Raw genomic sequence first — 72,089 nt, 5'->3', positions numbered from 1 at the left:
AAATGATAAATTGTATAAATCCATATAATAAAAAACTAATTGTTTTTTTTTTCTTATTGTTAAGAGTATTCAAGAACCCAGTCAACTCTGGAGCGCTGTAAAACGAAGATAAATAATTAATAAAAATAAACAAATTTTTACTGAAAATTATTCAAAATTGGAAAAAAAATCCTTTGTAAAAGGTATAAAATTTTTTATTAAAAATCCCTTTAAAGGGCTACATCACAACAAAACGTTTTCGATTTTTTATAAAATCATCATCAGTGTTAAGATCTAAAAATAAGTATAACCGAATTAATAAATGCAAATTTGGTATTTAAATTTTGACTAGGGTTATAATAGCAAGTTGGTTATACTTACAAACTTGATGCTAGCTGAGCCTCAAAAGAAAAATATTAGGGTATTAGGGTTATTCGTTAAGAAACTCTATACAGAGATGAACGCGCTAATAACCGACAGAATAACGCAAAAGATGAAAAACACATTAAGTTGTGAGATTAAAAGAAATGAAACTAGTGGAGGTGGGAGATATAGCGATAGAAACCTATAAATTTACATTCTACTTATATTTCCCTACCTTTAGACGTGTCGGACGAGTTTGGCAGCTGCCACTGTGACAATGACAGTTTTAGTTCACATACTCCTCTGGTACGTCTAAAGGTGGAAAACAATAAATATAATGTAAGTTTATAGGTTTTTATTGCTAAATATTCCACCTCCATTAGTTCTATTTCTTTTTATCTCACAACTTAACGTTTTCCATCTTTTGCGTTATTTTGCTGCTTATTAACGCGCTCATCACTGTATAAAATTGCCTGTGATGTCATTTTATCTTAAGACCAGAGAAAAAGTTATAAAGCTTAAAAGAAAATACGCTCAAAAATATCCAGTTATTTTTGTTTGTAAATTTTTTAAAATTTTCCATTTTACGATGAAAGGAAATTTTGCTACAAATAATGTATCATGAACTATTCTTTAGTGTTGTTAATTTACAAGATCGTGCGAATACCTATTGCACCCCTTTTTCCAAGATGGCGGCCGGGGGCAAGGGTGGCGACACCTCATACTTTAAATGAAGCTTATACTTACCACTCAACACATAAAAAAATAAAATGGCGTCGTCGGAAAAATGCACAATAAGGCTTAAAAATCTAACATTTCAATGGACTTCCACGAAAATACGGAAAAAAATCCGACAAATCGAAAATGTCAAATTGAAAAAATAATGTTTTTCACCAAAAAAGTTAATAAAAGAGAAGAAAAAAATACGCAAACTTTTCTCCTTAATTTTAAAAATTGGATTATTAGAAAGATATTCATAAAATACTTTAGACCTCGTACACAACAGACCAGACAGAGAGGGCAGACATTTTATTAACCCTATTAAAATACGGTTGCTCCCATGATCCATGCCTGTCGGTAAATTAGATCAACAACTATTAGAAAGTCCATTTAAGGCAATCAGTTAGGGAAGAAGTCTGGAAAGCCCACAAAGGGAGAATATGGGTCCGCGTCCAAACACAGACGCCAGCCAGCCAGTGCTGGCCCTCGCCGCAGACGCTAGTCGTCTATTTGCCGATGCGTCGTTTTGCTTTTTATTGTTTCGTTGAAAAGCTGTTAAAAGGGAGTAAGTGAATTTAGAGAAGTATACCACACAGGCTTTCATGTACTCAGTGAGTTATTTCTTAAATTATTCCCATTGTTCTATTGCCGTTATTTTATAGAGAAACTGACTCGTACGCTGCTCTTAGGGTAGTTGATGCGAAGTTATGCTGATGTTAAAAACTTTAACTTCGAATAAATGTTAAAACGTTTAAAAGAAAAAAAAAAGAAATAATAATGGATTTAAAATAACTGCATAATAGTAATTAATATTCAATACCGTTGGGCGTATTAAAATTGGCAATTACAAAAGAAAGAAAATAAAATAAACAATTTGGCAGTTCGTAATTTATCCTCTGCATAAAGTAAACACTTGCCCAATTTGACAAAATGGGTATACCAGCAGAATGCACTAAGTCAATTTTTTTAGTTATTCAACTATTAATGTAGTCGTATATAAAAAGGTATGCTCTATATACTGCAAAAACACACTAAGTCGTACTTATTAAAATAACAGAAAAAATTTAATACTAAGTCAGTTTGACTCTTTCATTTACTAGCAGAATGCATTAAGTACTCTTAATGCAGTCTGCTTGTACTATTTTTGCGAAAACCGAACACACAACACTGCATTAACGTTGACTTAGAACATTCTGATTGTACAATCTGTATACCTATCGTTAGGTTTAAATCAAAAGGTTAGTGTACGAAAAAGAGAAACCTTTTACCTAATTAAAGGGCCATAAATGTGACAACTCATAAATCATGCCGTGCTAATCAACTATTTTTGAATACTAAAGATTTTCCAAAATTGTACTCTTCGACGATTAAAATTAGTTGTGCCAAAAATAATAAGTTAATGCAGTTATGCGAGCAGAAAGTAATGGCAAAAATAAAAACATAATTGAAGTAAATCACAGGTGGTACGAAGATTTGCCGTTTGATGAAAAAATTATCAATGTTCTGCCGGAACCCGATGTCTATGATTCAGATTCGATAATTTAGCACTAAAATTACCGGAGTAAATAGATTTTAAATACAGCACCCAAAGACTTGCAACTTTTTGCATTGTGTTCAGGATGATGTCGGGAAAAAGTCTACAATAGAAAAATGGGTGGAAATGTATAATTGCATTTGAAACTGCATAAAATGTATCCAAAAGTGCATAGACATGTCAAGATAATTAAGGGCCACATTTTGTCACTCGGGGCCTTTTGGGGTCGCTGAATACGAATTATCCATCAGCACCGACCCTCGGGATACCTATGGCACAGTTTCACTGCTAAGGCACATCTTCTGGAGTTTAGAGGGGTTTCGGCATTAAATTAATGCAAACAGATTACTCAGGGAGTCTTTGGATGTGCTGAAGACGAATACACTTTCAGAACGGACTCCTGGTATCTGGGGTCACGCCATCTTCGAAGTTTCGAGGGATTTTGGCACTTAATGCATGCAAATAGATTACTAGGCGGTTTTTGGGGTCACTTGGTACGAATACGCCACCTAATTCCCAAGGTCACTGCTAAGCTAAGGCATGTTACCTTATACAGTTTGGAGGGTGTTTGTGCATCGGGGGTCGGTTCTGATGTCATTTATTCAGCGGCCCCAAAAACCCTCGAGTAATCTATTCGCATCAATTTGCCGAAAACCCACGAAACTCCAGCAGATCATGTGCCTAAGCAGTGAACTTGAGCACCTGGTGCTTCGGTGGCCGGTTTTGATGGCGTCAGAGACCAAAAAACCATCAAGTGACAAAATCTGGCCCTCAATATACTTATTTGGATATGTTTATGCACCTTTGGATGTATTCTTTGCACTTTTAAAATGCAAGTATGCATTTCCATCCATTTTTCTATTGTAGATTTTTTTTCTGACATCATCTTGAACACAAGTCAGAAAGTTACAAGTTTCTATGTGCAGTATTTAAAAATCCTAAATGCCCTGGTCTAGATAAAGAAGACTAATCATCTATTTGCTTTTTGAATTTTTTGTATCTATTAATTAAATTTCTGAAAATGTCTACTGCCCTTTTTTATTTTTATTTTTTAACAGGATTTTTGTAATGCCGAAATTCTAGTTGTCTAAGATTATAGGATAAAACAATTAATGGTAAAATTGATACAACTAAAATTAACATTAAAATAGGATTAGTTGTGTGTCTACTTGTGTAAAATAGTAACATTATGAACAAGCAGAATGAACTAAGATAGTTCATTATTTATTAAAAAAATAATTACTAATTAAGCAAAAACAATAACTCTTGTTGTAATAAACCACATTCCTTAAAATACCATTACTATTTCTATACAAGTAATAGAATTAAACCAATAGTAATTAATACTTTTTGTGTAATTTTGATTTATATTTAAAAATTTTACTAAAATTTAATTTTCTCAAAACAGTGATTTTTGACTTAGTGCAATCTGCTCGTATACCCTCGAGATATTAATTGGCAGGTAGACATTCTGAATCATTCCGAAGGTCATTGGTATTATGAAAATCGGCGGGACTCGCGTCGATAGATATCACGACGGCTAAGGCACCTATTGCGAATAATTGCATTCGCGTAACAAACTCTTGACTATTTGCGATGCGTCGTTTTGCTTTTTATTGTTTCGTTGAAAAGCTGTTAAAAGGGAGTAAGTGAGTTTAGAGAAGAATACCGCACAGGCTTTCATGTACAGTGACTTATTTCTTAAATTATCCTTATTGTTCTTTTGTCTGTTATTTTATAGAGAAACTGACTCGTACGCTGCTCTTAGGGTAGTTGATGCGAAGTTATGCTGATGTTACAAATTTTAACTTCAAATAAATGTTGAACAGACTTATGGAAAAAATAATACTGGTTTTAAAAGGAAGTACAAACACAGGGTGATTCATTAATCATGTCCAATCTCTCTAATTGCAGTAACTTTTTTGTAGAATTTAGCGCCTAATCAATTTTTTTATTATTTACCCATATTTCAGAAGTATCATTCAGAATCAGACAATATTGTCTGCTTCTGTAATCAATCTAGGTTTTGTTTAAATGGCTCTGATGGGCACAAAAGATTAAGATGTTTTCGAGCTGAGAGACGAAATATAGACTTGTGTGTTGAACGTCATAGAGAAAGACAATCAAGCATTATTTTATGGGGTACCTACTATATATTTGGGAAGCAAATCGCTTCTAGTTCTTATTAACGTCACTTTGACAGCTCGACGAGATATTAGTGAAGTGATGCAACCGGTTTTATATGCCTATATACAAACCATTCCAAATGCTGTCTTTCAACAGGATAACGCAAGACATTATATTGCTTGTGAAACCATTGAGTTCATACAAGAATATCGTATAGAGACTTTGGAGTGGCCATTAAGATCAGCTGATTTATCACCCATCGATCTTGTGTGGGATATGGCGGGTCGAAACCTGAATCGATTGTCACCTCCTCCAGCAAACTTATAAGACCTGTTGCATGCCATAAGAAGAATCTGGATGAGTATCTCTCAATATGATATGGACCACTTGATTCTATCAATACCCCATATAGTAACTGAGTATAAGTATAGGAAATCAAGGAGGATCCACTTATTATTAATTTGACGAAAATGACTTTGTTTATAATGTTATCAAATAATAAGAATATTATAATGTATACGTCCATTAATAAATATTTGCCTTTTTGGGGTTTCCATTTCTTCTTGTCATCAGTATATACAAGGATGAGCGCGCTAATAACCGGCAAAATAACGCAAAAGATGGAAAACATAAGACAATGTGAAATAAAAAGAGATAAAATAAATAGAGGTGGAAATTATCGATAAGAACGTATAAAATTAACATTACATTACATATTTTCCCATCTTTAGACGTCTGTGACAGGAGTATTTTATAAAATTCTGCTGTCACAGTGACAGTTGTCATACTCTTCCCATACGTCTAAATTTGGGGAACTATGTAATGTAATGTTAATTTATACGTTTATATCGATAATTTCCGCCTCTACTAGTTTCATCTCATACTTCAAAATGTATTATGTTGTCCATCTTTTGCGTTAATTGCGTTTGCCGGTTATTAGCGCACTCATCACTGTATAATAATAATACCCCCTCCCCTTCTTTTCTCTTTTTTTAATTTAAACTGAAAAGGTTAACATTTTCGATAACAAAAGCAAAATTGAATAACAAAAAACGTTGAACGATTAAATTTTATATCGGCAGCTCTACAAACTCAGATTATACCTCAAAAGAGACAGAGAAACATTTCAAAAGAAAAACGAAAAATAATTTGTTAGCTCACAAAGTTTCTCGAGTTTTTTCTCATTATGCAAATAAATATTTAAATGACTAAAATCATTGCTAATTTTCATTTGGAACTTGTAACGGAGACATTTTTAGATGCTAATAGCCCAAGGCGTTTTTTAGGGGATGTCGGATTTTACTCAAATTACTTTCTGGCAAAGAAATGTCTCGAAAAGTTTTCATTTGCCAGTTAATTTGCAGTTATAAGTCATTGAGGAAACTTCTGGGATTCTAAGGGTTGAGCAGAGATAATCGTTTTTGAATGTTTAAACATACACCAGAGAATACCGAGTTAGCTTCGCGGTAGACGACGCTACTTGTCTTTTTTGGTTTTGAGTCGCTGCAGAAATTAATTTGTGCACTTTAATAAAGCACTATTTACATTTAATGTACCCTTAAGCAAAACAAAGTGAGCGTGGGGAATTGGAATACATTAAAAATGTACGTACAAAATTTATAAAGAAAATTATGACGGAAACTTTAAACTTCAGATCTGAACTTTCGAAATTTGGAAAAAATAAATATTTGCCATTAAAGGTACCGCAAAATTTTAGGAATTATAATTAATTTCAAAAGTAAATATCAATTTCTGGCAGAATACACTTAACCTCAAAAGTTTTGCAGCACCAAAAATTATACCTACTAATTTTGATAATCGAATAATAAAAGAGAAATAGGACTTGTAGATAATGATGAATGTTTATGTGGAGAGCTAGCTGATCTACAACATATGCTATTAGAATGTCCTTTACATTTTATTGAAATATCAAACTTTTTTGCCAATCTAGTTCAAGTTAATGTACAATTTCCTTTTAATCTTATATACCTTTTACAATTAAACAATCTAGATGTTTATAAAATTTTGTACAACCATGTTAATTGTTTAAAATTAAAGCTCTGAGAAAAAAGAAAAAAAAATAAAAAAAAAAATAATTAAATAAAATAAAAAGTTACTAAGATCTAAACCTCCGCGAGGTTGAATCGGGTTTAGGTCTTAGCGCGATAAAAAAATATACAAAAAAAATATACAAAAAAAAAAAAAAAAAACTAAAAAAAAAATAAAAAAAAAATAAAAAATGTAATAAAAAAAATGTTAAAAAATATAATAAAAAAAATAATAAAAAAAACAGAGTAAAAAAAACAGTAGTACTAATAGTTTTAAATTTAGATACTAAGCATATATTTTGTAAAAGAGAGAATTCAAAACACATTGACTGGCCAGTTGGTTGCTTAAACCAGTGCCAATAAAACATAAACACACACACACATGTGGGGGAACTTTGTCAAAATCGCAATTTTACCCAAAAAATAAAAAAAAAATAAAATGACGTTTTTTGGGTTTACCTCACTACAACACTGTTCCATTTTAATTTTTTTTCTGAAATTTTTACAGTATATACCTCCAACATTTCTGAAGACCACCGTACCTGTTTCAAGTTTTAATTCTTATTCTGATAAAGGTTATGAATTTTTCAAAAGAAAAGGTGCGGATTTATTCATTGCAAAGTTTAATCGCAAAATTTGTGTGACGAAGTTTAAAATTTGGCTTCTTGATCACCTTAATAGGGAGTAGGTACAAAGATGTTTTCTGTTAAGTTTTAGATCAAAATGTTTTATAGAAAAAAAATAGTGCAACTTTAAATGTCGACATTAGAAATTACCAATATAACGCTTATTTCTCGAGATATTGAGTATGGGTGGTGAATGGCTAATTTTGGTCTTAGATTATGTTTTTGACCGTGATGAAAACGAAAATAAAATTTAATTAATTTTAGCTGGGGAAATATTGTCAAAATTGCAATCGCACCCTAAAAATTAAAAAAAATGAAATCACTTTTTTTGCGTTTTTTTGCGTGACTAATAACACGATAACTTTTAAACACAAAGTCCGATTTCAACCAAATTTGGTATATAGGTTCTTTTTTTGATTGATAAGACCGAGCTCTTGAACCGCAAGACTCGGTTTACCAGAAGTTGTGTTTTACTAATTTTTCTGTAAAAATATGTTGTTTATTTTTTCAATTCTTTCACCCTGTATATATTAATTTTTCAAAAATGTAATACCGGCTTTGAAAAGAGCGTAAAAATATTTTTTAGGAAATATTTTGGACTCTTAAGTTGTATTAATTATCATTTAATAAATGCATAACGTATCTTCACATGTAGATAGCTATGTGCGGCAGATTCGTGCAAATAATAATATAAGAATTATTGTGCATTTAATGGTAGAAGCATATAATTTGGACCACCCATACTACACATACAAAGATTCAAATTTAGATATGAGGCCATCTCAGATTTTGTCTTTTACAAAATTGGCGGGCATTTAAAATGAATCTACATAGGTACCTACATATAAACATACGTTATGCATTTATTAAATGGTAAGGGAGCGTTCAAGTATTACGTAACGCAGTTTGGGGAGAGGGGGTCTTGTAAAATGTTACGGCGCGTTACATGGGGGGAGGGGGTTTGAACAGCGCGTTACGTAACATTCTTTTTTAACTTAAATAAAAAACTACATAATTTCTTTTATGTTTTACGTCGACCTCTGAATTGTATTATGTTTCACACTCACCTCACGCTCCGCTCATGTTCCGACAACAGAACAATGGTATTCAAGTGAAAAAATCTTAAAATTTGTGAAGCCCTGTGACATGTGTTTGCAATAATTATCTGGATCTTTCTCCACAACAAAAGATGAAAAGATACATATGGGATTAAGAGGTTGCAGAGGGAACTACATTCTCATAAATCAGGTATGTTTTCTGAAGTCCATAACATGCAGTATCGTTTTCAGCAGTAGGTATTCATTAATGTTTTAAATACGCAAATTTTCAAATTAATTAAAAATTTCTGTAAATAAAAAGCATTAAATACAAAACCCACTATATTGATACTTAGTTTAGAAAATTGATAGATATTTTAAAAAATAATACCCTTATTTAAAGTGTGATTCCTGAATTATTAATTTCAAAGTTTTATGTGATTACCATCTTGACGAAAATTATTCTTCTTCTTCTTCAAGTCCGTCTCCTATCGGAGGTTGGAAATCATCACAGCTATTCTTATTTTACTGGCGGCTGCCCTAAATAGGTCGATGGAACTGCAGCCGAACCATTCCCTCAGATTTCTTAACCAAGATATTCTGCGCCTACCGATACTTCTCTTACCCCTGATTTTACCCTGAATGATCAGTCTCAGCAGCGAGTATTTGTCACCTCTCATAACATGGCCAAAGTATTCAAGCTTTCTTCTTTTAACAGTAAGTACAACTTCACATCCTTTTCCGATCCGACGTAAAATTTCGGCATTCGTCACGTGGTCCACCCAAGATACACGTAGCATTCTACGGTAACACCACATCTCAAAAGCTTCAATGTTTTTAACGCTGCCCATCTTGATGGTCCATGACTCAACTCCGTATAATAAAGTAGAGAAGATATAACACCGCAGCATACGCACTCTCAGATCAAGATTTATGTCACGACTACAGAGAAATATTTTTATTTTGTTAAATGCTGATCTAGCTATTTCTATTCTTGCTCTTATTTTTTTTGTTTGATCGCCTGTATGATCCAGGCAAGCTCCAAGGTATTTATAGGAGGATACCCTTTCTATAACCGTGTTATTGACAACCAAATCATTCCTGGCGTGTGGATCTTTTGTTATTACCATCCATTTAGTTTTTCTGAGGTTTAATGTAAGTCCGTAGCTGTTGCAGTAGTGGTTAGTGCGTTCCATCAGTCGTTGCAGATCTGTAAGATTGTCTGCTAATATCACTGTGTCGTCAGCGTATCTCAAATTATTGATTGTATTTCCGTTGATCACTACACCACAACTAACGTCCGACAGAGCTTCTTTAAATATGACTTCGCTATAAAAATTGAACAAAAGAGGAGACAGAATACACCCCTGTCTTACTCCTCTACATATTTTGATCTCCTCAGTCATTTCATCATCTACCTTGACTCGTGCTGTTTGATTCCAATACAAATTAGTTATTATTCTAATATCTTTTTCATCAATGTTCTTTTCGACTAGAAGTTGTCTCAGTCGGTCGTGTCGGACTCTATCGAAGGCCTTCTCAAAGTCTATAAAGCAGGCGTATACATCCTGATTGATATCCAAACACCGTTGAAATAATACGCCCACACCAAAGAGCGCTTCCCTCGTACCAAGGCCGTTCCTGAAGCCCATTTGTGTTTCACTTATATCTTCTTCAGGTTTGCGGAAAATTCTATTATGAATGATTTTTAGAAAAACTTTAAGCATATGACTCATCAAGGTAATCGTTCTGTAATCCGAGCACTCTTTTACATTTGATTTTTTAGGTATTAAAATGAATGTGGACCTTAACCAGTCTTGTGGTATTATTCCAGTATCATATATGTTGTTAAATAACTCGAGTATCATGTTCATCACTTCTCCATCAATAAGTTTTAATACTTCAACCGGTATTTCATCAGGCCCTGGTGTCTTACCATCCTTGGTGTTTTTTAAAGCATATTCCAGTTCTTGTTTAAGTATCCTTAAACCCTTCATTTCTTCTCGTTTCACTGTTATTAATTCTCTTTCGTCGTCAAAAAGTTCTTTTACGTATTCTTTCCATCTTGTGAGTTTTTGTTTGAAATCTATTATAATCTTGCCTTCTGAATCATTCACCATTCCACTATGAGGCTTCTTCTTTGTACCAGTCATTTCTCTGATCTTCTTATGCATGCCGAAACTATCGTACTTTCTCTCACATTCCTCAATATCCTTGCATTGTTCTGACAGCCACTTTTCTTTTTCCTCTTTGATCATTCTCTTTATGGTTCGATTTATTGCATCATATTGTTGTTTGTTTTTGTTCTTATAGGCACGTCTCTCATCCATTAAATTAAGAATTTCTTCTGTCATCCATGCACGAAAATTATACATAATTTCAAAATTTCACCTTGCATTATTCATAATTCATAATAGACCCTACATATACTCATTTTTGAGATGAGGTTGTTAAGCAGCTTCTAAAAACAAAAATATACAGGGGGTTTAACTAAAATTAAAGATAATGGCCTACGCTAGGCTTGCATGAATCACCCTGTATATTTAAATTTATGTTTAAAAATACACATTTTATATATGAAAATCTACGGGTCTCAGCGTTTTTTAAAATTATTTAAAACAAGAACAGAAATAATTTTATTCCATAAGTGCCTTCTTATATAAATATACAGGTTGTTTCAGAAAAAGGTAACACTTTAACACAAAATACTTTTCGCAACCTCGTTTCCCATTTAGGTTTAAATGGCCACTTGGGTGTTACGTAACGTTTAGGTAGGGGTGGGGGGGTACAGAAAAACATTACGGTGGGGGGGGGGTCAAAAATCTTCAAAAATTGCGTTACGTAATATTTGAACGCTCTCTAATTAATATAACTAAAAAGTTCAAAATATTTCCTAAAAGATATTTTTACACTATTTTAATGGCTGTATTACCTTTTTGAAAAATGTATATGTACAGGGTGAAAGAATTGAAAAAGAAACAACCTATTCTTACATAAAAAAGAGTAAAAGCACAACTTCTGGTAAACCGATTCTGCCGGTTCAAGACCTCGATATTCATCAAAAATAGAACCTATATACCAAATTTAGTTGAAATCTGTCGTCTCGTTCAAAAGTTATCGTGCTATTAGTATATGTGGTCCAAATTATATACTTCTGTCATAAAATTCCCAATTGTTTCACATATCTGCTGCACTATCAGGGCTTTTCCATGTTCCCTTATGGATATCTTTGTGCATAAAGCATGTGCTGGCAACTAATGTACCATTACCAGTATTAGATACAGTGGTGTTAAAGTGCATACGAATCACTAAAAAAACAGAGAGACTAAAAAATAATAGCTACTGTTTTCACTAACAATACTCTACGATCAAAACTAAGTCAGTTTATTACTTAAATACACATAAGTTTCGCCACAATTCTATTTCAAACCGTAAACACCGAATACTGAGTAAAATTTTAAATTTCTTTTATTTATTTAAAGATATTCAATACGCGGAATTGAAAAGAGCTTTGTCTCAAGAGACGTATTTTCCTCTATATATTTTATAAAGAAAGACACACACACGAAACAGGAAGATGCAATACACCTTCGTATATATTAGATCAATATCGTCTTGTGACGTCCTTTTATTTTTTAGCTGGATTGTCTTACATGACCGGACTAGATTTAAATTTTCACATATTTTAGATTCCATGATACAGAATAGTTTTTGAACGGAATTGCTATGGTAGGGGAGCAAAGTATGCTAAATTTGCAGTCACTCGAGCGTTATGGGGACCTATTGGGTTGTGGTTATTAGGTCCTAAAACCAAAAGGAGTTCAGCAAAATTTTCCATTTTAGTGGGGACTTTCCATTTTCTAATTTAATTTTCAATTTCCAACAATCGTTTTTCCGATTATAGCGCCATCTATCCATAAGTCGAAAAAATGGCTCGAATAAAAGTTGCTTATTTTTACGTAAAGAATCCAAATCTGCAATAAAAATTTGGGGGTCCCATTTAAGCTTTTAAAGTAACCTCCCACCCCACCTCCGTGGGGAGTCGTGTTTGGTACCATTCGATAGATTTTTCAAAAACATTTTAAAAATGTATTTTGTAGTTTGTTGATCTGATGTTCATTTTGCGAAATATCGCGGGGTTTGTATTTAAAATTTTAAATTTACCCCCCACCCCTCTTCGTGGGGGGTCATGTTTAGTACCATTCGATAGATTTTTGAAAAATATTGAAGATGTTTTTTTAGTTTTTCGATCTGACGTTCATTTCGCGAAATCATCATCATCATCATCATCATCAATGGTGCTACAGCCCTATGAAAGAGCCTCGACCTTCCCAAGTCGATTACGCCAGTCAGTCCTATCCATTGCCAACCGTTGCCAGTTTGCTGCGCCTATTTTTCTCCCATCCTCATCTACACCATCCTTCCATCTAAGTTTTGGCCTAGCCCTATTTCTACTTCCCACGAGTTCTGATATAAGGATTTTTCTAGGAGGGTTGTTATGCTGTGATCTTGCTAGATGTCCTGCCCATCTTAGTCTTCCTATTCTTATAAGAGATACTACGTCTTTACCACCAAATACATGTTTATATCTGTGGTATACCTCGTAGTTGTACCTCCTCCTCCAAATACCATTTTCACAGATGCCACCGAATATGCCTCTCAGGATCCTTCGTTCAAATATAAGCAGAAGGTTTTCATCTGCCTTGGAGATGGTCCATCTCTCCGATCCATATGTCAACGCTGGTTGTATAAGGGTTTTGTATATGGTTAATTTGGTTTTTTTGGCTTAATTTTCTGCTTCTCATATGTCTACTCAGTCCAAAATAGCATTTGTTCGCTAGGATTATCCTTCGCTTGATTTCTTCCGTCATGACGTTCTCCTTGGTAATCAGGGAGCCTAGATATGTGAATTTGTCCACCACTTCAAATGTAGAGTTATCAACAGAGAATTGGTGACCGATGTTTCTGGCTCTATTGTTGGGTGTTGATGCCATCATCTTAGTTTTCTCCTCGTTTACTTTCAGGCCCATATTTTTTGAGGCATTTGAGAAGGTGGTATACATTTCTTCTAGTTTGCGTGTTGTTCGGGCAACTAGGTCCACGTCATCGACATATGCCAAAATTTGGGATGATTTATTAAAAATATTTCGTCTGTTGTCTGTGATTGTTCGCCTGTTCGCCAATCAAACGCCTGTGATTGTTCGCCCTGTATTTCGACTTTGCAAACGACTTTACGCATTGTAGCCTTAACAAATCTTACCCATTTCCTTACGCCCCGCTCAAATCGCCAGATTTTTTAAATATACACTATTTTGCATGTACTTTACTTACGTTATCTTAATCTGACAATTTCGAGTATTATTAAGGAATTATATTTTTTTTTCGGGCCCCCTTAACGAACTTCCCTGTGTTAAGTGCCAATATATGGTAGAGGTACATCTGCAGGGTACCAGGTTTCTCTCCATATGATAATCTGACCCGCTCGAGTAACTGCAAAAATCCCCGCTTGGACTGCCCTACCACTACACTTAGGACCTTCAGTATTTCAGCCAGAAAAACTTTGTGATATAATAAAACAATATTGTAAATTTCATTAAGGTTGGTTTAATAGTTTTTGCAAACTAAATTGTACAATCCAGCTTTCGTAAAACATGCAATTTTTCAAAATTTTGCAGGACTAAAAATACAGTAGGTGGCAAGTTGACATTTTTTCTACGTATAGAAGAACACTGTACCTTTCATTTGCAATTTGCAAAATTAAAATCGGTTAATTACCACGGCGTCAGGAATTGTTTTAAATAAACATTAATTTTTGCGGATGCTAAGCGCAGGACAGCAGATACGTTTGCTCTGATTTGAATATTGAGGCTGTGGACAAACAAATGTGTTGTTGTTAATAATTGTTAAATTGGTGTTTTACTTTTTATTGTTTTGAGAACAGAGGCAAAATTAAGTTTATACTTGTAGTGACTTTCTAAATAGTTTTTAAAAGCAACAGGTACTTAAGTGTAAATATTTTAGCATTGTATATTTGGAAAATGTAAAATGTTCGATTTAAACAAGTTGATTTAAAACAAAATTTCTACCAATCTTTATCTAGTATATTATTTTCTTACTCTATATTTTGTTGTATTTTAATATTTTAATTCCACAAAAATCAAATTAATTTGATTATTGTTTGTGAAATATTGTTTAAACAATTGCGTATGTTTAAAAATAATAAAAGTTTATTTTTTTCGGAAATGAATAATTTTAAAGTTATAATCAAAAATACCAAGAAAAAAATTGAATTTTTCCTTCATGTTTTGACATTTTGATTATTTAAACAATGTTGCGGACCTTTTTGAGTGGGAGGATAACTCAAATATTATTATATGAGTTATTTCCAAGCAATTTCTGCAAAAAATATTCTGCATATTTTTACAGATGCGCCCTGGTCTATTAACTCTGGTATATAATTAAAAATTGAACGAAAATTCCAGATTTATTTCTAGAATATATTTATGCACAGTAACACTTAGGGATACACCTAATTATAGTGCAGAGATTCTTAAGGTGCCGGTGGGGGATGGCATCTATGCGCAGTATTAGAGTCGATGTATGAGAGAAAGTATTCGAAATAATGAAACAACCTGATTTTCGGATTTCTCTACTTTGTTCATTGTTTTCAATGAACTTGGTCTTCTTAACGTTCATTTGCAGTCCATATTTTATACTGACTTGATGTAATTCTACATTGGTTGTCGTTTGTCGTCAATACCTATCTTTGAAATATCGTTTTGTCGTCAGTCCGGACCTGCACTCGACACATATTATGTTTTGAGAAAGCTCGTCTTATTTTTGCTCTTCCACTGAGTTGTTTATCTTAACAATATAAAAACATTTCTAAAACATGTATCTTGTAAGGAAGCAAAATTTGTTCAGACACTTTCTTGCTTCCATCAGCTAACAATTTTATGATAAAATTTACCTCATGAAATAGCGTTTGTATTAAGAAAATATGGAATTATTTGTCAATGTAACGATTTATAAAAGAAAATAAGACAATATTTGCAATATTATTGAAGTTGCTAGTCTCAGTTTTTAAACAGGTAAAATAATCGGTAAGGAAAAATATTAATTTGTCATAAACAATTTTACCTTTTTAATATTTTTTGTAATTATATAAACTAAAAGAAGAACGCCAAATTATGCCAGGACTTCCGCTTTATAAGTCTATTAAATAACATTGTGAAGCTTTTCTTGCGAATCATATATAACAGAATATATAAAAGATGTAACGAGGTCACCGGTCAAGAACAATTTGGCTTCAGAAAAGGTATGGGGACACGAGAAGCAATATTCTGTCTCAAACTCTGGCCCAAAGATGCAAAGATCAGCTAGCAGACCTTTTTGTCTGTTTTATAGATTTTGTGAAAGTGTTCAATAGGGTGAAGCACAAGACCTTAATAGAAATATTGAACGACATTGGAGTCGACAAAAGAGATTCTAAAATTATAGAGGCTATTTATTGGAATCAGACAGCAATCATAAAGACCAATGGTAACACGTCGAGGCCAATTGAAATACAACGAGGTGTTAGACAGGGTTGTGTGTTATCACCCATACTGTTTAACGTCTACTCTGAGGTAATATTTGCGAACGCTTTATCGCACTCTTTAGAAGGAATCAGGATAAACGGTCAAAGAGTAAATAAAATCCGCTATGCAGATGACTCGGTATTAATGACTGATTCGGACCATAGTCTGCAGATACTGTTGGATAGGGTTACTGACAGTTGTGAAAAAATGGGGATGAAGATCAATACTGCTAAAACCAAAGTTAGGAACAAAAATTTACCTCTTCCAATATATGTGAAACACCAACAGCTTGAATACGTAAGCCAATACAAATATCTTGGTTGCTGGTTCAACAATCAACTTGATTATAAACAAGAAGTAAGGGTGAGAATAGAGATAGCCCGAGAGGGATTTATCAAAATGAAAAGCTTATTTTGTAACAGTAGAATTAGTATCAGCCTTAGATGTCGATTTCTGCATTGCTATGTGTGGTCAATACTTTTGTATGGAACGGAGGCCTGGACACTCAACACAACACTGATGAACAAGTTAGAAGCCTTTGAACTCTGGCTTTATAGAAGAATCTCGAAAATACCTTGGACAACCCACACCACCAACGAAGATGTTCTGAGGAGAATAGGTACAGAGAGGGAACTGCTGAAAATCATTTTAAAGTCCGAAAAGTTAGCTACCTGGGACACATAATGAGAAACGAAAAGAACCGCCTCGTGCAACTGATCATCCAGGGTAAGATTGAAGGAAAACGGGGTCCCGGTAGGCGCTAGATTTCATGGCTTAGAAATATCAGAGACTGAACCGGCCTTGATTCAACATCTTTGTTTAGAGCCGCATTGGACAGAGACAGATTTGCCAGTGTAGTCGCTAACCTCCACTAAAGGAGAAAGCACCACAAGAAGAAGATATAAACTAATATAGTTACAAAAATACATAAATATAATACGTAAATAAAATAGCTGAAAATAGACGAAGGTAAAAAATTAAAGGAACAATTACAAGTAGGGTAGCAGGGGGCGAGTTGTAATAATTTTCATAAAATCAAATATAATTTGACAGCAACTATTTTCCCAATTGTCACTAATTAAACACTTAACGCTACTGTAACTAGTTCTTCGCTTGGGGCTAGTTGTAACATCTATTGGAGCAGGTTGTAACAGTATGAAAATTATGAATTTTTTGATATATTTCGAAGAAGACTCCAACGTTGGTAGAGACTTTTGAAAGATGTTGCTCGACTTAATAACGTGGCTTCAGGTGTTCTTAGAGGTAAATGTGGATTTCTACGCATAAAAATTTTGGGACCAATCTAGACCAACTATATAATTTTGATGCCAGGAAAAAGGAAGTTGCTTAGCACCGAGTTTCACAGCACATTGTTAAGCCAATATTCGTGTCTCTCTGTATGTATTGTTTCCGATAATATAGGTCTTAAGAAAAGTATAGGAATGAAGTCAGATATAAAACGTTGGATAGAGTGGAGCCCGATAGACAGAAGGGAGACAGAACCCGAATATATTTTAGAGATGAAGTGGGCGAAGCAATGGAAAGAAAAAATCTGAAGGAAGGGGCTAGAAAAACAGAAAGAACTTTGAGTGACGGAAGATAAAAATGACGAAACAGATATACAAAAAAAAATTAGGTAGAGGAAGAGCCATCACAAGTCAGATAAACTCAGTACTATGGAGTAAAGGTATACGAGAAAATACAAAAAACAACTATATACAACACTGACTGAAAGTACAGTTACATAATATGGCTCAGAAGTCTGGACAATAAGTAATAAAATGCAGAATAAAAGCAGTAGAGAACAATTTCTGGCGAAGATACTGTAGATTAACATTACACGATCATGTAAGAACAGATAGCATATACAGAGAGTCTGTAATTTGGAATAAATTCAATATCTCAAATACTAATTGTTTTTTTGGAAAATGCCCAGACCCGTCGATTAGTATTTGAAATTGTCCTTTTTGACATACAATAATAATGTATACAGGGTGTCCCAATTTAGAGATATGACGTCGTTGTTGATTTTCTTAAATGGCAACACTGTCATTTTGATAGTTATTTTGATAGGGTGTGTAAAGTTATACACAACTTTAAAATATCATATTTTAATTCTCTACCATTTACAAGATAATAGAAAATAACAAAGTTGTGCCTGTAGTTTGGAATAAATTCAATAATTAAAATACTAATTATTTTTTTTTGAAAAATACTCAGACCCGTCGATTAGTATTTCAAGTTGTCATTTTTGACATACAATAATAATGTATACAGGGTGTCCCAATTTAGAGATATGACGTCATCGTTGATTTTCTTAAATGGCAACACTGTCATTTTGATAGTTATTTTGATAGGGTGTGTAAAGTTATACACAACTGCAAAATTTCAAATTTTTATTTCTTACCATTTACAAGATAATAAAAAATAACCAAGTTATGAAAAACAAGTAATCAAAAATAATTGAATTTAATTATTTCAAATAAGCAAATGCTCTTAACGTTGCCCATTGACAATTTGACAATAATTGAGGGCAACATTATGAGTATTTGCTTAATTGAAATAATTAAATTCAATTATTATTTGATTATTTGTTTTTCATAACTTTGTTATTTTTTATTATCTTGTAAATCGTAGGGAACAAAATTTTTAAATTTTGCAGTTGTGTATAACTTTACACACCCTATCAAAATAGCTATCAAAATGACAGTGTTGCCATTTAAGAAAATCAACGATGACGCCATACCTCTAAATTGGGACACCCTGTATACATTATTATTGTACGTCAAAAATGCAATTAGAAATACTAATCGACAGGTCTAAGCATTTTTCAAAAAAAAACAATTAGTATTTTAATTATTAAATTTATTCCATATTACAGACATAACTTGGTTATTTTCTATTATCTTGTAAATGGTAGAGAATAAAAATTTGAAATTTTGCAGTTGTGTATAACTTTACACACCCTATCAAAATAGCTATCAAAATTACAGTGTTGCCATTTAAGAAAATCAACGATGACGTCATATCTCTGAATTGGGACACCCTGTATACACTATTATTGTATGCCAAAAAGGACAATTTAAAATACTAATCGACGGGTCTGAGCGTTTTTCTAAAAAACAATTAGTATTTGAGATTTTGAATTTATTCCAAATTACAGACTCTCTCTGTATAAGAAATGATGAAGATATAGACGGAGAGGCAGCGCCGAAAAATCTCTCTGAATTTACTAAAGCTAGTTTTTTCACAGTTGATTACCGTGATTGTGTAGAGAAACATACTGCGGTCGGTCAAGCGAAACGTAGAACAGGTGGTACTGACAGCTTGTCATAGTTGCTTACCTGCTGAGGTAACTAAATCCATTTATTAAGGCTGAAAATCAGTACACACATTCTAAATTAAATATAAATAAGTTATTATAGTCGGTCAGCTGTATGACGGGACAGAGCCGGTCGGTCGGCCCCAATGAATGTACAAATGTACAGGGTTATTCACTATATCTTGACCCCCTTTGAACTGCTTTATTTACAAAATTAGAAAAAAATGTAAAATACAAAAGTTATTCGATTTTTTAATTATGATTTTTTGACATATATATCGTACTAGTGACCTCATCCATCTGAGCGTGATGACGCAATCGACTATTTTTTTAAATAAGAATAGGAGTCGTCGTATAGGGTTATTCAATTCTCTATGCAGTAATATAAACAATAAGATCATTATTTTTACAGGGTGTCCAAAATTTTTTTTTGAATTACTAATTAAACAATTAATTTAATTAAAAAAAATTTTTCGACACCCCGTACAAAAAATCATGTTAGTGTTTATATTACTGAATAGGGAATTAAATAACCTTTCAAATGAGCTAGCACACGACCCCTGTTCTCATTTAATAAAAAATAGTCGATTACGTCATCACGCCCAGATGCATGACGTCACTAGTACGATATATATGTCAAAAAATCATAATTTAAAAGTTGAATAAGTTTTGTATTTCACATTTTTTTCTAATTCTGTAAATAAAGCAGTTTAGAGGGGGGTCAAAAGATAGTGAATAACCCTGTACATCCATTGGGGCCGACAGACCGGCTCTGTCCCGTCATACAGCTGACCGACTATAATAACTTTTATTTATATTAAATTTAGAATGTCTGTACTGATTTTCAGCCTTAGTAAATGGATTTAATTACCTCCGCAGGTAAGCAACTTTGACAAGCTGTCAGTACCACCTATACTACGTTTCGTTTGACCGACCGCAGTATGTTTGTCTACACAATCACGGTAATCAACTGTGAAAAAACTAGCTTTAGTAAATTCAGAGAAATTTTTCAGCGCTGCCTCTTGGAGTAGTAGAGAAAACGGTAACGGATACTATAGAGACAAACCAACTTTCCTAGTACGGACACATGAGAAAAATGAATGATGAGAGATTACCGAATAAAATCTGGAAATGGGTCCCTAAAAGAAAAAGGAAAAAAGGAAAACAAAAGAAGTCTTGGAAAAAAAAAGATCAATATAGCCATGGACAGAAGAAATATAGAAATAGATTCATGGCAAACCAGAAAACAACGGCGTTCGTATTGCGATAAACGGCCTAGGACGCTGTAAAACAGTCGCAATATTATACATATATACTTTGAGTGAAGGAATACAATGAAAACTATGTAAATCCTTAGTAGATATCGATGCGATGCCTCAGAAGCCAATCGGTGTAAATCAATAAGTGTTTAAAATGAGACACTAAGATTTTTCTCAATGTAGTTGCAGAAATATAAGTAATTATTAAAAACAAATAAACCGTCTTTATTTATCATAATATGTGATTCAGTGAATTTGTACTCTACGAGCCCCCTAGTGGGAAAGTTTTGGGGTAGTTCTGATTTCTTTCATTATATATGGATTTTGGGCTGCTGAATCCGAATATGAGGTTTGCGGACAAAATTTCGTGACGGAACATTGAAAAAATCACGAAAAAAGCGAAAAATTCCTGCTTTTTCCCGCTTTTTTGCCTAAATCTCGAAAACTATCAACTTTTAGTAAATGGTGTGTTAACAAAAATTAAAGTACATAAAATTCTCTACAAATATCAGTATTTACTTTTTTTTTTCAGATGAACCGTTCGGTCTAAAGTGCAAGTTGAAAATTGCTAATTTTCAACTGTCTCTGTAAAACCCACTTTTTACATTCCAAAACTTTATTTTTTATTAGAATGCTGTCATTTGATACATTTCTGCTAGTTTTCTGCACAAGTAATTAAAAAGAAAAAAAAGTCGAAATTGTACAAATTCAGTATCACAACAGGCCAGACAGGGGGCCACGTTCTACCAACAGTTGAAGCTTGGATCTAAATTCTTCTGGCACATATTTTACAATATTTTTTACATCATTAAAAAGAATCACTTTTCTGTCTAAGTTTAACAAGATCTCCTCTAATTGATCCACCATTGTTGATGATACACTATTTTGACCAGAGTTATGTGAGACAACATATGAGCTCGTACTGCCCTTGTGTAAGCGTGACCAGACATAATTTTTTCGGTTGATTTTGCCGCATATATGGTATTGAAAAGTTCAGCCAATCCACCACCTTGCATAATGTAACCAATTGCCCCCATGAAGGACATCAATAGTAAAATTTACTGAGACTTATAACAACATTTGACAGATCAGGATCATCGGGACGACTAGTAAGGATGTCTCTTGCCTTGAGGTAGAGGGGTTGGTCAAATGTCACCAGACATGTAACTTGCTTCAAGGATTTAGTTTTCTCTACTTCGTTCAACAATTCTGTAAATATTGTATCATAATCACTTGGAGGAGCGTTGATAAATAGCTGGTAAACAATAAATGTTAGTTCATATGGCATGTTTCTTGTGACAGCTTCCATGAATCCATTCCATCCTAAGAGGCCGGGAATATCTCTACCTTTCCCATAGAGCCACAGAAGATCAGGCACAGATGGAGTGACAGTTTCAATTGGTGTGAACATTCCCTTCGGATCTATTATCTTGATTTCTGATAAACCTTGAGGTTTTGTTCTTTCAAAATGAATTAGTTGAATAGCTCGCTGACTTGCATAATCTCAGGCCCTCAGGCGTGAGTTTCGTTTTTAACCGAGGACTGGATTGGTTAGGTGCTACTGCATGTTTTGGTGCAATACAAGAAATGCCACCCATGACGTGAAAAGTGTTGTATCCGTCGATTGTATGTACTTTAAAATCAGCGTTATCGTACACCTGCTGTGTAAAGCACTGCTGGTCAATTTTCTGCGGATCGCCTGCGATTGCTGATTTTTTCAGACAAATAGCTTCTTTATAGGATGAACAAAACCCCAAAGAGGAAACTACATCAACCAATTTTCTTGATCCGTATTTTTGTAGAGCAACACGGCCAACCCTATAAGGACTGGTGAGACGAATGATCTGGGCCTTACCGCCGCTACAAGACTATGAGCAAGCGCGTTGCTTTTCTTCTTCCAGTTATACTTCCCACGTTTTTTATGAAGTACAACTTTTTCCATAAATGTACGTAGTGTTTCAGGAATTAGTTCTTCATTTCCTTTTAAAACTTATCCGGTGGGGGGTATTCCTGTGTCTCATAAACCTGGCTCCGGACATCCTCAACAATAATGGCAGCAGCCGTCTGAACAATCCGTAGTCTTTCCTCTTTTTCATTTTTTAACGCTTGTTGGTACCAAGCGTCGTTCAAGATTTTGTATCCTGTGTCTTTGAAACAAACGACCGACTTCTTGTTTCGGGACATGGTAATAAGTATATCGCTTCCGTATTTTTTGAGTAGATGAGCTTTGGCTGTCTTTTTGTCAGGACAATATTTACCCTTGATTTGGTCGATCAACTCATCGAGCAAAAATTGGCACTGCTTATCCCTATTCTCTAAATAATTGTAAACATCTTGCATTGCTCTTTCAACATCATCGGCAAATGTACCCGATTTTTTAATCTTTTTTTTTTGAGTGATTGGGCGATTGTACAGTTTTCTCATGCATAAACTATGATAGCGGCAATCAGAGGCTACTAAGTCTGAGACAGGCAAAAGGCGTTTGATTATGGCTTTGCCATACTGATCATCACGTTCTTTTGCTCGTTTTATAACAGTTTCTTTAAATTTTAAAACTCGAACCTGATACACCATTTTGCGGCTGGCTGTCTTTTTACTTTGCTGTTCTATAAACTCAAGTGTTATGACGAGACCACACATAAAACATTGAGTTTTGAAATTAAAAGGTGGTGCAGTAGAACGTCTTTGAACTTGCTCCCTATCCTCCTCAACTTTCTTCAAGTAAGCGTTAATCATTTTTACATCATTGTAATTTTTACGACCCACGCTATTAACAGCTTAATTATTAATCTTACTCTGTCATTAAAGAAAGAAGAAATATTGGAAATAATTATTATTTATTTATAAGTAGTAGAAATGTATTATGTATTTTTAAGAATCTAGGAGAAATGTATCAAATGAGAGCATTCTAATAAAAAATAAAGTGGGTTTTGCAGAGACCATTCAAAATTCGCAATTTTCAACTTGCACTTTAGACCGAACGGTTCATCTGAAAAAAAAGTAAATACTGATATTTGTAGAGAATTTTAAGTACTTTAATTTTTGTTAACACACCATTTACTAAAAGTTGATAGTATTCGAGGTTTAAGCAAAAAAGCGAGAAAAAGCAGACATTTTTCGCTTTTTTCGCGATTTTTTCAATGTTCCGTCACGAAATTTTGTCCGCAAACCTCATATTCGGATTCAGCAGCCCAAAATCCATATATTATGAAAGAAATCAGAACTACCCCAAAACTTTCCAAGTCAAAACACAATTTTATTGAATCAATGGGTAAGATATTCTAAAATACAAACAAGGAAATAATAATATTATTATATAGGGTGTCCCAAAAGTAGCGGAACGGTCGAATATTTCACGAAATAAACATCGTATCGAAAAACCGAAAAATACGTGTTCAATAATTTTTAAAAATCTATCGAATGACGGCAAACACGACTCCCCACTTCACCCCCTGGAGGTGGGGTGGGGGATAACTTTATAATCTTAAATAGAAACCCCCAGATTTTATTACAGGTTTGAATTGCCTACATAAAAATAAGCAACTTTTATTCAAAATATTTTTTCGAATTGTGGATAGATGGTGCTATAATCGGAAAAAACGATTTATTGTGATAAAGTAGGTAAATTATAAAAACGATCCAATATCTTGAAAAATACACTTCGAAATGAAAAACCAAAAACACGTGTTTAATATTTTTCAAAAACCTATCGAACGACACCAAACACGACCCCCCACTCCCCGCCCTGGAGGTGGCGTGGGGGGTAACTCTAAAATCTTAAGTAGCAACCGGCATTTTTATTGCAGTTTTGGATTCCACATGAAAGAATAAGTAACATTTATTCGAAACATTTTTTAGAATTGTTGCTAGATGGCGCTAATAAATCGTATTTTTCCGATTATAGCGCCATCTATCAACAATTCTAAAAAATGTTTCGAACAAATGTTACTTATTTTTATATGGGGAATTCAAATCTACAATAAAAAATAAGGGTACCCATTTAATATTTTAAAGTTACCCCCACCAAACTTCAAGGGGATGGGGTTTGGTGTTATTCGATAGTTTTTTGAAAAATATTAAACACTTATTTTTTGGTTTTTCATTTCGATGTGTATTTCTCGAGATGTTAGACCGTTTCTATAATTTACCAATGATTTCACGACAAATCGTTTTTTCCGATTATAGCGCCATCTGTTCGCAATTCGAAAAAATATCTCGAATAAAAGTTCCTTACTTTTACGTAAGGAATACAAATCTGCAATAAAAACTGGGGGTTTTCATTTAAGATTTTAAAGTTACCCCCACCCCACCTCCAGGGGGTGGAGGGGGGTCGTGTTTGCTGTCATTCAATAGATTTTTGAAAATTATTGAAAACGTATTTTTCAGTTTTTCGATCCGATGTTTATTTCGCGAAATATTCGACTGTTCCACTACTTTTGGGACACTCTGTATATAATAATGTGTGTTAAACTTCAATAAGTCAGTTTTAGGGAGAATTGACTTACACCGTTTGACTTCTGAGGCATCCATATATTATTGCAGTCACTGAAGGTTTTCACCTCCAATTTCGTTCAACCTCCATCGATTTTCATGAAAATTGGTGAGTACTTAGAGGATAAAAAAAACATAAAATCCTTTACAAAAGGTATATTTGTTACAATCCCTATACAGAGCTACATCACAGAACAGAACTTGTTTTCAATCGGTTGACCGATCATCATCAGTGTTTGCTTGAATCTAACATGCTAACCACTAAAGTTGCCACCATACAGTCATGATATGAACAAGTCAAATTCGAGCTCAATGGTACCTAGAGCATGAAACATTGGATGTTTTAAACATTCATGTTTAAATTCACATCTTATTTCTATGTTCCTATGACGGATTAATTGTAAAGGGTTTTTACCCAAACATTTTTTACTTTGGTGGTTAGCATGTTAAATTCAAGCAAACACTGATGATGATCGGTCAACCGATTGAAAACTAGTTCTGTTCTGTGATGTAGCCCTGTATAGGGATTTTAACAAATATACCTTTTATGAAGGATTTTTTGGTTTTTTGTAATAAATGGTATACAGCCAACTACAGAAAAAAATTTTTCCTCGTGGATACTTAGGGGATACTTCAAGGAACAAAGGTGACATGATGCCAACTTGCGCTTTTACCCGGGGGGGTGAATGCCACCCCTTCTCGGGGGTGAAAATTATTTTATTAAAATTAATGCCATAAATCGATAGAGAGACAAATTCTAAGCAAAATTTGTTATATAAAGTTATTAATTTAAATCAATACTTTTTGAGTTATTAAGGATCAAAGATTTTATTTATTCGTAAAAAAATGCATGTTTTAAAGCTGTTTTTCACGTATAACTCAAAAACTATAAGCTTTTACAAAAACGTTATGAATACCAAATTGAAGGTAATAAAAAATTTAATACACTCCTTACTTAAAGCATTAAAGTAATGTTAATTCAAAGTGAGTTATGGGTAATTGAATGTATATTTTTTTCAACGAGTACTCAAATTTAAGTATTCAAGCTTAAATAACGGGAAAATTATGCATTTTATAAAAAATATCTTTCAAACACGTGTCCAAGTACTTCGAAATGCCTATCAAATGAGCTCCAGAAGAAGTTAATAGCATCAAAATTAAGGAAGTTATGATGAAAATAAGAGAACCCTTTCAAATTCTTTAGGAAAAAGTGAAAAATAAAACGTACGCCATTTTCACAAAAATTAAAATTTATAGTAATCCTTACAAGAATTTATTTATATTAGCATAAGTAATGATTCCAACAATGTTAACCGGTTTAGAAGGCATATTAAAAAAAAGATATAATTTAAAAAAATCAGAAATTTAAAATTATCGTAATTTTCATTTTCCTTTGATAATAACTCCAGAAAGACTCAATATATGTAAAAAATGATATATAATAAAATTTTAGTTTTTTTATATCAAATATTTTACCTGTTTTATTATTTCTATAGGATAAAAAATAACCGAGATAGAAACGTTTAAAGCTTAAATTTTGCTGCGAGAACCATGTAACCGGGGATATTTAACCTTTTATTTTTAAGAAAGTAAGGGGTTTAAAAGATTTAGTTCAACGGGTTAATAGGCCTTAGAATTATCTTTCAAATGCTTTTAGGTGAATGTGATATCGTAAAAATTAAAGTAGGTATTAAAAAAAACTATAACATTTTTTTTTTAATTTTTAAAAGATAAATTTTGAAAAAAAATTGGTTGCATAAATTTTAATGCTATCAACTTGTTCGGGGGCTCATTTTATAGATATTTCTAAGTACTTTGACAAATGTTGAATAAGTTTATGTTATAAAATGCATAATTTTCCCGTTATTTAAGCTTGAATACTTAGATTTGGGTACACGCCGAAAAAAATATACATTCAATTACCTACAACTCACTGTTAGTTTAAATTAAATGGTTTTTCCAGTAAGTAGTTTATTTCACTTTTTATTAGCTTCAATTTTGGTAATAATAACTTTTTTGCAAAAATTTATAGTTTTTGAGTTATTTATAAAAAATCGACTAGAACATGCATTTTTCTCACGAAAAATTAAAATCTTTGATCTTTAATAACTCAAAAAAGTTTTGATTTAATAACTTTATATAACAAATTTTGCTTAGAATTTGTCCCTCTATCGAATTGTGGGGTCATTTTTAATAAAACAATTTTCACCTTGCAGAAGGGGTGGTATCCACCCCCAGGGTAAAAGCGCAAGTTGGCACCATGTCACCTTTCTTCCTTGAGATATCCTTTAAGCACTCACCAATTTTCATGCAAATCGATGGAGGTTCAACGAAATCGGAGGTAATAGCTTATATTATCCACCTTTAGTGACTGCACTGTATCTAAAAAGTATATACTCTATTTACATTAAACTCTTGCTTTTACATAGAAGGAGTTGTATTTACAAAGTTCTTCTGATGAATAGAAAATCTCCTAAGGACATAGATAATTCAAAGTTTCCACATTTTTTCAACATGGATGAAAACAATGTTATGTTAAAAGTTTACTTAATTAAAATATACCTACACTATATTTCTCTAAATGATCGGATTTTCTTGTTTCTTACCCGAAAAAGTGTTTTTATTTGACTCAACTCTAGCACAGAAACTGAAATAATCCGGGCAGTATGAATTCAAATAAATATAATTTACTGCTAGTATAACTAGTAGAGATAATCGAATTGCAGTAACGAATAAAGTAGCGCCAGTAGTTTCTAAAAGTCCTCTATCTAAGGCACGAAATGAACTTATCCGAATGTGCTATTGGTGTTGTTTTTCAGTACATTTCGCTGATATTTACTGCAAATACGATCTTGTTGTGTCTTAAATTACTTCCGCAATTCGATTTCAGTCTTCTGTAGGATTCAACACTCGAGTTTTACTTTCTCCTAAACCTTCTTTAATTGATTCTTTGTTTGCAGATGCCGTTTCTCGTATTAATTAACTTTTGCTATGGTGGATCCCTCGGGAGCTTAACTGACAACAATGTGTTTAATAAACAAAGTATTTTTTTATCAAACATTAAGTTACATAAAAACTCCTCGTCGCGAGTTGATTTAATTTGTCTTCGTCTCTTTTGTTGTTTTATATTGGGACGTTATTTTGGTTCAGTTTTTTACACATTGTTTAATGACTTGCTCACGTCTCTAATGCTTGGTTGCACCAACAGATCTTAAGCTCCAGATTAGCTAAGTTCTACTTATAGATAGGGCCTCCTTGAGTATCACTTACGTTGCACCATAATTTTAGATTCTTACCTTATTATCAATTATATCTATTATTATATTATGGTATTCTTATTGTAATACATCATAATTATATTATATTAATTCTTATGATATTCTCGACTTAAGGTGATACAGTAGCGATCAACAGGTAGCCAAAACGCGTTCCAAGATTGCGGCTGTAATTTTGAATATTTTTTCGAGATATTTGGCATACGTATTCGTAATACCGGGTGTCCACTTATATTTTCCCCCATTTAAACTGCCTATAACTTCTAAACAGCTTAAGATAGAAATATGCGGTTTTCATTGAAATGTTTTATTTTAGTAAAAGTTTTGTTTGAATGGATGGAATTTTTTATATCGCTTTCAAATACGAAATAAAAAATGGCGGATTTTTGAACAAAACTTTGTTGACTTTTTTTTAATGGAACACCCAGTATATTCTTTTGTAAATTAAAAGAAAGGTCATTTACCTATCTAGCGATATAAAGTTTTTCAAAATCGGTTGTCAAATCACTGAGTAATTAATTTTTAAAATGAGAGGTGCAACGTGGATATCACATACCTAAATAACATAACTAAGCAAGTTGTGTGATTTCCACAATGCATCTCTCATTTTAAAAATTAATTGCTCAGTCATTTGACGACCGATTTTAAAATTTTTTATATCGCTGTATAGATAAATGACCGTTTTTTCAAGTTTTTAGGTAAATGACCATTTTTTATATCGATTTTAAATAAAAAATGGCGGATTTTTGAAAAAAAAAGTTGTTGACTTTTTTTATTAAAACACACAGTATATTTTTTTGTGTCTTGAAAAAACCGTCATTTACCTATCCAGCGATATAAAATTTTTTAAAATCGGTGGCCAAATGACTTGGCAATTAATTTTTAAAATGAGAGATGCAATGTGGAAATCACATAACATAATATCATTTTGCTCAGTTATGTTATTTAGGTATGTGATATCCACGTTGCACCCCTCATTTTAAAAATTAATTACTCAGTGATTTGATAACCGATTTTGAAAAACTTTATATCGCTGAATAGGTGAATGACCTTTCTTTCAATTTACAAAAAAATATACTGAGTGTTCCATTAAAAAAAAGTCAACAAAGTTTTTTTCAAAAATCCGCCATTTTTTATTTCGTATTTGAAAGCGACATAAAATATAATCCATTCAGACAAAACTTTTACTAAAATAAAACATTTCAGCGAAAACCGCATATTTCTATCTTGAACCGTTTATAATTTATAGGCAGTTAAAATGGGGGAAAATATAAGTGGACACCCGGTATAATAAAGAATGGCGGTACAGAGCCCAATTTGAAAAATATATTAATATGTGGAAATTACTCCGTGATTAAATACAATATTAAAAAAACGAGTCTGTACCGCCATCAAGAAGAACAAAAAAATACATTTTCTTCAAATAAACTTTTTTATCCGATGCCTAGATTTTGTGTCATTTTGGAACTACTATTGAAATAAAAAATTTTAGTAGTTCCAAAATGACACAAAATCTAGGCATCGGATAAAAAAGTTTATTTGAAGAAGGTGTGTTTTTTTGTTCTTCTTAATGGCGGTACAGGCTCGTTTTTATAATATTGTATTTAATTACACAGTAATTTCCACATATTAATATATTTTTTAAATTGGGCTCTGTACCGGCATTCTTTATTATATTACGAATAGATGTGCCAAATATCTCGAAAAAATATTCAAAATTACAGCCGCAATCTTGGAACGCGTTTTCGCTACCTGTTGATCGCTACTGTTTCCTCTTAAGCTTAAGATCTGTTGGTGCAACCGGGCATACGAGATTTATTTATTTATTTATCTATCGTATGGCCTACAATCAGATCACCTAATTAAAAACAAGAGAAAACTTAGAAGAAGTTAATTAAGTGAAAATTTAAGAAATTAATGTATGATTATGCTCTGTATTCTCTCTCTGTTATGAGATTGATCAGAATCTTATTAATTCGATTAATTAATTAATTATTTTTATTGCTACTCATGACAACAAAACCAAATTTAAAAAAACTTTCCAATAAAAAATATTCTCAGGGCTAATTGATTTTAGTGTATTACCTTTAGTTTGTGGCTTCTAGTATTTCTTGTTGCTTACTTTATCCAGGAAAAAACAGGGAAAATAAATATACTCAAAATCATATAAATTTTGTACCTATTATTTATTTATATACTATACCATAAATAAAAGATTTAAAATGTATGCTAAACTTTATTCTGTTGTAAAAATTTCTCATCTAATAAAAAAAATCTTTAATTCTACTATCTCCTTTTTTTTAAACAAAATTCATTTAAATGATTCGGTAGACTGTTCTTATTATTATACAAAAAAAAACAAAATTTAATTTTCACTTTTTAAATAGATTACTTATATCTTCTATGAATTTATGAACAAATAAATTATGCTGTAAAACTGTTAAGTTGACAAAAAGCAAATATGGTATGTAATATAAAACAACTCTCTTTTTTCACAAATAATCTGACTAACCTTTTCTATCTTCTTTACTTCTTCTCATGGATTGTGTTGTCCTCGGTTCTCCCACAACGTGCTCCTCGGATGCTGTGACTGCTCTTCTCCTTCAAACTGTTTCACAAACAAAAAACAGGACTCGCTCGAATTCTCTCCTCAATTAAATCTCTGACTCGATACAAACAATATCAATCTTTATAATTCTAAGATTTCTTCTCTTAGCTCAATATCTCGTGCAAAGTTGATATAAACGGGCTACTCGCTCCAGACAGAAACTGGAATCTATTCGGACACAAGGAGGTTGTTCTTCTCGACTTGATCACGATTTCGTCTTAACACGAATCTGCTTACACGGCCACCAAATTAATCACTTTACACAAAAATAATACTTTTCAAACTGGACTGGTTCCTTCCGATGTTAATTACACAGTAAATCTTTTTACCTCATCAATCTGAGACTCAACCACTCTATCCCCTTCCATCGCTCTCCTCTCCAATCACAAGCATTCTTCACACATCATATCCCTACTTTTTTTCTTAAGAACAGATAATATTGCATACAAATTTTATTTCTTGTCATTTTCCAGGAGACACCAAAATTAATTTTTCTTATATCCTAGAAAAACTCTCTATTCTAAACTAAACAAAATTGTTTACCATCGCTTCCTTTCTAGGACACCATTTAGAAACATTGTGTATTGTCCATTCCAAAGCGGTACATTATCTTTCTAAAACTACCGTTTTCTAGTTCATTGTTTTGAAATGTATTAATCCTATCGTAGAAACTTTACCACTATATTTTCACTCTTCCAAGAAACACTGCTTACAGCTAAATTATTTCATTTACAATTTTTGGTCATATACAGGGCGATGAAAATTTACGATCTCGTGGTCTTTGACATAAAATTAATTCTCTAAATTTTCCATATAAAAATTATATAACAGTATATAATGTTAAATATTTTCGGTAGCATTCAGGAACTCATCAAAAACTCCAGAGACCGCTTTCGGGTGCATTCTTCAACAAAGTGACGGACAGTCTGTCGTTGCGCATCACAGTCACACTCAAGAGTAAGAGTTTTTTCCCATCTATGTAAGGTATGATCAGATCTACCGCTGCTTGTTCTTATTCTCTTCAGTGTTGTCCATGTATGTACCTATATGTAATATATATGTCTGATCGATATATGCCATTTAGTGTACTTTCTGTGGTGAGTCGCTCTCCCATTGTCTTCTCCAAGCGTTGGTGTCTCCAGTTGAGGCTGAAATATTCCTAACGTATGAGGGTAACCTTTACCAATGGAGAATATCTAAAGCGCAGTCTAAAGCAGGCTATCAATGAGTTTAGTTATTTTTTGACACCTGATGGCACGAAATAGTTTGCAGATTAGTAGTCCAGACAGTATCATATATACATCTGATAGGTCAACGAAAGCAATGAATGTTTTTAACTTCCTTTGAAAATCTGTTTCAATGTATGTTACTAGGGGCAGAATTTGATCTGTGCGAATACGATCAGATCTGAACCCTGTTTGCTCCTCCTCCTCCTCTATCTGTTCTCCTTCGTAAGGATGTAGTGGCGTCATGTAAGTCGTTTGACTATTTCTATCCCATCCTCTCTCTGCTGTGCGTGTTGTTTTGCTTCGGAGAACGAGTAACCAGTCATGTCCCTTATTTGGTCCGACCATCGTAATGGGGATCTTCCTCTGGATCTTCTGCCCTCTACGTTGCCTTCAACTATCATTCGTTCCATGCCTTCCCTTAGTTATATGTCCAAAATATCTCAGTATATTTTGGTTGATAGTTGTGCTGAGTTTTTATGTTAAGTTCGGCTAATATTGAATTATTTGTGCGATGTGCGGTCCATGGTATGCGCAACATTCTCCGGTAGGCCCACATTTCAAATGCCATTATACGTTTTGAATCTGCTTTTTTGATGGTCCAAGTCTCTGAAGCGTAGGTGGCGATAGGAAATATTAAAGCTCGAACAAGGCGTAATTTTGGGCTTTTTGTAATGTCAGTATTCTTCCATATTTTTGTGAGTTTGGCTGTTGCCGATTTGGCCATTATGATGCGCCTACGCATCTCGTCTTTGCATCCTCCACTGTTAGTAATAACGGAGCCTAAGTAATTAAATTGTCTGACCACTTCGTATCCTACCAAGTCTCTTATCTCCGGTTGGTTGTTTCTGATTCTATTGATGATCATTATTTATTTTCAAACCATATTCTGTACTCACCGTTCCTAGCCTATTTATAATTTCTTCCAGTTCTTCTGGTGAAGAAGCCAATATATCAGTGTCATCAGCATAACGTAGGTTTTTTATTTTTCTTCCTCCTATCGTTGCTCCACCTTGCCATTCCTCAAAAACTTGACGCATAATGTGTTCACTATATTATATATATTGAATAGAATGTGGGATATTATACATCCCTGCCCCACTCCAGATTTTAATTTGAAGTTTTTCGAAACCACATTATTAACTCTTACATTAGCGGTGTTATTTACATAAAGTGCTTGTAATAGATAGATTAGATGTTCTGGCGTACCCATTTCTCTAAGAATATGCCACATTTGATCCCATTTTACGTTATCGGAGGCCTTGAAGTAGTCAACAAAGCACAAATATGTTTCTATGTTAAACTCTCGAGATTTTTCGATAATTTGACGAATATTAAGAATGTGTTCTCTTATTCCCCTACCTGGGACGAATCCGCATTTTTCTTGTGGAATTTGCGGTAAGAGGATGTATTTTAATCTTTCATTGATTATTGTTAGAAGTACTTTGCTCGCGTGAGATATCAACGCTACTGTACGGTAATTACTGCAATCTGTCGGAGAACCTTTTTTGTATATGGGAATAAACGTGAGTTTACCCCAGTCATTTGGCCAGTTTCCGGTATTCCAAATCTCATTGCAAATTCTAAGCATTACTTCCGTCCCTAATTCTCCCATTTCTTTGAGTATTTCAGCTGTTATTCCATCATCTTGTGCTTTTCTACATTTTAGCTTTTTTATGGCCGACTCAATTTCAGATTTCAATATTTGAGGTTCTTTTTCATGACTTCTTTTCTCTGCATTATGGTCTGGGTCGTTGTTAGAGAATAGTATTTCACAATATTGTTTCCAAATCTCTGCGATACCATCTGGGTTTGTTATGGTATTTCCACTATTATCTTTGATGATATGTGTCTGTGGTTTGAATTCTCTCGTTAGATATTTGACTTTGGAGAAAAGTTCTCTAGATTCTTGGCGGTCAGCACGTTCCTCTAGTTGTTCACATAATATGCTTTTTATATAATTATTTTTGTCCCTTCTGCACAAGTGTTTTATAGTTGTATTTATGGTGCTTATCTCTATTTCTTTTTGTATTGAATTTGACGTGCCGTTTCTAAGTTTTCGTCTTTCTTCTACAAGGTTGAGAGTTTCTTCAGTCATCCAATGTTTTTTCCTATCTATTTTTTCTTTGGGATTTGTGTTGTTGATGGATTCGGTGATCAACTTCTTTGTGTATTCCCACGTTTTCTCAGGGTCTTCGGTAGTAACTGGTAGCTCAGCTTTTGCTAGTGCCTCTCTAAACTTTGCCGGGTGTTTTGGAACCAATTTTTGTCTTTTTTTGCAATTGTTTTACTGTGCAACTTAATGCGAAATTCTGCTTGTAGCATTTTATGGTCCGAACCACAGTCTGCAGCTGGTTTTGTCTTCACATTGGTTACAGAGCTCCTCCATCGTTTAGTGATAAGAATATAATCTATATGGTTATTGTATCGTCCTCCAGGCGAAGACCATGTTGATAATCTTCGCGGATGATGTTTAAACATTGTGTTTACTATACTGAGATCCATATCGATGGCAAATTAAAGGAGCCGTTCACCTCTGTCATGTTGCCGTTCACCTGTTTGCTCAATGGGTATCAATTGAAATATATTTCTACGAGTTCTGTTGTAGATCCAACAATTTATCGACACAGCTCAGTAGTGCAATCAATTGTCAGTTCCTGATTTTAATATGGCTACATTGTTATGTTGTATTAATATTGTTTATTTCTGGCGTTTATTGGTTTAATTTAATATTGGTTTAATAATTGGTTTATTTATTCTAAGTAGCTGAGGCGGCAGTATGTCTGACTTCCATGCAGGTAGGTTGGGGTTCAAATCCCAGCGCCGGTGAGAACAGCTAGACATTTTTGAAAATGCCTGCAGGCCACAGGTCGACTCATCCTGAATAAAATGAGTACCTTAGGTAAAACCAGGGTCAATAATAGCATAGATATAATACTAGATAGATTAGGCAAGGTATGGGCCGCTCTGTGCATCGAGGTGTAACGCCAATATCAAGGACGTCATTGGTCAATATTCACTTTGAGTAGTCTGGCCATCTTTGTCTGTCACATGTGCGGGATCGCTTGGTTGAAAGAGATAGATAGACCACCGATCGACTGCCCGGGCGTTGCGCTTTTTTGCTCAGTATGCCTTCATCATCATCATTTGGCTCTACAACTCTCTGTGAGTCTTGGCCGCGTTTACTATTTCCCTCCATTGTTGTCGGTCCTGAGCAGCTATTTCCCATTGCTGTTCTCCCATTTTACGTAGATCACTGGCTACTGCGTCCTTCCATCTCTTTCTTGGGCCAACTGACCTTTTGCCATCGGGCCTTTCCCAGAATATGGCGTTCAGAAGTCTTTCGTCACTCGATTTTAGCACGTGACCCGCCCATCTTATTCGGTTTGCTTTGATGTAACGTACCTACTATGTTTTCATCTCCATATATTGTCTGGAGTTCATCATTGTGTCTTCTTCTCCATTCTCCTGTTGTCTCTTCTCTGCAAGGCCCATAGATAGTCCGCAGTATCTATCTTTCAAGTACCAGTAATTTTGTTGTTTCCCGCTGGTTCAGAGTCCATGTCTCGCTTCCATACGTTATTGTGGGGCGAATTATTGTCTTATATACTCTTTTTTTTTTCAGTATGCCTTGTCTATCCTTAATATTTTGATGAATAATAAGCGGTTAAAGCATAGCACTGGCCCTGTTACCTTCCTTGTATACCGTAGGCCCTAGATATAGCAGTCTACCATGCTATATTTCCAAAGCAGCGTTAGCATTATTATGTTCACTTCGTCAATTTCGTCCCAATTATGTAGAGGATCATATTCAAACTTTTGAGATACATTTGATTTCATAATAACATTTGTTCTTACTTTGAAGGCATCTATCCGCGCTGTTTTTTTTTAATACTCTTTTTCTCTGTTCTTTCGTGGTAATATTTATTTTCGCCCTATTCATATTATACTTATTTAATATTTTAAAGCATAACTTAATTTATTTTTTAGTAGATTGAAATACTAAATATAAATTATTTGTTTCAGGTAAGAAAATAAAAAGTATTTTTAAGAAAGAAGCAGAAGTTAAGTTACGGTAAGCGTTCCTAAAATTATGTATTTTTTTTATTTACAAACTTGCATTAGCCCAAAATGGCTATTAGCGAAAAAATATTATCACTAATATTGTGGTAGGGGAGCCCAAGTGGGGATTTTTGCAGTTACTCGAGCACTTCAGATTACCACAGATTACCACCTTCTCCTTCTTCTTCCTCTTCTTCTTCTTCTTTTATGTAGACATGACTGTATGTTTTTCAATGTGACTCCAGTAAGTTGTCATTCCATCTTTTTCGTGGTCTTCCCAATGATCGTCTTCCTATTGGGGAACCGTCTCTCGCCGTCCTTACTAATTTGTTGTCATTCGGCTTATGTGGCCATTCCATTCTACCCTTCTGTTTTTCACCCAGTTATTAATGTTGTTCACCTTGCATCTCCGTCGTATATCTGCACTTCTAGCTCTGTCTCACAGTGTCTTGCAATCGATTTTTTGCAGTGTTTTCATCTCTGCTATTTGTAGCATTCTTTTTGTCCTTTCTGTATCAGGTCGTGTTTCTGCCGAGTATGTCATTATTGGTCTGATAACTGTTTTGTAAATTCTGCCATTCAGGCAACCCGCGGCTCTGTTTGCTTTATTCACCTGATCTTCCACCTCTGTTTCGAGCTTTCCGTAGCTAGATAGTGCTTAGACCATCTGGCTCTAATGTACACCTTATTAGATCTGCTGTTATAACCATGCATTTAGTCTTTTTTGAGGAAATAAACATGTTCAATTTTCTAGCGGTTATAATAAATTCGTGCAGCATACGTTGTAAATCATCTTCACTTTGAGAAATTAGAATTGCGTCGTCTGCATAGCAGATTATTTTAAGTTTTTTTTTCTCCCATTTGGTATCTTTTCTTTTGTTCTTACTTTTTTATTATTTCGTCCATGGTCAGGTTAAACAATGCGACTCAGGGAATCTCCCTGACTTATCCCATTTCCAGCGTCAATTCGGTCAGTTAGTTCTTCATCTACTTTTACTTTTATTGTGTTGTTCTGGTAGATATTTTCAATCGTTTTAATTATTCCTAGAGGTACCCCTCTTGCGTACAATAAATAGAAAACGTCCTTCAATTTGACTCTGTTAATTGCCTTCTTAAGGTCCACGAAACATAAGTATGCCGGTTTGTTGTATTTTAATGATTTTTCTTGAACCTGCCTCATTATAAATATAGCGTCGGTGCATGATATTCCCGACCTAAAACCTTGTTCTTCTGCTAATATTATAATTTTATTCAGTTTGTTTGTTATCATTTTCGTCGTTAATTTTAGTGTTGTGTTTAATAAATTAACTCCTCTGTAATTCTCCGGGTCCGATTTTTCTCCCTTTTTGAAGAGAGGTATTAGGATGCTTGATCTCCATTCTTGTGGTATTCTGTTTTGTTCTATTATTTTTTAGATTAATTTTAATAGTTGTTTGGGCAATTTCCGTACTTTAGTAGTTCATTCGATATTCTGTCCTCTCCTGGTGATATTCTACTTTTTAATTTCCTTAATGCTTCCGTTACCTCTGCTTCTTTAATATTTATTTCTTCGTTACTTAATCGTCAGGTAAGTACATGTAAAACAGTGTATATTTAAAAAATCTGACGATTTGAGTGGGGCGTAAGGAAATGGGTGAGTCACAAAGTTTCATAAAAAGCTAATATTTCAAGAAATGAACGTCAGATCGAAACACTAAAAAATACGTTTTCAATATTTTTCAAAAATCTATCGAATGATACCAAACACGAACCCCACGGAGAGGGGTGGGGGGTAAATTTAAAATTTTAAATACGAACCCCGCGATATTTCGCGAAATGAACAGCAAATCGAAAAACTCAAAAATACACGTATTCAATATTTTTAAAAAATCTATCGAATGACACTAAATACGACCCCCCACGCAGTTGTGGTGGAGGGTTGCTTTAAAATCTTAAACAGGAGCCCCCATTTTTTATTGCCGATTTGGATTCCCTACGTAAAAATAACTAACTTTTATTCGAGATATTTTTTTAGAATTATGGATAGATGGCTCTATAATCGGAAAAAACAATTGTTGGAAATGAAAAATTAAATTAAAAAATAGAAAATCCCCCACTTCATGGAAAACTTAACTTAACTCTTTTTTGGTTTTATGATCTATATACTCTTCATAACCCAATAGGTCCCCATAACGCTCGAGTAATTCCAAGCATACTTTCCTACTCTGCTATTGTTTTTAAATATTGAATAACTTCTTCGCCACCTCAAGATAGTTCTTTTAAATTCTCCGGGATTCAGAATTGATCTCTTGTCACACTGTGTAATGAGCACTCCACTAGAAGGTATTTTATTGTTAGCTGGTTCTCGAAACCATTACCTAATCTATTTATTACAAGAGCTGCAGTCATTTCTATTAGTTTTTAGAAGTATTGGATTATTAATAATTTTTCGAGTGAGAGTAACAATTGAAGATACCGATTGACTGATAAAAATACTAATTTCCAATGAATATTGATTAATAATTATAAAAGTTTGTCTTTGACCGAGACCGACTTTGAGTGTACCATGCATCCATGGACTTTACCTGTTTTTTCTCACCTTTCACTCATAAAGAACACTTTATTTCAGTACATTTATTAGTATAAAAATATCACATACTAAATGCGGTAATATCTTAAAAGTTAGTTTCGAGTGGACAATAATTTAACATATTTGTCACGATATATTATAGAATTATAATTTTAGGGGCGGTTTATATTCATTATCTTCTCTAACTCCAGTGAAATGGTCTCTGTGCGCTATAAGGATTATTGTAAATCATAGCCTTTGCTCTATTTTAACCTAGATTTAAAGGATGGAGTAAAGTTGTCAGATTTATGTAGATTAATTGCGCCCGTTAAAGAATAAAACACGCTTTATAATTTAGTTTATGTAAAATAATGCGTAATCAAATAGCATGATCAGAAAAAATGCTGCCCAAAGGAGCCATTTTAGAAATAAATCGTTAAAAAGGGACCTAACACCCATAATACACATAGTTCCAAAAGATATGCATCATCCAAAAGTTCCGCTATTATTAACTATTTTCAGAAACTACTGTTACATAAATATATATCATTTATAAAAAAAATATCATAATTTTGACACAAATTTTTTGTTTTAAAATATATACCTAGGACCGGTTGTTCGAACGCTAATCAACAATGATCACTATCAAATATTTAATTACTGTTACCAACTGTCAATGTCAACTTTGATTGGGTTGCTGAAAACATAATTGATTATAATTCTGAGATTAGTTAATCAATTAACATAACAATTATTAACATAATTGATTAAGTAATTTCATAATTGTAATCAATAATTATGATTTCAGCAACCCAATCAAAGTTGACATTGACAGTAAGTTGGTGACAGTAATTAAATATTTGATAATGATCATTGTTGATTAGCGTTCGAGCAAGCGGCCCATAGTGTGTTTTTAATAAATAACCAATTTTTGGCTATTTGTTTAAAAAGGATTATGGGATATGAACTGGTTCTTTTGAGATTTGTTGTGTATGATGAGAGAGTGATATATCTGGCTTAAATTATCAATAGCAGTTTTATTCAAATATGTTAGATGTTTTAGACCTTGGCACATTTAGTAGGAGATATCTTATAACATTAACACGTCAGATGCCACTGAAACGTTGATGGAAAATAAAATTTGACAAGATGTTTATATGTCATAAGAAGATGTGACGTGTTATGCACTTTGGAGAACAATTGTCCACGTTAGCTCAGAATCGGAAGAGGCATGGGGTGGTTCTTTAAGGGATGTTATTAATATACTCTTATTGGCTTAGAAATAAAAATAATAGAAAAATCAAAATAGGGACGTCTGATAAAAAGAAATAAAATATTGGGCGCCACTGGTTACCTTATAGGAGCCAAAAATATACAAAAAATAGAAATATTAAAAGAAATACATCTTATTCAAAATAAAACAAAAACATAGTCACACAGAATATACACAATATACAAAGTACTTATAACGTTACTTACCTTATCTACTCTATAATACTCAGCCATTTCTTTATTGTTCTTACGATACAAGAGAGAAGGAAAAGAGAAATAATAAATTTGTATTTTGCAAATCAAACATTATTTATTAAAACAAAAAAATGAATTTATCAATCTGTGATCTCACAGTGTTACAAATAGAGATCGAGATTACTAAACAAAAAAATGAAAGAAAAGTTTTTCATAACAAAAAATAATACCTCGTACAATCATTGTCCTGATTCTTCTTGATGGTTGTTAAGTCCAAGGCGCGATTTCACTTCACTAAAGTCACTTTATAAATGATTGATACAGCAACAGTACATAATTGATGAAACCATAGGTCATAGAAAAATTTTTATAGAAAAATTCAGCATTGTATGCATTCCGCATTCTCAAAATAAATTAGCACTACTTGAATAAAATATTTAAAATGATTTGTTTTCTAATTCATTAAACTGGATTGAAATTATACAAAAATAAAAGCAACTCCATGCTTTAAAAGAAAACTTCTACTTCTGCTTGCATGTCAAGAAAAATGTGGTACCAGTAGGGGTACGAAAATATCCTGTTCGCTTAAAAGCAGCTAAACGCAGTGGCCTGCAGATTGCTTAAGCCATACTGGATCAAACAATAACCAAACACAAGAACTTATGTAATACAATTGCACAAACTTAACTGGAACTTCAACACAAACTGGTAGCTCAGGTGTCGCTGCGAGCAGCGGACACTCCGAGGCCTCCACTTCTTAACTAGTCGACAGCTCTAACCAAAACTCTAACTAAAACTGAATGTCCTCCTGGCACTCTCTCCGACTCTAACCTCCCTCAGATTCCTCAACAAAAACGTCCTCTCAAAAAAATCAGAAATTTACACTCCATCAATCAAAGTCTTGGCCAATAGAAAAGCAAAAACATTCTCCTCCAAACCTCTAATTCGACGCCATGCATGTTTCTCAGCCAATAAGAAAATACTATCATCTGTAAGCAGTTTCCTCTAGGCTCCCATGGAAAACCAGATTTCTCACACCGTCAGCAATACTGCACATGGCGAACTTGTTGGATTACATAAACACACTCAGAGCCTCTTATCGTTATAAGATAAACATTTCTGACAGTCTCAAAGTCGGTAGCGACAGTAATCTGAGCTCAAAGAGTATCACTTATCAACAAAGTTCTAGACTTTCGTCTCGAAGGACCATTAAACTCTTTTGATACTCAGCCGAAGACAAACAAAAAATATCGGATGATCCAATCCCACGCTAAAAATCTGAGAACCGTACGATCGACAAAATACACAATATTTAACATTGTGATAAAACGAATTACGTAATACTCCGAAACACAACAGATGAATTTAACGATTCTAACATACAGGGTGGAGCAAAATTCATACTAGGGATCCGAAAATGTTAATGACTTTCGTACCCGTTACAATCTTTAGGAGATAATTATGATAATTTTGATTTTTTACAGAATTTTCACGTTTGTTAGGTCCGTTTGGTATTTGGTTGATGAATGTCGTGAAAGAGTTTAGAAAACTTATTGCCGCTTTTGTGAGACAATGGTCGACCTTGAAGAGAGCGGTTAATCTGACCAATATAGCAGGAGTTGCAATCTGCACATGGTATATAAAAGGCAATATTAGTGTACTCTAAAAGGTCAATGGAGTTCTGGTTTTCTAAAACAACTTTTCTAGGGTTCTGGTGGTTTTAAGGCCATTTTAACTGGTAATAATTGAAGTGTTTGCTAAGCTGATTCCTGATTTGTGGGAAGTACGGGAAAGAGACATATTTTATGGCTAATTTCGAGGTGAATAGCGAGTTGTTCATCTGTGTGCTGTTAGAAATGGATGCTAATTATTTACCACTGGGTTACTTTTGTAATAAAATAACTATAGCTTTTGAAAAAATACATATTTTTTATAACAGAGATAGGCTAACAGTTACCAATGAGAACGGACTTCAATACATAAAGAGATTCATATTTGTAAAGCGAATGTGTCAACGTATGTACTCTAAAACTAAGAGCTTAGAGTAAGTACATACGTTATGAAGAATGTTAATTTAAGAAACGGTTGCTAGCCATTTATTTTCTGTACCACGTATTGCCTTATGTGTTATTCTGTATTCGAATGATTTTCATATCTAAAAGCGAGATAATATTCTCAACTTCAAATTCACATGTGAATTGGAGGTGAGGATTAAAGCTGTTGAACACTGATAACGTGCCCAAAATCTTATCAGCTGATATAGGTAGAATCTATGTCGAAATAATGTTTCACAAAGGGAATCTAAAGTCCTAACTTCTTGATACTCTCATTAGTAATGTCGTTTAGTACAAAATTGAAAGGTTATAGATACAGAAGAACAAGTTGTTGATACATTCCGAGAATGTCGGTGGTATTAAATTGAACAGCATTTTCTCTGATTTAAATGACGGAAGTATAAATGTTCAAGCCCTACTAACTGTACTTTCACGTTCACTTAAACGATTGAGATTTTCAAATATTTGAATAAAGCTTTTGAAAGATTTGTTAGTAATATTTTATAAATTTACGTTAAAAAGGTATGTATTCCTGTCAGGTCAGATCAATATTTAAAACTGTTGATGTTGTCATGGTAACTTTAAAACAAGCGCGTTTTTAAAAGTTGAATTTAAATACTCAGATTCGTGTGGGCCTCAGCTTGTCAACTTTAAATATGCAAAATGGGGTACCAATAAAAAGTCCACAAACAAGAAATTCCTGTAGCTGGCTGTATACCATTAAATTACAAGTAAAATTTAATAAAAAATTGTGTCCTGGTAAAAGGTATATTAGTTTAAAAAGCCCCTATAGGGGTACAAACACATAAACAAAACGTTTTCGCTCTTAACAAGAGCATCATCAGTGTTACAAGCACATGGTGAGCCAACCAAAAATACAAAGGTTGAAACCCATTACAAATAGACTAAAAGTCTTATATGAAAAATATAAACATCATAAAATCCAAAGGATGGATAAAATTCCTATGTATGCGGCGTTAGGACAACATATGACTCCCACAGGTGGTAAGTGGGTCAATTAATTAGGTCATTGTGTTATAAACGCCTGTCACCTCTTATAACACAATGACCTAACTAATTGACCCACTTACCACATGTGGAAGTCATATGTTGCCCTAAAGCCGCATCTATAGGAATTTTATCCATCCTTTGGATTTTAGGATGTTTATATTTATATAAGACTTTTAGTCTATTTGTAAAAGGTTTCAACCTTTGTATTTTTGGGTGACTCACCATGTGCTTGTAACACTGATGATGCTCTTGTTACAGAGCGAAAACGTTTTGTTTATATGTTTGTAGCCCTATAGGGGCTTTTTAAACTAATATACCTTTTACCAGGACAAAATTTTTTATTAAATTTTACTTTCACTAAAAAATGTTATATTTTTAATGATAAATATAGATGTACTGTACAAAATTATTTTTTATAAACAGTCATAAAAACACAATTATTCAGAATTCTCGTTTATACCCTATTTGAATATCAGTTTACGTTAATTCGTGAAAATTTTAGGCTATTATTATAACATAGAGCCATCATAATATTTATTAGATTATAAGCCATAATAATTTTTATGTCCCTTTTAAATTATCATTTCCAACAAAATTATCGTCGCATATTTCCTTTTTAACTATAAATAAGGTTTTAGTACCTTAACAAGCCAAAATAAATACTTCATGAATAAAAAATTTACAGTAGAGTTCCGAATAACGTTTCCTATGCAAATGACTGAAAATACTAAATTTTAAATAACACTAGTGACTGCATTTTATTGTTGATTGCACGGTTTAGCTACGGCAGGGGTACTTTTATAAAGAATAATAATGAAGAGATATATTTTTTTAAAGTTTCAACTTTAAAATACACGAATTACACAAATGTATGAAATGGCTGTTACATAAATTTTAAAATATGACAACAGCCGTACGGAGAGTCAAGTTTGATGTCTCATTTTATGTTTAAAGCAGACATCCTACGGAATAACAGGGTGTAATACACCTCAATGGCGCCCAACGTGGCGACCGATTAAATTTCCTAAAAGTTTATAGTGGAGTTCCTTAAGTTATCTTTATTAGAATCTATGGAAATTAATAAATTAAAAAACAGACATAATTCTGAATCTCTCTCTCTCTCTCTCTCTCTCTCTCTCTCTCTCTTTTCGTGCTTAAACAAGCAGAATGTGTTATTCAAAGCCCATTTTTACGAAAACAACGTTGTTCCATTTGATAGCAAGCCTTGTGCTAGGTCACATTCCAAAAACTTGGAGGGACGCAAAAGTGGTATTTATTCCAAAGACCAGGAAACGTCCTAGGGATGAACTGACTTATCACTCCATATGCCTCATCTCCTGTCTCCTAAAAACGATGGAAAAGTAGTAATAGATTACTACATAAGAAGCGAATCTTTAACTAGGCAACCTCTTCACAAACATCAATTTGCATACCAGACAGGCAAATCCCCTATAAATGTTCTGAATTCCCTAATCGGAATCATTGAAAAGACAATAGTGGCTAAATAAATAGCTAGTTGCGCTTCTATTGCCACAGAGGGAGCATTCGATAATACCTCTATGAATTTATAAAAAGGGTTCTAGTGGAGAAGAGCATTGAAGCCTCATTAATAAAATGGTCAATGCTAAAAACCAGAATCATCACAGCTAGTATTAGGGGAGAATCTAAGGCTGTGACAAAAGTAAAGCGTTGCTCTCAAGAAGATGGAGTACTACCGCCCTTGCTGTGGTCTCTAGTCGTGTATGACCTTACTAAGTTGCGTGATTCTGGTTTTATAATCTAAGGTTACGCAAATGACCTAGTTGTTACAATTAGGAGCAAGCATGACCAGACAATATCTAGTCTCATGCAAACTGCTCTAAACGAAATCAAAAGTTGGTGCTCGAAGGAGGGCTAAAATGTCAATCACAGCACAAAAATTTTGATGTCATTCACAAGGAGATGTAAATATAACTTAAAGGCTCCAATTATGAGTGGCATCACATTAGACAACCACAAAGAAATAAAATATTTGGGGGTAAGCATAGATCAAAAACTCACCTGGAATAATCATTTTAAAAAAGAACTTATCCAGAGTTTTGGTGACAGGTTGGACCTGCCGTAAGCCATTTGGAAAGACATGGCAAAGACATGTCTATCTGTTTGTTTTCTTAGAAGATTTTTTCGAACTGTAGTGATTATTTACGTTACGTTTTCATTTGTTCCTATCACTCTATATCAGGGGTCACCAATTAGCGGACAGCGGTCCGCATCCGGACCGTATGCTAGTTTTGTGCGGACCGTGATTAAATTCAGAATATAGTGTTTACCAATTTTAAAAATGTTTGGCCATGAAATTGTGTACTATGTTTGGCTCAACTTATAAATATGTGCGAAGCCGCTTTTTCAAGAACAAACTTTATTAGAAATCGGTGCAGATCTCAGCTAAGAGATAAATCTCAACTTCCTAATGAAAATCAGTTGCACTGTTGCACTAAACTCATTCCGGACTTGAAACAGGTTATGCATTATTGTACATAGGAAACAATGTTTTTAAATAAATTTAAAATTATCTTTTTGTCCCAAAAATGTATTATTGGTTATTTCGGTGAATTTAAACAAAAAAGGCCTCTAGTCATTTTTCTAAAAAGTTAATAGTTTTCGAGTTATAAGCTATTTAAAATGTGAAAAATGCGAAAATTGCATAGGTACGCATTTTCGAGGCTTGAAAACGCATGTGTAAATTATTAGTGCTCCGGTTGACAAGTGCCTAAAGTTAAGCTTATACATTAAATTTCAAGATTCACGGGTTATTTCAATGTAGACCTTTGTTTTTTAATTGTTAATTGTCGGGCGTCGCACCTTTATGATGCGTCTCTGTCGCATATATACATACAGTATGTTCCAATGAAAATTTGACCCCCCCCCTGGAATCTTCCCTGACTACTGGAAAGAGAGCTTTCTAAAGCCCATCTTTAAATCCGGGGACAAAACCTGTGTAACAAACTATCGTCCCATCAGTATAATCAGTGCAATCCCCAAGATATTTAAAAGTCTGTTATGTGACATTCTAACCATCCATTTGAACCTCTACTAGTCCAACAACAGTTTGGGTTTAGACCACGAAAATCTACTTAAATCTTCTTAGTCAGGTGGACTTCTTGCTGGATGCCTTGGAGAAGGGGTATCAAGTGGATACGATATACACTGACTTCTCCAAGGCATTCGACAGGGTGCCACACAATATTTTGTTGCATAAGTTAAAACTGATTGGGATTGATGAGCCTTTATTGTCATGGTTCCAAAGCTACTTATCTGATCGTAGACTGATTGTTAAAATTGGCACTTTTCTTTCTAAAATTATCCAGGTTCCATCAGGAGTGCCTCAAGGCTCTCACCTTGGGCCACTCTTGTTTAATATTTTCATAAACGACATAAATTAATGCTTCGCAATCAGTTTATTTTTGCTCTTTGCTGATGATTTGAAATTAAGCTGTGTCATTAAATCCCCACAGGATTGTGAAAAACTACAGTACGATTTAAATAACTTGCTAGGGTGGTGTAAAAGAAATGGCATGGAACTTAATCCAACTAAATGTAAAACTATGACTTTTTCTCGTTCCAGAAATGCTATTGTCTTTGACTACAATATTAGTCACTATAGTATCGAAAGAACTTCGCTTTTTAAGGACTTGGGGGTCACCCTTGATACAAACTTACAGCTTTCTCATCATCTGGAGAATGTTGTTAATAAGGCTTTTCAGATGCTTGGTTTTATTAGAAGATGCACCCAGGACTTCACAAATATTACAGCTTTAAAAACCCTCTACTGTGCCTTGGTCCGTCCCCATCTTGAGTAGGCCTCCTGTGTATGGTCTCCTTTTTATGGAGTGCATACTAATGCTCTTCAGTTAGTTGAACATAAATTTTTAAAGCAAATTGCATATAGACTTGGTATCTTGGGCAATTACAGTGAGGCAGATATTCTTAATATCCTAAATATGGCACCTATCACTGCTCGTCATAAGAGAAGGGATCTCATCACTTTCTACAACATCCTACATGGAAAAATTGGAACTCCAGAGCTTCTTCAAAAAATTAATATTCATGTCCCACTAAGAACAACCAGGGCTACAGTTAGTTTCCATTACCCAATCCACCGTACTAACTATGGTCTTAACAACTTCCTCTCTAGAACTGCCAGACTAGCAAACCAGCACCTTAACATTGACCTTTTCCAAACTTATAGCAAGTTCCTGAGTCAGGTTTTAGTAAACATTGACTAAGACTTATCGTTCTGTAAAAATAATAATAATAATAAACTCAAAAGTGACTTGTCTGCTTTTGTCCGCCGACCACACTAATTAATGTCCTTAGGTATGATTGTTTGTGTAATTTGTATTAGTAAATTATTTATATTGATAATTTGTATTTTTTATTCTCTTTATTTTATGTAATTTATATTTTAACCTAGGTATTGTTTTTTTTTGTAAATGGTTGTAACCGTATATAAATAAATAAATAAATAAATAAATAAACATAGTTTTTTTAAATAATTTATTTATTTATTCAATTAATTATTGCCAATGTGCTAATTAAATAAGCCAATCATGTAGGATACGCAGCACATAGTGCGACGCGCCTCCGAGGTGAATTAAAGGTCGCGGACGTGCATTATTAACAATTAAAACAACTATCTAAATTGAAATATACCCCGATTACTCAGCATGTTTAAGCTTCAATTTAGTTACTTGACAACCTCAAAAATAATAATTTACACATGAGTTTTCAAGCTTCGAAAATGCTTATTTTTCAGATTTTAAGTAAATCGCTTAAACTCAAAATCTATCAACTTTTGAGAAAAAAGATCTTTTTGGTTTAAGATGGCCCAAAAATGCTAAAAACATAGGTATTTTCGTGGTCAAAAAACGTGATATTTTGAATTTGTTAAAAAAGCATGTTAAACAATTTCTACCTAAAAATTTCGCCCGGCACCCTTCTGATTTGTTATTATGATGGGATGATATTGTTTAACAAGAATCCGCAAAGAAACCGAATCAGCACAACCGGACACAGGTAGCATTAAATCCGGACCCCGGAAGTGTCATAGCTTTTCGAAACGGACCCTCAGGGTATATAATTGGTGACCCCTGGTCTATATTATGATTTCGTAAGTCTAATTTCGTGAAACTTGTTGCTAATTTCTTGAGAAACCCTAGACTGAATACATTTTTATATATTTCCAAATCTATTACTAAAGTAATGGTACAAATACTAAAAAATATATAACGCTTAGTTTCGAACGTTAGTAGATACAAGTAAAAAACTGTATTATCTTAAGATTAACTCATATTACATGTCAGCTTGATTCTAAAATCACAGCGTTCTCTAAATTTTACCTAAATCTTTCTGTTTCTGTATATCTCTAACAAACAAAAATACACTCAACCGACAAACTTCCGATGTGCGTTTAACATTTAGGCTTCTACTCTCTCTCTCTCTCTCTCTTTTAACAAGCATTATGTAAGCATTACAAACAAACAGACCTTTCGTGCCTAAACAAGCAGAATGTGTTATTCAAAGCCCATTTTTACGAAAACAACGCTGTTCCTTTTTGTTTTGTTAAACGCACGATAGCGAAATATACAAGACTGTTGGCTTATATATTATACTTACTCCTGTTTTTTTACCTAATTGAGATCAACGATTTTAATGTGGGGCATCTTTTGTATAGGAAGCACTGTTATTTGGAGTAAAATCATCGTTTCAAATGTTTTTTATAATACATTTGATTTTTTTAGCTTTTAAAACGTTTATTATGATTCCTGTAATATTGTTTTCTTTAAATAATAGCTAGCAACTATTATAACTATAACCATCTGTAAGAAGCAACAAAAACTTCAGAGACTTCTCTTTGATAGAGAAATAGGACATTGTCAGATGACATGTGACAGATGTAAAACATCTCAAGAGATATTGAAGGTTTAAAACGCTGACGTAAAATTTGGTGAAATAATATATAGTTATTTTGGTAACTCAGAATGAAATCAGCATGGAATAAAGTAGTGGTGTTCGATTATTTTTATACCTTTAGCTAGACTAATTAGTAATCCAAGAGCAATATAAAAAAATTTCTTCTTCTTTAGGTACCGTCTCCTCTAAGGAAGTTGGCAATCATCACAGCTATTTTCACTTTTGAGATTGCAGCTCTGAACAATTATACCACTTCCTCAGATTGTTGAGCCAGGAGATGCGCCTTCTTCCAATACTTCGTTTTCCTTGTATTTTTCCCTGCATTATGGTTTGTAGCAACACATATTTATCTCCTCTCATAAAGTGGCTGAGATATTGTAACTTTCTTATTTTAATCCTATTCATGATTTCCTTTTCCTTTTTCATCTTTATGAGGAACTCAATACGGTCAATAAGACACAATTTATAAAAAATATCTAGAACGCAAAGAAATAACGAGAATCTCTTCATAAATGGAACCGATATCGAACGAGTAGACCAATATACATATCTTGGATAAAGGATCAAGAATAGAAGCTTGGGCCTTGAATGCGGAACCAATGAAAAATCTTAAATTATTCCAGTTGTGGGTGTATAGAAGAATTTTGAAAATATCGTGCACAGAACACGTCACCAACAAAGAGGTTCTGAGGAAGATGAATAAATAACTGGAAGTTATTAATAATCCAATCAAAACCATAAAATTGGAATATCTCGGATATATTACACGTGGAGAGAGACAACTTGCTCCAACTCATTATGCAGGGAAAGATCCAAGGAAAAAGAAGTATAGTCAAACCTGCTTATTGGAATAGCCTTCGTGCCAAGCAAAAATATTCTTATAACCGGGATATTCGATTAACCGATCATTGGTGGCCAGCCGAAATAAGTGTACCGAATATACGTAATATTAGTGTATACATACTATGTTAATATGTATTTATATGTATATAGACCAGTAAGGATCTGTGAAAAAACATCTATTTTTGGATGTGAGAGGTGGCATTCGGATTTTTGCAGATAAAGTTAGGTGACACCTTCAGTAATAATAATTGACTTATGCTCCTTCTGAAATATGCCCGGAACATTAATAAAAAAATTAAAATATTTAAAAATTTCGAAAAACGTCGATTTTTTTCTGCTTTCTTGGCTTATAACTTTAAAACGATTCGTTTTGGAACAAAGTCGTAGAGAAGTAAAATAAAGATAATTGAATTTTGTATGATATACGACTGGTCAAAAATGTCTTAACGTATTACCTTTTCTGCAATATAGCAATAAATACACAATAAGGGAGCAAAATAAGTCTGTTGTTATTCAATATTTTTTAACCACTTTGGTGGCACTTACAACCTTAGTAATTCACTTATGAAATTCTTTGTAAGATACTTAAACCGTGTACCAAATTTCATTAACATCCACCTAATAGATTTTGCATAATAAATTTGCAATCTAAATGTTTTTAAAAAAGTTCAAATTTTTTAAAATCTTTGTCTAATTTTTTTACATATAATGAGGTGATCTACCTATCTAATAAACTTTACAGAATTAAAATCGAAATATTTAAGGGGCGTCAGCAATGTTTTAAACTTATAAACAATTTTTTGGCTTATAAAAAAATAGCTTTGTTTAATAATAAAAAAATTAATTTCTAGCAATGCAAATAATTAAAACCGGTATAATTTGACTTAAACTTTCAAATGCTCTCAGCAGAATTGCTATTTTATTTTTTAGTCAAAATTTATTCGCGTTCAAAAATTACAATTTTTCGAATTTTTGAAAGTTCCACTGCGTTTATCTCGAAAACTATGCATCCTACGAAAAAACTTGTAAGAACATTTTTTGCTTAGAATTAACCAAGAAATACAAAAAAATGTTTTATTTTCCAAAAAATCGATGTTATGTAATTCCTCAAGTTCTTTGTTTATAACAATCTTATCGACATCCGGATCAACTGTTACCCAAAAAAATCGTGTTCTACGGGTCAAAAAATACATAAAAATCTTGGGTAAGTCCATCTAAATAAAGGAGCCCGTAGCACCCCCTCCTGGCCACAGGACTAATTTGTTTATAAGCCAAAAAATTGTTTATAACTTTAAAACATTGCTGAGGCTGCTTAAACAATCCGATTTCAATTCTGTAAAGTGCATTAGATAGGTGGAGTGCTTCTTTATATGTAAAAAAATTGACAAATCTTTGTATGTTCTAGTTTTTGTTGTGCAAGATTTTAAAAAAATTTAATTTTTTAAACAAAGTTTAGATTGCAAAATTCTTATTCAAAATCTAGTAAGTCAATTTTAATGAAATGAGGTGTAGGCTATTGATTATATTCAAAATAAGATAGCTAAAAGGAACTACAACGTTAACGGGGTTTTATTATTTTATATGGTAAATGGACATCTATATATGAAAATACCGCAGAGTGCTACCATTTAAAGGGGTGCGTTTTTGAGAAATGGGTGAATTAGTCCCTGGGCACAGGTTACATTAGGGTGAGTTCTATGCACTTTTGGTACAAACATACCTACATAAAAATTGTTCCTGGTTAAATTTCCTATCTAAATATCACTTTTTAAAGTCAATGATACTTTTTTTACAAAAATGTATTCAAAAGAAAAAGCACAAAGAAACCCAAAAGAAAGAAATTTTGTTTCTTGTCCCATACCTTTTGTCCACGAAGATATAGGTATAGACATTGCTTTACAGAAAAAAAAACTACATATTTCTTCTTTAAAATGTTGTTCAGTAGGGGTAATTAGGATTTATAATTTTCGAAATATTATTTTTAAAATTTCGCCACTCACAGCAATTTTGGGCAATTTTCCTTGTTATTTTGCAAATATTGTTCTGTAACTTTTTTCTACGTAACTTTAGGTATATACAATGGTACACGTAATAGAAATAGAAATCAATTATCAGTAGTAATAACCCAAGGACATTGATAATTGTTCGAAAAAATTTTATAACAGATTTCGAAAGCTTGTTGCTTGGAAACAGACCGACGCCGTAGGCGGAGGTCTGTTGCCTGTAAGCAACAAGCTTGAGAAAGTTGTTAAAAAATTTTTGAGCATTTATCAATGTTCGAGGGTTATTCGGATAGAAAATTTTTTGCTGGAATTCATATTTTCTATCACTGCAAAAGTCCATAAACGATTTCCATACAAATTTTTTACTGTAAACAGTATTCTTTGGTATATTTGATTCGATAATTTCATTAATATTCTCATCAGTATTACAACCAAATCGTGACATTTTGAAATATTGAATATTTGAAATGTCAAAATCGAAATGAAACGAAATGTAGGTATCCATAGCTACATGATTGAGTGAAAACAGCCCATGGGATCTGTTTTCAGTATAATGTTGGTTTTATTGGTTGTATTCAATCAGATGACCACAAATTAATTGATTTCATTGGATTTCTAATTGAGCAAAAAATTTTCTTTAAAATGGTTTACTGTATAACTTTATACGACTTTCTTTTAAAGAGATTATGGTTTTTCAAGGTTTTATACTTTTATTTTACAATATAATATAAAAATAAAATAATATTATTATATAATATATTATATATTATATAATATTATATTATATTTATATAATACCTAATATAAAAAATATCATTTTTACGATGATTTTTTAAATTTCTCATTATAACTTTTTTTTCTTTTACATTTAGGTATATATTATATAATAAAAAAGCTTATTTTATTTACTTTAATGGTGTACCTCAAAAAATTCAAAAATATAAAAAACTGCAGATATTATTTTTCAAAATGTAATAAGTACTTGCAACGATTTTTGATTTTAGGATTCTTTTTTAAATTACTCATTATAACTTTTTTTCTTGTACATGAATATACTATATATTGCTCAATAAAGAGGGCTTACTTTCTGTTCTTTAAAATGGTGTAGCATCTATATTTAAATAATGGAAACCAAGTGATTCTTTGATATTTTTTTCCTGTATTATTTAAAATTATTTCTTTTAAAAAAATTACATAAACATTAGTCTTAGAAAACATCACTTTAGTTCAAATTATTTAAACGTTGACATTTAAAAAATTTTCAAAATCAAAGTCCATCTCTTCGTTAGCATTAGCTTCAATATCTTCCTCTGACACCTCAGTTATCTTAGAGTTCCCACAATTAGTACCCATGCACATGTACCTTTGCAGAATATTGAACAACTAATTCCTATCTCCCTACAACCGCAGTTTTTTGTACATCCTTTGGTACATTTACATGCTATTTTTTCAAGCAAAACTTGTGGTGCAGGAGCTTTGACAGTAAATATTGGAATTAATCCATATTTTGAAGTTTGCCCGGCCGAGTCAAGTGGAACCAAAGTATTACCTATAAAAAATAAGATTCAATCATAACACACAATCACATAAAAAAGTTATAATGAGAAATTTAAAAAATAATCCTAAAATCAAAAATCGTTACAAGTACTTATTACATTTTGAAAAAGCATATCTTATTCAAAAATAATCCTAGAATTTTTTATAATACACCGTTTTAAAGTAAACAGAATAAGCTTTCTTTTTTATTATATAATATATACCTAAATGTAGAAAAAAAATTATAATAGGAAATTTAAAAAATAATCGTAAAAAATATAAAAACTCGTTAAAAGTATAAAACCTTCAAAAAGATAACCTCTTTAAAAGAAGTCGCACAACATTATACAGTAGAACATTTTAAAGGTAATTGATTTCTATTCCTCTTACATGTACCATTGCATATGCCTAAAGTTGCGTATAAAAAAGTTACAGAACAATATTTGCGAAATAACAAGGAAAATTGCCCAAAATTGCTGTGAGTGGCGAAATTTGAAAAATCATATTGCGAAAACTGTAAATCCTAATGACCTTTCCCCAAACACCATTTTAAAGAGAAAATATGTAAGTTTTTTTTCTGTGAAGCAATGCCTATATCTATATCCCCGTAGACAAAAGTTATGGGATAAAAAACAAAATATCTTTCTTTTGGGTTTCTTTGTGCTTTTTCTTTTGAATATATTTTTGTAAAAAAAAGTATCTTTGACTTTAAAAAGTTATATTTAGATAGTAAATTTAACCAGGAACAATTTTTATGTAGACGTGTTTGTACCAAAAGTGCATAGAACTTACCCTAATGTAACCTGTGCCCAGGGACTAAGTCCTCCATTTCTCAAAAACGCACCCCTTTAAATGATAGCACTCCGCGGTTTTTTCATATATAAAGATTCATTGACCATATGAAATAATAAAATCCCGTTAACGTTGTAGTTCCTTTCTATAGTACATAATCAATAGCCTAGTGTACGGTTTTAGCACATCACAAAAATTTTCTAAGCGAATTAGGAAGGTTCCAAGTGTAACCTAAGTGATGGAAAATCATTGAATAAGGACAGGCTTGTTTTGCCCCCTTATTTTATATTTATTGCTATTTTCCAGCAAGGATGATAAATTAAGACATTTTTAACAAATCGCATCTGATGGAAAATTTAATTATCTTTGGTTTATTCCTATATGACTGTGTTACAAAATGAATCGTTTTAAAGTTATAAGCAAGAAAAGTAGAAAAAAAAAACGAAATTTTTTGAAATTTTTAAATATTTTATTTTTTTTAATAATGTTCCGGGCATATTTGAGAAGGAGCATATTATTAACGAAGTTATCACCTAACTTTATCCGCAAAAATCTGAATGCCACCTCTCACATCTACCTAAAAACAGATCCTTACTGGTCTAATATGGTTTTAGGTCTTTTTATGTCAATAATACAATAGCGTAACGTATTTATAGTCCAGGAACCGAAGCTTTTCACCTCGCAATTTTTAAAGAATGGATCGATTTGCTTGAAAATTTGAGAATAAGTAGTGGGTAGTCCAAGGATCAAAATCTATATGACGCCGAAAGGCGCTTTTACCATGGGGGTGGTTGCCACCCCATTTTGGGGGAGGAAATTTTTTTTATATTTTGACAGCAAAAGTTGATAAAAATATTCATTTTAAGCAAAAAATGCTCTATAAATTTTTTTGATAAAATTAATATTTTTCGGTTTATTCGCTATCGAAAGTGTTAGTTTTATATCGAAAAAATCAATGTTTTTCGATATTATAGTCATTTATGATTCACTCAATTTTTACCGTAGAAACATTTTTTTTAAACTAAGTTCTTGGGAATTAAATAACCTAGAATTTCATATTTAAACATTTTTTCGTATTTCTGATGCTAATCTTTCTATTCTGAAGAAAATAGCATTTTTTACGAAACTACAAAAATCCGTTATTCGCTTTTTTTTTAATGGCATGGACTTTATGTCATTCAGCCAGTCACAACATGAGTATCAGTGTCATGTGTAGTGTGTATGTTGAGTAAGTGTCTTGTTACTTTGCGAAGTCGACGTCATTGTCTTTGCAAAGAGACGCTAATTGTATCCGAACGTCTGCGGTCCCTCCGGTGAGTACCGATCCCACAAGGACAGAAACTATATTCATTCATTAATTTATAATAAATGAAATTTTCTGACCCTGGTGAGATTCGAACCCACAACCTTTCGGATTTTTTCGATTCAAAGGCAGGCGCTCTTACCACTGAGCCACGGATGGGGTGTTATTCGCTTTTAACTCCAGTTTTTTTTAAACTAGTCATTCTAAGGAATGATTTAACTTCTGGAATCTATTACTAATACATAAATAAAGAAGTATGAATAAGCCCAATGACTAAAAATACCGCCAACTTACATTATTAAGCTTACAATTGAATTTCTCTTTTTTTTTTCAAAAAAAATATATTGATTTTTTAACCGTAACTTTTTTATTTTTTATCTTAGAAAGTTTGGTAAAAAATAATTTTGTAGGTTTCGACAAGATCTTAAGGCTATTAATATTAAATCCTTTTAAAATTCTCAGTCGCAGAAAGAGGTGACTGTAAAGGGGTTGGTATAGGTGGTTTTTGCATGTTATTACAAGTTTTAATTGTCAATAGCTCACTCAATTTTTGCCATAGAAAAAATTTTTGCTAACCCCGTTCTTGGGAATTAAATAAGCGACAATTTTAGATTTACATATTTTTGTATCTCTGACGCTAATCTTTCTATTCTGAAGAAAAAGGCATTTTTTACCAAACTAAAATAATTCATTATTCGCTTTTAAATCCATGTTTTTAAAAACTAATCATTCTAAGCCGGTCAAACCTCTAGAAGCTATTAATAATACATGAATATAGAAAACTAAATAAGGTCAATGACTAATTTTAATTAGAGTGGTAAGTAGGGAGAAGTTTCCGATCACTTTTTCGCTTAAAAAAATAGGAACTGGCATTCTTTTCATAATAAGTCACTTAATTTTTGAGCTAGAGACTTTTATTTATTTCTGTAGATAGATATTTTTAAATAACTACTTTAAATTAGTTTGAACAAGTTATCCTCGAAAAATACACAGTTTTCCCGTCTTTTGAGTTTGAAACTACAATATTTAGCATTTAACGAAGAAGAGCTAACATATAATAAACTACAGCTCGATTACTATTGGTCTTAAAAAAATAAAAAAACTGTTTTGTTTATTTTTTTAAAAGGTACATTTTTATTAAGCAGAGCTGTTTTGATAAAACGAAAACTTTTTCAGTTATTAGCAAAAACTGATTAAAAACACTGATTTTTTCAATATAAAACTAACACTTTAGATAGCGACTAAATCGAAAACTATTAATTATATCAAAAAATTGTATAGAACGTATTTTGCTTATAATGAATGTTTTTACCAACTTTTGTGGGGCTTCGATATTTTCCTCATTTTTAATTTCCTAACATTTATTTCCAATAAACAATCGCCGGTATTGCAAGACTCTCATTTAATTTTTTACTTAATTATATCGACAGTTTGCAGCATTCAGTATAAAGACATTTCGACAATAAATTTACCCCAATTAGCCAGCCCCTACATCTGTCTGTAAATAAATTTAAATCGTCCAATCACCCTTTCCAGATGAGCGTGCAAATGCAAACCATGCACTGCACGGCCCAGCACGTTGCGCGACAAATGGAATTTGACACTGTTATGTAGATAATAATTATTGTAATTTGATTGTTATAATTTGTGTACGGCAACGGGCGCATTCGCTAGTCTACTACAAATTTAACCATCGCAGCGTCGGCCTTGTCAGATGACCGACACGTGGCGAACACATAATTTATGGGAAATGTGCCAGCTACTACGTTATACATAACTCTAACTCTGTTCTGGTTTATTGATAAACTGTATGCCATAATAATGGCCTTATTGGGAATGGCCAAGGTTCATAATTAAGTTTGTGGTCAAGTGAGTTAGAGAGCGGTTGTGACATTCCGGACGATAAATTCGGCCCTGGAAAGATCTCGAACATTAGCGAACAGCGTTGACAACATAATTATATATTTATATTTACAGTAAAATTTCGATATAACGGACTAATTGGGGGACAGGATGTCCGTTAAAGCCGAAAGTCCGTTATATAAAAATAGTATCAAAATCAATGATTATTTTTTGAAAATATGTACTGTATCTAGATTAGCCTAATAAAATAAAAAAAAGTCAAAATGTAAATTCGTACAGGTTAAAACAAATTTTATATCAAAGCTTAGGTGGGTACGAAAGATATTTTCAAGAAAGTATCCAAATCATACAAGGGGATCATTGTTTAAATAATTAAAAAGGGGTCATTTTTACAAAAAAAATACTTTTTTAACTGCTGAGGTAATTTACTTACGAATGAAGGTCTATGGGATCTTTTTTTGCAAAGTTTAAGGGTAAGTCTTTTACATAAGACTTACTATATTAAATTTGACCCCCTATTTATTTAAATAATTGTATATAAAACTTTAAAAACAAATTTGCAATAAATTATTTTTAGCGTTTTAAATAAGCAATATAAAATATCTTATTTTACATATTAAGTTGCGCTATGTTACCAGTATTAAGCAAAAAAAAATTGTCGGAAAATGTTTAATATTTTTTGAGATATTGAATTTGTTTATTAAATGTTACTATTTTTTCAATTGCAAAAACGCGGTTGCAAATTTGTTTATCATTTGTTTTTTTAATAACGTCGCGGGGATTAAGTATTTTGAAATTCCGTTTCGATAATTGGGTTCCTGGGAATTTTTACTAATTAACAAAATTTTTTTGTCGTTTTTTCTTCTTCTTTTTTCTTGTAGTTATATTACTACGGGCCCTTTTAGGGCTAAATTTTATTAAGAATATCGAATCTCTAAGTTGTAGATTCTAGACCTAAAAATATTAAGATCTAACTAAAATCTCTTAAATAAAATGTGGCTACTTACTGAGTTACAAGGTGTTTTATTTAAAAATTTAAAAATTATTGTTACCAAGTACTTTAAAACTATTTGACGTATCCTTATTATACTTGGCAGAAAGTGTGGCTATTATACACCCTGCTAAATTGTGATTAATAAACGTTTCTAGCTAGTTCTAGAGGCGTACGCCAGGGGATAGTGAATGATTGACCCTTCCCAAATTCTACGCCACTGAGTAAATTACTATTTTAGCGAAATTTTTCCATTCTCCAATACTTTGTATGTAAACAGCTTTATTGGTATCGAAAAAGTCATCAGTTTGAGAGATATTGGAAGTTTAAAATGAATGAATAAATGAATCAAAATAACTATGCCGTTTCATTTTTAACGTCCAATATCTCGAAAACTAATGACTTAAGCGTTACCATTAAAGAGTATATTATTTACTTAGAAAGTATTGGAGAATCGAAAAATTTCGCTAAAATAGTAATTACCTCAGTGGCGTAAAATTTGGGAAGGGTCAACCATTAACTATCCCATGTCGTACGCCTCTGGTAGTAGCTAGAAACTTTTATTTATCACAGTTTAGTAGACTGTATAGTACCCACACTTTCTGCCAAGTATGATAAGGATACGTCAAATAGTTTGAAAGTACTTGGTAAAAATAATTTTTAAATTTTTAAATAAAACACCCTGTAACTCAGTAAGTAGTCACATTTTATTTAAGTGATTTTAGACCAATCTTAATATTTTTAGGTGTAGAATCTACAACTTAGAGACTCGACATTATTAATGAAACTTAACCCTAAAAGGGCCCATAATAATATAACTCAAAGAAAAAAAAAAGAAGAGGAAAAAAAGACAAAAAAATTTGTTAGTTAGTGAAAAATTCCCAGGAACCCAATTATTGAAACGGCATTTCAAAATATTTAATACCCGTGACGTTATTAAAAAAACAAATTATAAACAAATTTGAATAATTTTCAAATGCCATTTTAGGGGGAAGTTTAATTGAAATTTGAATTTATCAATACATTTATCGAAAATATACATAAGAATAAAAATAATAAGATTTAATACAGGTTAATATTTCTTTGGCAACAACCGCGTTTTTGGGATTGAAAATAGAGTAACATTTGATAAACAAATTCCATATCTTAAAAAATATTAAATATTTTTGGACCAGTTTTTTTTTATTAATACTGATAATATAGTGCAACTTCTTATGTAAAATAAGATATTTTATAGTGCTTATTTAAAACGCTAAAAATATTTTTTCGCAAATTTGTTTTTAAAGTTTTATGTATAATTATTTAAATAAATAGGGGGTCAAATTTAATTTAGTAAGTCTTATGTGACAGACTTACCCTTCAACTTTGCGGAAAATATTACTATAGACCTTCATTATTAAGTGAATGACCTCAGCAGTTAAAAAAGTAATTTTTTTGCAAAAATGATCACTTTTTAATTATTTAAACAATGATCCCCTTGTATGATTTGGATACTTTTTTGAAAATATCTTTTGTACCCACCTAAACTTTGATATAAAATTTGTTTCAACCTGTACGAATTTACATTTTCATTTACATGTAGTGTAATTTTATTTTACTAGACTAGATACAGTGTACAAATCTGTACGTTAGAAAAGGAATCTACATAGTTTTATTTGCTACTTTTTTACTCTTCTACCTCATCTAAAAACTTTCTGCAATATACTTATTTGGTTTGGTTGACAAAATTATTCACTGATCCGTGGGTTGAATAAGCAAGAGATATTAAGGTATGATGTGTATCATAGATGGAAACACAGGAGACCCAAACAGCAAATATTAGTTAATATATAATAAAGGCTAGATAATCGTAGCTCTATCAAAAGAAAACTACTTGCTCACCTTTGGCATCTCATTATATTTATTAATGTTGATTTTTATACGTTTCAGACATCCCTCAAAAAAAAATAATACAAAAACTTCAAAACGGCTTCAGCCACTAAACAAATCAATAAAATATTAACAATAGGCGAAAGCCACAAAAAAATATTAGTAACAAAACCCAAAAAACGGGCATGAGGGGCCCACATCCTCGAGCGCTGAGTCACCGAACTGGACATAGCCCAGAGCGGGGACTCGGCGCCCGAGAAAGCAAAACAGATCGAAGATAAGTCACTAGAGATAGCGGGAATAGAGCGCCTCACGCTGGCCTGCATTGATCGGGGTAGGATTTCATATGGGAGTCCGTGTACCCAAGACTCCCATATGATAAGCACTTTGCTGATTGAGAGCCCCTATAGCGCATAAGAGTGCTATCGGGGGGTAAGTGGATGGTCTGGAGCATTGAAGCGGGGTGGAGTGATTCCTGCTTACGGGAGTTAATCCTCCTCGCCCCAATGAATTGTATCACCCGAATGTCATTCTCTAGGGGTGAGCAAGTCTCTCAGGCTGGGTTAAATCACTATGCTTGCTTGCTTGCTTGCTTGGTTGAATAAGCGATGTATTTTTTGGCAGAATTATACAATTAAAGTTGCCATCTTCTGAATGGCGAATATTTTCAGGGGGATAAGCAGGAGTGTGGTCTAAAATGAATAAACATTTCACCCCTTTCGGTGGCATTTCCAGTTTCTTCTCTTGAAATTTTCTCACTGCAGGTACAAATTCTTTAAAATCCAATTTTTTAAAATATCTGTGGTGAACCATGCCTTATTAGAGCTGGGCTAATATGAAAATAATTAAATCTTTGACAACTCTAGGTTTACGAGATTTGTCAATAATTATAGCAGTAAATCCGTGCGATCTATCGGGATTAGTATAAAGCAGTGCCGAGATCCTGTCATTACTGATTTTTCTTTCAGAATTCGATTTTTCATATTTTTTTGCATTAATTTTTTTTGCATTTGATCGGATTTTTTGTCCGTTATATCCGAAGTCCGTTAAATAGAGGTCCGTTGTATCGAGGTTTTACTGTATTTGTATCCACAACAAGCTGTTAAGACCTAGAGCATTTTTATAAAACACAATAATAATATTCACTACTCACAATTGTTTTAAACAAACCTCGAACTTAAATCTGTGGCCGTTTGCCAAAAGCTGATAATATGTCCACTTTTTGTGATTTGCACTTTTTTATGCCAGTTGATAGTGTGTGATTAAATGCTCCATCTTCCCAAAGCAGACATATCCAGTGACATGTCCATTGCCAAAAGCTGATATGTCCCTTGTCACTTATAAGTCATAAAATATTGCGCATACTAAAAGCAGATATAGGTACACTTGAAGTGGATTTATCAGCTTTTGAAAGACATACTTTTCTATATTTCTTGAACTCATCTTGTTTATTTAACTCTATTATATATTTTTGAAGTTATACTTCTTTACGGGCGATATGAGGGTGAATTTTTATATGTTAAAACCTACGATACCGGCGCATGCGCATTATAACTTTGTTCTGATTGGATGTTCAAATGACATGTCAAAAATTATCCAATATGGCAGCTGTAGCGCAGCTGTGATTTGGACGGTTGACGGTTTGGTTATGTATGGTTGTTGCGTTTTTAAAATTTGTGGGAAGAGAAACAACAAAAGTTAGTTAATAGTTATACTGCCTTTTTAAATAGTTTTCATGTTATATTTTTGAAGTTATACTTCAAAATATTTTAATTTATGTATGTATCAGTTCAGAAAAGGTGTGGAAGAATATATTAGTGTTTTTAAATATATTTTTCTACAAACTTGTTAAAAATGCAATTTTTAGGACTCCATAGGACCGTTAAAAATGCTACTTTAAGGCACTAGTGCTTTAAAAATTTTAAGGCACTGCAGTTAAAAGTGAATTGTCAAATTGTGAAACGTCAAAATATTTATATTTCATTTATTAACATTAATATTAATAATACAACTTGCGCAATTTGAAAAAGGTGGTTTAAAAGGTTTTTTATTATAATTTTGTGTCTTTGGATTTGTCTTCCTTGGGCGTAAAATAATAAAACATCTATTTTTATATTTCACTTGTCACCGTGATGTATAATTATGTATATCTGAAAGGTAAGTTGCATGCGGCTTGATGGCCTTGTTGGTAGAGCATTGGACCAGAGATCAAAAAATCGCGAGATTGCGGGTTCAAATCCCGGACGATTCATATTTTTTTCTTTTTTTTTTAATATTTGGCATTGTTAAGTTTTGGTTCATTTTTGGTAATTATTGTTAATTTTTTGTATTGTAACTGTTAAGTAGGTATATTTATTTCGTTGAAATTATATTATAATAGAAGTATAACTTCTTACGTGCGTACAAAGTACACACACATTCTTTTTTTAGTAATCTTACATTATAAATAATATAGATTTACAAGAAATAAAAAAAGCATACTGAATACTAAATAAACATGAAAACTAACTAAACTCACCTTTTATATGCAGGGTGTATCTCAATAAGTGTGACAAACTTTAAGGAGTAATTCTACATGATAAATAATGAGAGTTTGCAAATGCTTCGTTTCCGAGATAAAGGGAGTTTTAAACTGACGATTTTTTATTGCGCTAAAACAGGTTGAGATATCCAAATGAATTTTCGCTACAAGGGGCTCCTTCTTGAGTATTCAATAGCATGATGTATTGCTCAAATGATGCCAATGGGGATTTGGTGGAATAGACGGAAAATGTTGTAAAGGTTAACAAGTAACCTTTACATTTGTAAATTTAAGTACAACACGTCATCATTGCATAATTACAGACTGCGTACATTTGCATGTGTTTGTAGACATGAGGGCGTTTGTTGCTGCCGTTATGTGTACGTGTATATGTATTTGTCTGCTGTCTTAATAAATTTTTATGTATATTGTTCAATATTGACTTGACCTTATGAATCTTTTTAGCATCTTTTATAACCAGACATTGTTCTAACTCTGGTTTTATTTGTAGCATTTAGTAACTTGTAACCGTTGACCTGAAGATGCTCTACATATTATAGAGAACGAAACCGGTGGTCGGGAGTTACAATAAATAATTGAGAGTACGTCTGTCTTTTACTTCATTCAATAAAATCAAATTTGATCAACAAAAATGTTTGTCATGTTAGCCTAAGAACTTTTCAGCCCAACGATCAGTTGTGAAGTTGCCATGACCTTGAAGCAATATAGAAAGCATAAACTCTAATAAAGAGGATTTTAACTTTATCATCCGAAATCTGAAAGGACCAAATTCCCAACCGACACGTAGAAGGATGCTAGCACGTTACAGAATCTCTTGTAACTTGTAACAAAGGTGGGCGTCGTAATGAATGGCGGTCGAGGGATACACATTTCAATTTCTCACCTACACTGGCCCATATAAACGTGTCACGCCATAATGACATTCTCCGACTGACCCTCGTGGGACGTTCTCGAATTAATGCCGTTGTTGATTCAAGTTTTAGTTTATTTCACAGCCGCCATAAACTATACAATATGAAATGTGGGAAACTTGAGAACTGCTCTACGGTATCTAAATTACGTTGTCTTCCGCTAGTTTGTGCATAGTTATTAGGTACTTAACTTAAAGAGTGGTAGTGGGAAACTCGGCTTTGTGCTACTCGTAGTCAATGTGCTGGAATATAAAAGTATAATGGTGTGATTCTTTTATACTGAATAGTTTTTGAAGCGTTTTAGTAAATGAACAATGACGTAAAGTACGATGGACGATAAAACCTGTAATTAAAAAGACATGCTGATGGATTCGGTTGAATTGGCAGTAGATAAATCGTCTAATGAATTATCAGTTAGTATTACTATACAACGTAAAAATATTTCTATATACACTTGCCAGCAAAAACTATGGGCTCACTCAATGAATTGTAATTTCTGCTTAGTAATTATATTGTCTATTATATATCTTCCAACTGAAATTGGCAACTTGTAACAGCCTACTTCTGTATCTGTATGGTATAGGGAATGCAGCAAACATTATAACGAGCATCTTCTACGAAATTTGGACCTCTAAGAATTTGTCGGATACCTCTATGGATTTGCCGGTCGTTGTCTCAGTCGCTATTCAAACGTTGACACGTGGAAGTTTGTGTCCACTTCAAAAATGCAGTAAGTGAATATTTTATAAATGAATACTTCACCAATGAAGGCGGCCTAGGTAATCGCATATTTACGAGAGGTCTATAGTCAGATCACTGTCGCCCATCGCCTTCCTATGACGCAGTCTGTAGTCTCAAGAACTTACCGTCGATACCGGGAGACCGGTAGATCAGTGTCGGCGACGTGTAATGCCAGAGAGGGATGATCGATTCATGGTCCTGAGTGGCTTGCGGGATTGGCACGCGACACGAGCTGAGCTGCAACAATACTTGAGGAATGTTTGACATATCCCTGTCACTCAGTGGATAGTTAAGAGAAGACTTAAGGCTGTCACTCTGACTCCCAGACAAGCTAACACAGGTCCCAAATTTAACGCACGTCAGAGATAAGCTCGTCTTCAGATTGCCCGAGAACACGTATATTGGGACTTTGGCAAATGGAGCAGAGTGTTATTCTCTGACGAGAGTGGACTGTACTTGTAAATCAATGACAGAAGACGATGAGTTTTTCAGAGGCCCAGAGAACCATTTGCCCAGTGTGCCAGTTTCTCGTACATTTGCCCAGTGCTGCAATGTCAAAAAAATGAACTATGGAGGTGGTTCGTATATGTTTTGGGGTGAATAACTTTAGAAGGAAAAACAGAGCTTGTGTTCGTGCCCGGTGGTGATCGCGGAAGGGGTTTGACGTAGGCGACAGCTTTAAGCTAATGCATGATAATGCTCGATGTCACACAGCGCGGATTACGAAAGATTACCTGGCCAACACCAATATAACAAGAATGGACTGACCTCCATTGAATCCGAATATGAATCCCGTCGAGCACCTATGGAATGAGCTCAAACGCAGGGTTCGGGTCCGTAATCCAATACCAGCGACAGTAGCGGAGCTAAAAACTGCACTAGATGAAAAGTGGAAAGCGATTCATCAGGAATCAGACAGAATTCTTATAGGGTCCTTAAAATCTCGCATGTAAAGTGTAATACAACGCAGAGGAGGAATAGTATACAGTATGAAATGTGGGAAGGTTGAGACCTGCTCTACGGTATCTAAATTACGTTGTCTTTCGCTAGTTTGTGCATAGTTATTAGGTACTTAAAGAGTGGTAGTGGGATACTCGGGCTTTGTGCTACTCGTAGTCAATGTGCTGGAATATAAAAGTATAATGGTGTGCTTCTTTTCTACTGAATAGTTTTTGAATCGTTTTAGTAAATGAACAATGAGGTAAAACACGAAAGACGATAAAACGTGTAATTAAAAAGACATATTGATGGATTCAGTTGAATTGCCAGGAGGTAAATAGTTTAATAAATTAACAGTTAGCATTACTATAAAAGTATACAATGTACATTATTTTAACTAAACTTGCGAGCAGAAAAATCGACTCACTAAATAAATTGTATATTGTATATACTTAGTAAATTTATGTTGTTTTCTTTGAGTTAATACAAGTAATGCAAAAAAATATTAAAAGATGAAGTTTTCGATCCTAATAGCATTATTAATAATATTTAGAAAATATTAAAATATTACTAAAAGATTTTTAAATCGAAAACTTATTGGTCCATTTCCTTGGTAACACCTCCAAGGCTTCTAAAATTTGCAAGCCAAATGGATGCTGAAGCGAAGAAGACAAGCGGGAATTCAAAAAACTTACAATTCACGACCCCGTCTGTTCAGCTGGTAAATTCCAACAGAAAATGGACCTAGTTACTCGAAGGAGTAAAAACCAATATAAAAATAAAATAAAAATTTTATTTTTAATTCAGTCGCAATGCGAAGGCAAAACAATCTTACTTTTCAATTAGAATTCGGAGCGCAGTCCAGTCCCTTGAATCGCGATTTTCGGCTCTTATTGGAGCCTCATCGGAAAGAACGTAGGCTTGTTCTCCATATCCCAATTGATCCGTACTGAGAGGTTTTCCCACCCATTGCAACTGAAGTGAAAATATTAGGTGACTAGCGTCATCTGGCAATTAAAAGATGAAGCTTTCGATCCTAATAGCATTATTAATAATATTTAGAAAATATTAAAATATTACTAAAAGATTTTTAAATCGAAAACTTATTGGTCCATTTCCTTGGTAACACCTCCAAGGCTTCTAAAATTTGCAAGCCAAATGGATGCTGAAGCGAAGAAGACAAGAGGGCATTCAAAAAACTTACAATTCACGACCCCGTCTGTTCAGCTGGTAAATTCCAACAGAAAATATATATTATAATTAAAAAAATGGATACCTGATATCGTGAAAATAAATACATCTACAATAACATCATAAATACAACATCTCTCTGGGTTTAATTATTACCCATACAAAAAACAAATGGTTGAATGGCATTTTTCTTTGATTTCAAAAATCCAATATGATCTTCGATTTCTTGCTGGGTCTTCCCGATGTAAGAATGATTACTGGAAATCTCTGATGGCATATTTTATTATATATTTGGTTGTCCATTAAGATCTTTTTTTAACTATTTTATTATTCGTACAAAGTATCGATGTAGAACCCAAAGACGAATTGCATGTTAGCCATCTACATCTACAATTTATATTAATAATTATTATAAAAAAATAAATCTAAATAGTGAACATAGTTATATTTTTGATATCACTTTTTTTATAGAAATATTTTAAAAATTAATAACCATTTTCAATTTGAAAATGGTTATTCATTTTTGATTTACATTTACTCTGTGTGGAGTATGAAGGGAACCAGTCTCGTTGGAACTTTACCGCGCTGAGCAGATGTGACGTGAATTGTAAATTGTAGAATTCCCTCATCTTCCTTAGTCTCAGCATCCGTATGGCTTGCAAATTGTAGAAGCCTCGGAGGTGTAACCAGAGAAGGTTCCCATTGTTTTCATTCTGGTGGGATATGTTATATGCCATTAGAGTGAAAACTTAGTCTTTTTAGAAATATTTTAATTTATTCTGAAGAATATTGCTAGATGTTGAGATGTTTATTTTTACTTTGATAGATACTACCGACTGCAAGAATTAATAATATTTTTCAATTATTTACGGTTTAATCACCTAAATATTTAATTTTATCTACCTACTAATCTTTTATAAGATTATACCATTTAGAAGTATTTTCAAATGGTTCCTATTTTCATTTACCTTCGTGTCGAATTAGCTTTTGAAAAAATTTACAGAGAACAAAAAATAATTAATACTAGATATGCAGGATTGAATAATGAAATAGTTACTTACATTCCATAATGTCTTCATGGGTAATCTTTTCAAATAAAAATTTATTTGTTTTATCCTTTATATATGACTTACACACCGAAGAAAGGAGATAATTCTTTCGAAATTGCTGTCCCATCCATCAATAAGTCCATTTCCATTTCCAAATGCCACTCCAAAATCCATATCAATCTGCAAAAGTGGAAATAGAAATACAACTTTTTTATAGAAATCCAACAAAATAATTTATAAATAGTTAAAAACATATGTAAATACATACCTTATAAAAATCAACCAAATCACTAGTGCCAAACACCGCTCCTCAGTGTCTGCAGGGTGACTGTCTGCTAGGAGGCTGCAACTGTTGTCACGTGATTTTTTTACACCAATAAAAACACTTATAGAGGTTTAAGAAATGTATCGGTTTATGTACAAGATTATTGCTACAATGTATTGATCATTGATTCAGGTATATTACATTAATACAATGATGGAGTTACATCAAAACAATGTATCGAATTATTAATCAAAGTCGAAAACATTGATTTAATGTTACGAAAACATTGATTCAATAAACGAGTTCGTAGTTTAAAGAACACTGTACATTAGAGCAACGTTTTATATTAATTAATTTAACCGCATAATCCTGATGTATAGTTTCATATATACAATGAACAAATTATTAGTATTATGAAAAAAAGTCATTGGATAGATAAAACGATGTATTGGATTAATGATTCTATTCATTATTTTTTAATGAATAGAATTACATTGTAATAATGAATATGGCCATTACCTAATGACTACGTGTTTATAGTATTAACGAAATTTTCATTGAATCAATGTAAAAAAAGTAAATGATTGAGGTTCATTGGTACTATGTACAATATTTTTTTCAGTGTAGGCTTTAAAGCCTGTTTCTTCTTCAATATTAGCGTCCTAAATTGTTTAGGTTATCGCACCATCTTTTTCTTGGTCTGTCAATACTTCTTCGTCCATTTGGTGACTTATCTCGTGCTATTCGTACTATGCTATCCTCTGCCATTCTACTAATGTGTTCGTTCCACTCCTGTTTCCGTTTTGTCACCCATCCATTTATGTCTTCTATATTGCATGATCTTCTTATGTTTCCGCTTCTCTCCCTATCCAACAGACTTTTCCCTGATATTCGTCGGAGTATTTTCATCTCTGTTGCTTCTAGTAGTCGTCTCGTTTTAGATGTGGCAGGCCTTGTCTCCGCCGTATATGTTAAATAGGTATATTTGCTGCTTTGTAGATTCTTGCTTTTGTGTCTTGTCTTAGGTGTTTGTTCTTCCAGATTGTGTCATTAACAGATCCCGCCGCTTTACTTGCTTTTAAGCTTTGTTGTCGTACTTCCTCTTCAACATCTCCGTAACTGGTTATATCTATTACCAAGTATCTAAACCTTGCTTCCTGCTTTATTATTTTCCCATAAATTTCGATTTTACATCGTAGTGGGTATTTAGATGTTGTCACACATTTGCTTTTTTCTGCTGATATTATCATATTTTATTTCTTGGCTGTTGTATTGAAGATGTGTGTTTATATTTGGAAATCGTCTTCTGTCTCGGCGATTAATGCGGCGTCGGTCGTCTGCATAACACAATAGTTGGATTTATTTATTCCCCATTCTGTAACCTTGACCTTAAATAAGGATACAAACATTAAAAACACCATTTTGAAGGTATTTATATGACTTATAGTTTCTTACTCCCAAATTTGTTTCAAATGCGTCACTTTTTGCCGATAGACAAAAAAGTGAAACTCGGCCATTTTTTGACTTTAACTCGTTAATAACTAATTCATTCCAAAATATCGACTGCAGGAAACATCGAGGTTCTTGTTATAGAGGTCCATACTATTCAGCACAACAACTGTCCTTTGCCTAGCCGGTCAGTGTGATGAGAAAAATCTTATTCCCTGGACTGTGTCGAAGTCTGCAGTTTCCTATGGAGATGGATAAGATAGTATCGCAATGTGAAAATTTTCGGAAGACCAAATGACTCTTTGAAATTTACAACATACAATGTTAATATTTAGGTTGAGACTGCTGCGCACAAATTTGTTACTCTACACTCTTCATTGATGAAGGGATGGGAAAAACCTACCGGTTTAAACCCAAAACCGGATTTTTTACTTCGCAATAACCGGTTTTACCGGTTGTTTTAATGTCCGGTTATAACCGGTTTTTTCTTTTTAAAGTAAAAACCGGTTATTAGGTTTTTACGGTGATTAGGATTAGGTTAGGTATTATTTCGGATCCCAATCATAATTATTATTGTCAAGTAATTATTCCAAACAAAACCATAATTCAAATTTTATTTTATAAAATACAGAAGCAAACTGAAGCAAAGTGCAATCTCACATCAGCCAGAAACAATTATTAAGTTTTATTACAATATTTTCTTGAAAAGGTATTTGTAATCATAATATTTATATAAGAAGTGATCTGGTTGAATTAGACGCAAACATCATCTATTTTTCACACTTAACTCTTGACATTGAAAGTGGGTGAATGACTTTTTCTGATTAGCAAAAATAATGCTCTGACTATGAATATCGAATTACTGATTACGAATACGAGTCTCCAAGAATTTCGCTACGTTTTCAAAACGATACATTCATACAGGAAGTAGTACTCATTTTGATCATATTGATATCGAGTCGAATGGAGTATCGCAAACTAAAGTGTATTGTAAATGTAACTTTGTAACCTATTGGATTAAAAAAACCGAAAACAGGTTTTTGCAAAAACCGGTTTTTTTGGCCGGTTATAACCGCCAGGTTAAACCGTAAGCAAAAAAAACCGGTATAACAGAAAACCGGTGTTTTACCAAAAACCGCCATCCCTACATTGATGTGCAAAAACTATAAAATTTGGGATATTCTGCAAATGTTTTAAAAAATTTTGATACTTAGTATTCTATTTAAAACAATAACGATTTTCTTTCAAAAACGACCTTTTGTTTTACACTGAACCACATTTAATCATATTGCGTCTTTCTATCTCTGTTCATCAATCTTTCTACATTGCCGTCATTATATTTCCGTCTTCCTGCGAGGCCTACATTCATTGTTGCGTACAGGCAGCGGGTCTCCGACCACATAACAATCCAGCCACTATGTAACGCGGCGCGTGACAAAACTGTGACCTTGAACCGATGTTTATATTATGTCACATATGATGAATTGGGCTCAGCGAAAATTTCATTTAAAGAGCCTACACTGACAGGTGCTCGTGATTGATTCGAGAAGCGGAATTTATTGACGCTAAATGGACCAAAGACTGTCGGCGAATAAAATGACTTTTAATGGTTTAAGTTTTTTCAACATCCTACAAAATGACTTAGCAAAGCTAGAGAATTGGATCAAAAAATGGAAAATTAAAATAAATGAAGCTAAATCCAATGTTAACTTTACTACAAGAAAAGATAAATGTCTACCACTATACATGAATAACAAAATTATTGCTAAAAACAACTCCTCCATAAATACCTCGGCATACATCTAGACAGTGTATGCGCAATGTTCATCGGTGATTGAAAAACATCGATATTAACCTTCGGAGTACGAAGACTGGGTCAAGCGTGACCCGAAATTCACTTATTTCTTAATATTTTATGAAATAATTTTTTTACAAATCCGATTGACCGTAAGTTCTCCTTATTTGTTTCAATCAATTTTTTCGTATATAATTCGTGAACATGCAAATTACAGTTTTTCCTCTACGTAACATCTATGATGCCGGGTCAGTCCTGACCCGGTCTTCGGATTTCGAAGAATATTTTCAATATGTTTGTAGGTACACGTAAATCGCAGCCGTGGGTATATGTATTCAAATATATGGCCGGAGCGAATTTACCCATGCCCGTTTTCTGTAAGGTATTAAAATCTGGCCGCCGGAGCGAACTAGTATATGCTCATGGGAAACCATCTTAAAACATTTAAATACAATAATTTAGGATTATAATTGTCATGTTTGTTTATTTTTTGTTGAATTAAAGATACTGTTTATTAATACTGACTATTTAAAACATCCTTATAAATAAAATGAGAATGGGTCACGTTTGACCCATCATCGTAATCTAAGTAAGTCAAATAATCTCCGTACTCCGAAGGTTAAACGATCGATGGTCGATATTTTGCCATTGATATTTACGTATTAGTTAAAATCGATGGTAACATCAAATGAAAACATCGAACACCGAAATAGAATAG

The sequence above is a fragment of the Diabrotica virgifera genome, chromosome 9, assembly GCF_917563875.1.
Source record: "Diabrotica virgifera virgifera chromosome 9, PGI_DIABVI_V3a".
NCBI lineage: Eukaryota > Metazoa > Arthropoda > Insecta > Coleoptera > Chrysomelidae > Diabrotica > Diabrotica virgifera.
Note: the sequence above shows the minus strand (reverse complement) of the source record.